At 40.0% G+C, this 72,089-nt stretch overlaps 2 protein-coding genes across 3 annotated transcripts in view; both read left to right on the top strand.

Annotated features, from left to right (window-relative positions):
• CILP (cartilage intermediate layer protein) overlaps window positions 1-4,894 on the top strand; it is a 15,378-nt gene extending 10,484 nt beyond the window's left edge. The window contains exon 9 of the mRNA XM_080808630.1: window positions 1,834-4,894. Coding sequence (XP_080664756.1) covers window positions 1,834-4,202 — 2,369 coding nt within the window. The 3' untranslated portion in view covers window positions 4,203-4,894. The remainder of the gene's footprint in view (window positions 1-1,833) is intronic.
• A 20,813-nt stretch (window positions 4,895-25,707) lies between these two features.
• CLPX (caseinolytic mitochondrial matrix peptidase chaperone subunit X) lies at window positions 25,708-70,078 on the top strand. Of its 2 annotated transcripts, XM_080808785.1 has the most exons (14): window positions 25,708-26,054; window positions 38,340-38,500; window positions 39,714-39,831; window positions 46,574-46,728; window positions 48,308-48,467; window positions 50,298-50,339; window positions 55,973-56,149; window positions 56,753-56,917; window positions 57,606-57,694; window positions 58,899-59,063; window positions 63,284-63,583; window positions 65,150-65,242; window positions 67,067-67,173; window positions 68,362-70,078. In XM_080808785.1, exons 1-14 carry the CDS (start codon window positions 25,976-25,978, stop codon window positions 68,450-68,452), a joined length of 1,902 nt encoding a protein of 633 aa, XP_080664911.1. In that variant the 5' UTR covers window positions 25,708-25,975; the 3' UTR covers window positions 68,453-70,078. The 2 variants fall into 2 exon arrangements, with proteins under 2 accessions (XP_080664911.1, XP_080664912.1); XM_080808786.1 differs by lacking the exon at window positions 50,298-50,339 and having other exon boundaries at window positions 25,746-26,054.
• Window positions 70,079-72,089: the final 2,011 nt, after the last annotated feature.

Genomic DNA, 72,089 nt, shown 5'->3' with positions numbered 1-72,089 from the left:
GGGTTTGGGACATGGTCTAGGCATGCACAGATTAAAATCTCCTCCTGGTGATTCTAATTTGCAGCCAATGTTGTGAACCTCTGGTCTTGAATAATGGCCAAACTGTGTGTATGGAGGTGGGGGCATTCTAGATTGAGGGCCTGCATGAGCTAAGGTTTACAGGAAAGGGGGACCTGATTAGAGCTGGCTTTGAGAAGTGATCTGGAAGGGGAGAGACTGGAGGCCAAGACCAATCAAGAACATATACTTGCAAAGTTGGGGGTGGAAGGGCAGGGAGGAGGAGATCTTAATAATTGGCCTAGGGGCACCTGGGTGGTTCAGTCGGTTGGGCATCTGCCTTCCACTCAGGTCATGATCCTGGGGTCCCGGGATGGAGCCCCCACTTCTGGCTCCCTGCTCGCTCGCTCTCTCTCTCTCAAATAAAATAATAATAATAATAATAATAATTGGTCAAAACAAAACTAAACAAAAGGCAGGAGAGAGAAAATGTATTGGAAGCATTCTGGAATATTTCACAGACTCCGAGAATGCCGAACACCAGACCTCAAGGCAGACAGGACACAAGGCACTAGGACCACTACAGGGGAGATGTTAAGCCCCCTTGACAGTGGTTCCCAATCCATAAAACCACTGCTCCCACCTGTAACAGTTATCTTTAATACCGCCTTAACATTCTGAAGTCAAACTGATAGATAATAAGTACATATAATTTCTAAATACATGTGCATGTGGCCTGAACTATAACATAAAGGAAAAAGAAAATGACTCTAATTCAAAACAGTGTATATATTCTGATGTATAAATGTTTTTTGGCATAGCAACATGAGAAGGCTAACCAAAGAGGTCAGACACTTGCACTTAAATCCAGTCTCCACGAACACGACAACTACAAATCCTGATGAATACAGGGGTATCATTTTGGTGGTTCACATTCCTTGGTTAATGTTGGGGCAGGTATGCAGTTTTCCTGAGATAAGGAACAATTCTGGGTATAGTTCCAAGCTAAACCAAGTACAATCTTAACTTGATTTATAAGGCAGTTCTGTTCTTTAAAAATTCAACGTATGGCTAAAGCCACAGAAAAAATAGTAAGCTACGATCATTTTAAACAGGTTTTCCACGTACATGAATGTCTGCTGGGATACGTGAACTTCATGCAGACAAATTCTTCATGCTGAGCAGTGCTAGGCCATTGCAAGACACAGAGCGGCAATGCCCATCCCCCACCCTGCCCACTACATGCCAGTAGCACTCTCAATTTTAGTGGTAACTCAAAACACTCTCACAAATTTTCCAGACCCCTCTATCAAGAACCATGACTCTAATGGTCTCAGTAACCAACTCTGTTTCCATATATGTATGTATGTGTGTGTATATATATATACACACACATTATTAATATATAATATATATTAATATATATACACACATTATTAATCCATATGTGGATTAATAATGGCTATTCAATTCTAGGGACACCTGGGTGGCTCAGTCAGTTAAGCATCTGCCTTCACCTCGGGTCATCATCCCAGAGTCCTGGGTTTGAGTCCCAAGTCAGGCTCTTTGCTCAGTGGGAAGCCTGCTTCTCCCTCTGCCTGCTTCTCCCCAGTTGTACTCTCTCTCTCTGACAAATAAATAAATAAAATATTTTTAAAGAAATGATAAAAAAAAAATAATGGTTATTCCATCTCCCTCAGAAGAGTTCTGTGAGAATCAGGGTCATGGAGATGCAAGTACTTTGAAAACCATGAAGCCCCACAGAGAGGTGAGGTAAGGGTACACTTTGCGTAGGACATGAACTTTCTTTTAATATGCATACCATTCCCTCCACAGCCACTGATGAGACTCCTTGCAATCCAACCCCTGAGAGCTACCTTATCCGGCTGCCCCATGACTGCTTCCAGAATGCCACCAACTCTTTTTACTATGATGTGGGCCATTGCCCTGTCAAGACCTGTGCAGGGCAGCAGGATAACGGGATCAGGTGCCGGGATGCTGTGGAGCACTGCTGTGGCATCTCCAAAACAGAGGAGAGGGAGATCCAGTGCAGTGGGTACACACTGCCCACCAAGGTGGCCATGGAGTGCAGCTGCCAGCGGTGTACAGAGACCCGGAGTATTGTGCGTGGCCGCGTCAGTGCTGCTGACAATGGGGAACCCATGCGCTTTGGCCACGTGTACCTGGGGAGCAACCGTGTGAGCATGACTGGCTACAAAGGCACTTTCACCCTCCATGTTCCCCAGGACACAGAGAGACTGGTGCTCACATTTGTGGACAGGTTGCAGAAGTTCGTCAATACCACTAAAGTGCTGCCCTTCAACAAGAAGGGGAGTGCGGTGTTCCATGAGATCAAGATGCTTCGGAAGAAAGAGCCCATCACGTTGGAGGCCATGGACACCAACATTATCCCCCTTGGGGAGGTGGCTGGAGAAGACCCTATGGCTGAGCTGGAGATCCCATCCAAGAGCTTCTACAGGCAGAATGGGGAGCCCTACACAGGAAAAGTAAAGGCCAGTGTGACCTTCCTGGATCCCCGGAATATTTCCACAGCCACAGCTGCCCAGAGTGACCTGAACTTCATCAATGATGAAGGAGACACTTTCCCCCTTCGGACATATGGCATGTTCTCCGTGGACTTCACAGACGAGGCCACCTCAGAGTCACTTAATGTTGGCAAGGTGAAGGTCCACCTTGACTCAACCCAGGTCAAGATGCCAGAGCACGTGCCCACAATGAAACTCTGGTCACTCAACCCAGACACAGGGCTGTGGGAGGAGGAAGGTGACTTCAAATTTGAAAGCCAAAGGCGGGGCAAAAGGGAAGAGAGAACCTTCCTGGTGGGCAACATGGAGATCCGTGAGAGGCGGCTCTTTAATTTGGATGTCCCAGAAAGTAGGAGGTGCTTTATCAAGGTTAGGGCCTACCGGAGTGAGAGGTTCTTGCCCAGTGAGCAGATCCAGGGGGTTGTGGTCTCTGTGATCAACCTGGAGCCCAGGACTGGCTTCTCATCCAACCCCAGGGCCTGGGGCCGCTTTGACAGTGTCATCACGGGCCCCAATGGGGCCTGTGTCCCTGCCTTCTGCGATGACGAGTCCCCCGATGCCTATTCTGCCTATGTCTTGGCAAGCCTAGCTGGGGAAGAACTGGAAGCAGTACAGTCTTTTCCTAAATTCAACCCAAATGCAATTGGTGTCCCACAGCCCTATCTCAATAAGCTCAAATACCGTCGGACAGATCATGAGGACCCACGGGTGAAGAAGACAGCTTTCCAGATTAGCATGGCCAAGCCACGGCCCAATTCAGCCGAGGAGAGCAATGGGCCCATCTATGCCTTTGAGAACCTCCGGGCATGTGAGGAGGCTCCACCCAGTGCAGCCCACTTCCGGTTCTACCAGATTGAGGGGGATCGGTATGACTACAATACTGTACTCTTCAATGAGGATGACCCTATGAGCTGGACTGAAGACTACCTGGCATGGTGGCCCAAGCCAATGGAGTTCAGGGCCTGCTACATCAAGGTGAAGATTGTGGGGCCAGTGGAGGTGAATGTACGATCCCGCAACATGGGGGGCACCCACCGGCGGACAGTGGGGAAGTTGTATGGAATCCGGGATGTGAAGAGCACACGGGACAGGGACCAGCCCAATGTCTCATCTGCCTGTTTAGAGTTCAAGTGCAGTGGGATGCTCTATGACCAGGACCGTGTGGACCGCACACTGGTGAAGGTCATCCCTCAGGGCAGCTGCCATCGAGCCAGCGTTAACTCCATGCTTCATGAGTACCTGGTCAACCACCTACCACTAGCAGTCAACAATGACAGCAGCGAGTACACCATGCTGGCACCCCTGGATCCACTGGGCCACAACTATGGCATCTATACTGTCACTGACCAGGACCCTCGCGTGGCCAAGGAGATTGCTCTTGGCCGGTGCTTCGATGGCACATCTGATGGCTCCTCCAGAGTCATGAAGAGCAACGTGGGAGTGGCCCTGACCTTTAACTGCGTAGAGAGGCAGGTGGGCCGCCAGAGTGCCTTCCAGTACCTCCAAAGCCCCTCTGCCCGGCCCCCTGCCACAAACACTGGCAGAGGAAGAGTGCCCTCGCGGAGACAGCAGCGGGCTAGTAGGCGTGGCCAGCGCAGGCGCGAAGCAGCGGCCTCTCCGATGTTTCCGGGGCTTGCTTCGAAGCCTCGGAACAACTAAGTCTCATGGTACTTTTCTTCCCCCACCTCATGCGACAGCCATTGTGAGACTGATGCACAAACTGTCACTTGGTTAATTTAAGCACACCTGTTCCGGGGAAGTTTGCTTGTTTGTTCCTTCATGCCTTTATTTACTGTCTTTATCCCATGATACTGATTGGCACCTAGCGCCCCCCACCCAATGTCAAAATAAAGTCTTTTTGTCCTGTTCTTTAAAAGAAACACAAGAAATTGGCCATTGGTAAAGTCTGTGGCCAACAACGAAAATGTACTTCCTTCTTTTTTTGCAGGGTTTCGCTCACCTCTATGATAATGATAATCTGATGATAAAGACCAAATAACCAATATAAGGCATATTTCTTGGCCTTGGTCTACAAGATGTCAGCAAGGCCTCTATCACAGTTCACACATATAAATCGTGGTGAAATAAAGGAATAAACTACAATTTTTTACTTGAAATGTAAATAACTTATTTATTTCTTTGCTGAGTTTGGAACTCTAGTATACATTCCGTGTTAAGCTGTTGAATATAGGGTAATCATAGTTCCTCTAACAAGTCTGGAAAGAACATTTCACACCTACAACTGCAATAGGTTGCTAATTATATTAGTGCATTTCCCTTTACATTTACTTTTGTTCTTTCTAGAAGCCCAGTGTATTCCAGAGCAGATGTCAATAAATGCACATTTTATACTCGTTTCTGAGGCCCCTGTCCTGTCTCTTAACCAATAAAGACAGCCAGGTGCTCAGAGGGACAGAGATTCTGGAAAGTGGTCACAAGGTGGCATGAGGCACAGTTCCACGCCACCACCCCCACCCCCAGCCAGTTACAGGGTTGAGTAACTAGGCAACACTCCAGTCAGTGATCAAGTTTGTTCTCATGGGTCATATTTTCCACTTGCAGAGAAGAGCAGAGATTCCTGGAGTTGTGAGTATGTTCTGGGCTCCTGAGCAAAGCTAAAAACATGTCCCTTTTTTTTTCTTTCTTTCTTTCCAATACTGGGGAGCTTATACAATGGCTTGGCCCAGGATCAGGTAAGCTGGCCAAGTGCTCCTTCAGCAACCCCCCACTGCCTGCTGCTTTCTCCAGCTGTGCTGGCTGACCTCACTCAGAAATGATGGGCTTTTTTTTTCTTTTAATTTTATTCCAAGCTCTTCTAAAGACACCCAGCTTTTCCAGATACCAGATCTCTGCTGTGTATAATAGCCCCTGTCCCTTGAGTAAAACAACTGGTCCAAATGGACAGGGCTTTGTTTTTGGAAAAAGTATTTGGTTTAAAATAGTAAATCAGAGGTGCCTTGGTGGTTCAGTCATTAGGCGTCTGCCTTCGGCTCAGGTCATGATGCCAGGGTCCTGGGATCAAGCCCCACATCAAGCCCCATATCAGGCTCCCTGCTCAGTGGGAAGCCTGGTTCTCCCTCTCCCACTCCTCCTGCTGGTGTTCCCTCTCTCATGTCTCTCTCTGTCAAATAAACAAAATCTTTAAAAAATAATAATAAATAATAAATAAAATAGTAAATCAGAGGCCAGTGGTTGAGGCCAGAGTAATCTTGGAGGCATTTAGAGTCAGGGTGGTAGAGTGTAATGTTAGGTGAGATGCAGACTGCCCCTCTCCCAACCCCTCCAGAATCTCTCAGAAAAGAGGTCAAGGAGACTCGGGGAGGAGAGGACATTGTTCACAATCAGGACAGAAAGCTTTCCTTGATCTCCTTGCTGGCCCAGTTGCAGCTCCTTTTGGCCACCTCTGGCCTAGACTAGATTTTATGCTCTTGGGTCAGCATCTGCCCAGCTCCCAGGGATTTGGTTCATAATCCATTAGAAATTTTCTGGCTGAGCACCCTATCCTCATGACCTCTGAGAAACTGAGTGAAGTCAGGGCTAGGGCCTAGTGGCCCTGGGATTGCTCCTTGACCCACTTCCAACAACACTTTCTGGGAAGCGGCCATTACAGACTATTTGGGGAGACTGATGCTCCTGCCGAGGGGTCAAGTGTTCAGCTCTCCACAGCATGGATGCCTCCCTGCTTCAGGAGCCAGTTTGTGGTGCTTCAACCTGACCACCCAGTTCCCTTCAAACTTGCAAAGAGAGGGTGCTGGAAAAGGGGGCTGATTGGTTCTCTCACCCTGTGCCTCTTCCCTTTCTTTTCTCCACTGGGGGACTGAATCAGTGGACTCCAGCAGGCCTCATCTGGTACCTGATGTTTTTCTTCACTCACCAAATATTTATGGAGTGCCTAATACTCTCTGCCAAGGCAAGTGTGCAAGTAGAGCGGCCTTTATGCATATATAAAATATAGTACACACAGTGGCACCAGATTTGGAAGGGATGGTGGTCAGAGGTTTCCTGGAGGAGATGACATTTAATTTGAATCACAGCTAGGAGCTGGTTTGCTGAAGGTGTGGCTATCAGGCACAAGGGCACAAGCAGAAAGAGCTTATGTAAAACCAGGGGTAGAGGCTTACAGGGGTGGAAGATACATCTCTCTCAGATGAGGAAACACTATCAAGTTGAACTCATGTTCCTTAATCTCTAAGCATCTTGCTTCCAAAGACAGAGGTGTTCCCTGCTAGCAGTGTGATTTTGGTCAAGTCCCTTTCTCCAGGACCTCATTTTCCTCATCTACAAATGAAAGAGTTGGTTGCTTAAAACTAATACGTTGTTATATACCCATTCTATCTTAAAAACAAATGAACAAATAAATATTTTTTAAAATGAAGGAGCTAGTCTCGATTAGAATCTAAATCATCTCTAACGTCTTTTCCATGATTTTTGGTGAGGCTAAGAACACAGTTCCCAGGATGCCTTTGCTTTACCAAACTGCTGATGATTCATTGGGTGTTCCCTTCCTTTGTGGAGACTCTCACACTAGGTGGACAGAACATTCATTTTAGAAAAGCCCTGGGGTTTCAGTCTCTGCCTGCTGTACACTGGCTGATCAGCCAGTTACTGAGAGTGAACTGTACAAGGATGGACACCAGATGGCATGGAGAAAGGGCACAGGCAGACAGAGGGGCCCATCCGGCCGCTTCTGTTTCCAAGCATGGATGTTTTCCAGGCAGAATGCTCTCTAGAGTTTGGAGAGCTTTACCAGCTGAGCTGATAGAGGAAAACGTCACCAAGATGTCAGGACAAGAACAGTTTTGAAAGACTGAGAGGACTTAAGCCAAGTCGGAGGCCGTACAGGGACAGGTGGAGTTTCAGGCAAAGGGACAGCTAGAGCTAAGGAGCAGAGGTGGAACTGTGCACTGAAGGCTTTTGGTTACAAGTACCAGAGGCTGCCTTGTCAGCAGACCTCTGGAAGGATGGAAACCAGAACTGCAAAGCCATCCGAATCCAGGCCATCACTCTCTCTGGCTGTGCACTCTTATTCTCTCTCAGGAATTTTTGCTTTCTCTCAATCTCTAACTCACGCCTGCTACATGCTCTTTTTCTCAAGACTGTTTGTTTCTCTCTCTACTTTCCAGGTCCCTCTCTCTGGTCAGTTTCTCAGTCTCTCTCTATCTCTGTCTCTCTCACTCTCACTGTGTGGTCTCTACTCTCTTCAGGACCCCCTAGTTTCTCTTTGCACATCCCTTTTCTGCACTCCTCCGGGGTTCGTAGGAAGGATGCTCATCTCAAGTCAAGGAAGAGTCTGCCCTAAACCCAGATTCCTTGATTAGAGCAACTGATTGGCCCAGTTTGAATCAGGACGCCACCTCTCGTCCAATCAGCTGAGGCCATAGTGAGGCGTGTGGCATAAAGGGCAGTCCTACTGGTGACCTACGGGTCATGGTTGCTGGGGAGGTGGGGGAAATTCTCAGAGAAAGAGGATCCTGACGAGCTGTGAAGAATTCAAGGGTATAGTGATGGATCACTGTGGGTTTGCTGGGAGTTGAGGGGTTTTTATTTCCAAACATCGGGGGATTTTAAATACATTAAGTAAGATCTGTGTGGTACCTGTTCTTTGAAATGTTTAGTCTTTCTTCATGACCTAGTGCTTGGTCAGTTTTTGTAGTTTCTATGTGCAGGTTGGGGGGTGGGGGGTGGGGGGTGGGGAGTGTATTCTCTAATCATTGGGTGCTTTATCTCAAACTTGTTAATTGTTCAATTGAGTAAATAAGGAGTATGTTGGAATCTTCCACTAGGTGGCGCACGCATTTTCTCCCCGTTATTCAATTTTGGCTTTATATATTTTGAAGCTATTTATTTTTTTAAGATTCTACTTATTGATTTCAGAGAGAGAGAGAGAATGTGTATGTGTGTGTTAATGAGCGGGGGTAAGAGCAGAGGGAGAAGGAGAAGCAGACTCCCCGCTACTAAGCAGGGAGCTCCAAGAGTGGCTCATCCCAGGATCCTGAGATCATGACCCCAGCAGAAGGCATCCCCTTAACCGACTGAGCAACCCAGGCACCCCTATTTTGAAGCTATTTTAATGGATGCATATTAAGTATTGAATTTTAGTGACTTCTTGCGGGCTAAATCTTTTATCAATATGTAATTATGTTTTTAGTTCCTATAATGCTTTTTTTTGTCTTAAAGCCTGTTTTGTCTAATAATATAGCTCCCAACTTTCTTTGGGTTATTTTTAGCAAAAAAGTATCTTTTTACTTTTGACATTCTGTATCCTTTTAAAGATGTGTTTCTTGTAAGCAGCATTATAGCTGGATTTTAGTTTATTTTAGTAAATCTAACAATTCATCTTTTAACTCGTGGGTTTAGTAAATACATATGGTGATTAGAGTTATGTTTGGATTGGTTTTTACCTTCTTACTTGCTAGGTTCTAAATCACTTTTCCTCTTATTGTCAGCTTTTGGATTGAGTAATATTTTTCTTATTCCACTTTTTTTCCTTATATTGATTTGGAAGTTTTATACTTTTGCTATTCTTCTAGTGTTTTCTCTTGAATTTTTATTATACATACTGATTTTAGCAAAATCAAAGTTAATTGTATCTTCACCCCTTGAACTATTTTAGTTATTTTACCCCTCAAAATAAACATTTATTATCTTATACAATGTTTGTTTAGACTTATTTACATGTTTGTCACCTCAGATCTTGCTTTTAAAGTCATTTTTCTTCTTTCTGAAGAATATCTTTTTTTTTTTTTTTTTTGGTAGGCTCCACACCCAGTGCAGAGTCCAACTCAGAGCTTGAACTCATAACCTTGAGATCAAGACCTGAGCTGAGATCCAGAGTCAGATGCTTAACCAACTGAGCCCCCCCCAGGCACCCCTGAAGAATACCTTTTAGAAATAATTTTAGTGAAGGTCTACTGCTGGTAGAATGATTAGATTTTTAAAATTGAAATATAATTCCACATACCATAAAATTCACAATTCAGTGGCTTTCGTATATTCACAAAGTTGTAAAAACCATCACTTTCTAATTCTAGAACATTTCATCCCAGAAAGAAACCCCATACACATTAGCAGTCACTCCCTATCCCTCCTCCACTAAGCACCTAGCAACCACTTTGTCTTTATGGATTAGCTTATTCTGGAAGTTTCCCATAAATGCAACCATACAGTATGTGGTCTTTTAGGTCTGGCTTCTTTCACTTAGCATATTTTCAAGGTTCATCCATGTCTTGGCATGTATTGATACTTTGTTACTTTTTATGGCTGAATAGTATTCTATTGTATGGACATACCACATTTATCTGTCAGATGATGAACATTTGAGTGTATCCACTTTTTGCCTATTTTAAATAATGCTAGTATGAACATTAACATACAAGTTTTTGTATGAAAATCTTTTTCAGTTCTCTTAGGTATATACCCAGGAGTGGAATCATTAGGTCATGTAGTAACTGTATGTTTAACTTTTGAGGAACTGTCAAATTGTTTTCCATAGCAGCTGCCTCATTTTATATTCTGACCAGCATGAGGGTTCTAATTCCTTCACATTCCTGGCAATATTTGGTGTTTTCTGCTCTTTCAAATGAAAGCCATCTAACAAGTATGAAATATCTCATTGTGGTTTTGATTTGTATTTCCCTAATGGCTAGTGATGTTGAGCATCTTTTCATATAGTTACTGGCCATTTCTATATCTTCTTTGAAGAAATGTCTGTTGAAATCCTTTGCCCATTTTCTTAATCTGCTCAGGCTGCTGTAACAAAAATACCAACAATATGGGTGGCTTATAAGTAACAGAGATGTATTTCTTATAGTTCTAGAGGCTGGGAAGTCCAAAATAAAGGTGCCAGCAGATTTGATACCTGGTGAAAGTCTGCTTCCTGGTTCATAGATGCATGGTGGAAGGGGCAAGTTTATATAAGGGCACTGATCTGATTAATGAGGCCCCCACCCTCATGACCTAATCACTTCCCAAAGACCCCCACCTCCTAGTATCATCACACTGGAGATTAGGTTTCAAGATATGAATTTTGAAGGGACACATTCTGTCTGTAGCACCCATTTTTTAAAAGTGGGTTGTCGGGGCGCCTGGGTGGCTCAGTGGATTAAAGCCTCTGCCTTCGGCTCAGGTCATGATCCCGGGGTCCTGGGATCAAGCTCCACATCGGGCTCTTTGCTCAGCAGGGAGCCTGTTTCCCTTCCTCTCTTTCTGCCTGCCTCTCTGCCTACTAGTGATCTCTGTCTGTCAAATAAATAAATAAAATCTTTTTTTTTAAAAAATTAAATAAATAAATAAAATTGGGTTGTCTTTTTATTATTGAGTACTGAATACTAGACCCTTATCAATATTTGATTTGTAAATACTTTTTCCTATTCTGAGAGTTGTCCTTTCATGGTCTTAATAAGGGTCCTTTGAAGCACAAAAGTTGTTAATTTTGATAGAGTCTTATTTACTTATTTATTTCTGGTTGTTTATACTTTCGGTTTCATATCTAAGAAACTATTGCCTAATCCAAGGTCGTGAATTTACATCTATATTTTCTTTTGGAAGTTTTATAGTTTTGGGACACCTGGGTGGCTCAGTTGATTAAGCATCTGCCTTTGGCTCAAGTCATGATCCCAGAGTCCTGGAATTAAGTCCCACATTGGCTCCTTGCTCAGCAGGGAGCCTGCTTCTCCCTTTGCCTTCTGTTCCTCACCCCTGCTTGTGCTCTCTCTTATTCTCTCTCTCACACAAATAAATAAAATCTTTAAAGAAAAAGTTTTATAGTTTTAGCACTTACATTTAGGTCTTTGATTCCTTTTGAGTATTATATATACCTCAAATCCTATATAGATTATATATACATATAAAATCTCCAACTTTGTATGTAAATATCTGGTTGACCCTGCACCATTTGGTAAAAAGATTCTTCTTTGCCATTGTATCCTTTTAAAGATGGCACTCTTGTTGAAAATCAGTTCACTGTAAATATGGCGGTTTATTTCTAGATTCTCAATTCTGTTCTATTGCTGTGTATGTCTACTCTTATGACAGTGCAAATACATCTTGATTACTGCAGCTTTGTAGTAAGTTCTGAAACCATGAAGTATGAGTTCTCCAACTTTGTTCTATCAAGTTTTCATCTGAAAATATCTTTATTTTGTCCTAATACTTGAAGATAGTTTGCCAGTATATAAATACTAATTAAATTTACCCATATGATTTTAACAATTACATTTTTCACCTCCAAATGTTTTTTGTTGTTGTTTTCAAAACTATTTGGTAGGTTCCATCGTGTAGTGGTTAGCACATCTGCCTTACAAAACTATTTGGTAACTTCTGATAGCTTCTAATTACTGGCTCATTCTTAAAAAATTACTCCTGAGGCAACCCTCTTGGGTCCCCTCTCTCCTTGGGAGCTTTGTATTATCAGTTTGCTATCACTCAATAAACCTTGCTTTGCTGCCACCACTCTGTCTGGTCTACCTCTTCATTCTTCAAAGCAGTCTGACCAAGAACCATAAGCACAGAGAAAAAAAAAAATCCTGTAGCATTTATAGGGGCTCGTCCAGGATCTCCATCATCACTAAGGACAACTAACCACGAGTAGTGAGTAGTGAGTAGTGAGCAGCAGGTCTCTCCCCCCCCCCCATTTTGTTTGTTGAAACAGTGGGCACCCATCAGACCTGTAAGAGCAATTAGTGCAACTGCCATTCTTGAGTCTTGGGTGACAGGCTCCCTGGGCTCCTTTCTGACCAACTGCCCCCCCCCCCAACAGAAGTTGGGAATGTCAGTTTGGTGAGGACTCAGAACTCCTTTAGGACAGAAGACCAGATATGAGGGACCTAGAGAAAACTGAGCAGCAACCGAGGGGTCTGACCAAGGCTACCCTTTGATGGACACCCAAAGCCTCTTGGAAGGACCTGATTCCTTACTTGCCCATCCAGGCATCCAGAGAGAAACCCCTCTACTATTCTTTTCTTGGCTGATTCCTTCCCTAGGAGAATGAGTGGGAAAGCACAGGACAGTTCCTCAGACATTCTCTTGTGAGTGGTTCAGGGAGCCTCCAAGGGATCTCACTCATAGTTCCCTGTTTTACGGTGAGGAACAATCTCCTGTTTCTGACTCCTTCTATCCTGGGCATTACTGGAACACCCCTTGGACTGGCTACACTACCTATGTGATTATGTGGCTATGCCAGACAGAACTACTCTACTAAAAGAAATCTAGTATATACACTGACTTCTAAGGGAATCCTGAGGTTGGGGAAACCAGGATCACTCTCTCGAGGTACGGCCGAGCCTGGGTAACCGCAATTACTCCCAGCACCTCACAGAGAGGACAACGGCTCTGGCTGTCAGTCACGTGAGTAGTCAGGGCCACACATCAGGGAAAAGATGAGGAGGAACTGTGATGGGGGATGCTTTTTCCTCTCTTCCCAAGTCTCCCTGATCAACGATAAGAAATTAAGGTAAGGGATGCCTTTTCCTCTTTTCTTATAAACCTGACCAAGGCCCTTACTCCTTTAGAGTCCCTTCCTGGCATTATAGGCTACAGGAAGGGTATCAGATCTATAAATTGCTCAATATCACTTGCCTGGAGGACTTCCTGTGTGTGTGTTTTCAGATTTATTTATTTATTTATTTGAGAGAGAGCATGCACACAAGAGAGAGCACAAGCAGGAAGGAATACCGGGTAGAGGGAAAGGGAGAAGTAGACTCCCTGCTGAGCAAGGAGCCTGATGAGGACTCGATCCCAGAACCGTTAGATCATGACCTGAGCTGAAGGCAGATGCTTAACGTGAGCCATCCAGGCGCCCCGGCTTCCTGGTTTTAACTGGGCGAAAGCAACTCATTTTCCTTTGTTCTCGGGCATGGCCACAATATAAGCTGGAGGGCGACACATGGACCCCTGAGGGACTTTGCCTTCCTGGTTTTAACTGGGGGAAAAGGCGACTCATTTTCTTTTGTTCTAATCTCAGTTATGCAGGATAAACCAGCCCTTCTGGTTACTCTCTTCAGACTCCCACCCCTGTGTGGGTAGGAGGAAGGAACAAAGGAACACCACATCTACATCAAAAGTAGATAGGCAAATGGAGTCCACAGGGGAATCTCCACCCCTGTCTCCATCCTTCTTTTTTTTTTTTTTTTTTTAAAGATTTTATTTATTTATTTGATAGAGATCACAAGTAGTCAGAGAGGCAGGCAGGGAGAGAGGAGGAAGCAGGCTCCCCGCTGAGCAGACAGCCCGATGCGGGGTTTGATCCCAGGACCCTGAGACCATGACCTGAGCCGAAGGCAGAGGCTTTAACCCACTGAGCCACCCAGGCGCCCCTGTCTCCATCCTTCTTAGGGTAAGATCAGGTCTCCTACCTGTCCCACCCTATCCTGGAACCCCTGCTGATGCTCAAAAGCTTTACCCCCTGCAAGAACAGTTAGTGCTCCAAGGGGGACCAAGAGGAGGTGCTGTTGTAAGACCTGAGATGAAGGGGGACCTCAGAGTTTTCCGAACTTGGACGTAATGCCTCTGTTAAATCAGACCCTCTCCAAAGCAAAAAATGTGGGGTTCTGTCCACTACTGAAACATACAGGGATCAAGGGATGGATAAGCCCACAGGTGGCTTCCAACTGGAGCCCAGGCTATACCACCTCAAGACCCCAACTGGGACCCTAATGATCCCCGTGGAAACTGCTATCACCATCACTTGCAAGACTGCATCATAGAGGGATTGAACAGTACATGGGGGCTTCTCCCTCATTCACATCCCAGGTTTAATGGCTATAATTGGAGCCAACTGTTTAGCCTACCTCTGAACAAAGACTTCAAGGAATATTCCTAAGCAGCGGCCAAAACTCCCTTTGTTTGGGGGAAATTCCCTGTCTTCTACCATCTGACATGGACTGCACATTTCCACTTTGGTGGGAAAAAAACAAAGTGTCTGCTCATCTGTCCAAGCTGATGAGGTTTAGATCCAAGAGTGATTCCATCTAGGTTTGCTGAAGGGCAAATGGCTTGTGTTAAATCGCAGTTAATCTCATCTATCTCAAAGCTTTCTTGGGTAATTGTTAAGAAAGTTTTGCGTAGTTGATAAATGGGATTACATCTAGGTCTTTTCCAAACAGGATAAAGTGCCAAGGCATTGATTACCAGACACTGGTTTGTGCTTTTTTTTTTTTTAAGATTTTATTTATTTGGCACAGAGAAAGAGATCACAAGCAGGCAGAGAGGCAGGCAGAGAGAGGGGGGGAAGCAGGCTCCCGGGAGCAGAGAGCCCGATTCGGGCTCGATCCCAGGACCCCGAGACCACAACCCAAGCCTAAGGCAGAGGCCCAACCCGCTGAACCACCTGGGCGCCCTGGGTTGTGCTTTTAAAGGATGTTTGGGTCTGTAAGTAAAAAATCGCGGTAATCTTATCTTTCTCAAAGTTTTCATGGGTAATCATTAAAGATAGCTTTCAAAGTCCCTGGTAGAGGATATTTGGGTCTGTTGGTAAACAGGATGCAAACTGTTAACCCAAACTCAGGAAGAAAACACCAACAGTTTTCTTAGGAAGATTGAGAGAGTTTCTCATTAAATATGTAGCTATCTCCCCTGGTTCTCCTGAGGCCAAGATCATTCTTAAAGACCCAATTGGCTCCAGATACTTGGAAAAAACTGTAGAAGTTGGCTGTTGGCCCCTGGGGGACCCTAGAAGAGCTCTAACAAGCTGCCAGCAGGTCATTTACAACTGGGACCAAGTGAGGAATAGAAACTAAAGAGAAGGCCTAAGGCTTTAGTTGCCGTCTTGCCTGCTGTTGCCAGCTTTGACCTTCTGAGGCTCTGGCCTCTGTAGCCACCCAGGACGCTGGACTTGAGAATGCCCCCAGCGGCAAAAAGCAAGGCCCAGTAACCCTTGTCCCGCTGGTAGAGGAGAACACCGGAAATCTGAATACCCTCTGGGGAATTCAATCTGCAAGGGATCAGGTGGCCAGTGCCCCTGATCAGTACTGATGGGGCCCGGGGTTCTGCGTGATGGCTCCTCTGAACCGCTCACCACAGGGAACCCAGAGCCTCAGGTGATTTTGGAAATAGAAGGAAAACCAGTCAATTTCCTTCTTGATACTAAAGCCACCTTTTCTCTTCTACTCTCCACCTTGGGCCTACTGTCCAACTGCAGTGCTGCCATTAAGGGCATCACTGGGGGGGACCCAATAGTCAAATTTTTTTCTCGCCTTCTGGGATACACCTGGGGAGATCCAATTTTCTCTTATGATTTCTTAATGCCTGAGAGCCCCACACCTCTCAATTAGAGATACCAAGTCTCATATGTCTAGTCACTGGGCAGACTAGCAATTGCCTCCCCTTAATAGAGACTAATATTAATTCCCAGGTCTGGGCAACTCAGGCTGAAGTGGGTTGGGCCTTAAGAGCAGGGCCCATTCCCATACCTCTTAAGGACCCCACAACTTTCCCTTGTTGGAAAGGTTTTTTAGGCTTCACAGGACACTGTCACTGTTGGAATGTGGATACCAGGATATGAAGAAATAGCACACCCCCTCTATCAGTTTATCAAGAACACCCAGACAGCCAGTACCTATCTAGTAATGTTGGATCCAGAGTCAGAAAAAGCTTTTAAAAATCTCAGGAGGGGGACGCTTGGGTGGCTCAGTTGGTTAAGCAGCTGCCTTCGGCTCAGGTCGTGATCCCAGCGTCCTGGGATCGAGTCCCACATCGGGCTCCTTGCTCGGCAGGGAGCCTGCTTCTCCATCTGCCTCTGCCTACCACTCTCTGCCTGTGCTCACTCGCTCTCTTTCTCTCTAATAAATAAATAAATTAAAAAAAAAATCTCAGGAGGACCTTACTCAGTGTCCCAGCTTTATAGGGAATGGCTTCGGGTGTCCTAACCCAGGTGCTGGGGGCCAGTGCAACAGCAAGTGGGGTATTTACCAAGTGCTTGTTAGAGCCTGTCTGGGAAGACCCACATACAGTGAATGCAGCCACTCCAACAGCAATCAAAGTGCCTCAATTTGAAGCCCAGGTCCACCATTCCAGAGTCAAACCCTGGTCCCCATGGGGGCCTAAAAAAACAAGGAACTGAAATCACTCTCTGAACCCAGAGAGGACCTCAAACAAGACATGGGTAAGTCTTCCTATATGTTACTTTCCCTATATCCCATCAAAATCATGATCCTTATTGCATTCCTTTTGCCCGCCCTCTAGGAGTTCACTAAAACAGCCTGTGTCTCTTGGGACACCTGGGTGGCTCAGCCGGTTAAGTGTCTGCCTTCAGCTCAGGTCATCATCTCAGGGTCCTCATCAGGCTCCTTGCTGAGCACGGAGACTGCTTCTCCTCACCCTCTGCCTGCCTCTCTCCCTGCTTGTGTTCCCTCTCTGACAAGTAAGTAAAATCTTTAAAAACAAAATAGCCTCTATCTCTCCTCGGACTCCTGACTGTACTCAGTCTTGCATTCTTGCATCGTGCTTTGAGTCTTGCCTCCTAAATCCCCTAACCTGCTTTGTATCTTCCAGAGTAAAGGTCATCAAACACCAAATTGTGGTTAGGATGAAGCCTCACATAGAGGTCAAACCTGTCATCTACAGGGGAACCCTTGATAGATCAGAATGTGAGGGCCCAATCCAATGCCCTGGCTCCTGGCTAGCAGGAAGTAGTTTGATCAGTGGTTGCCCTTCTTCCCAATAGCAGTTAGGATTACCTTTTCAGCAGGGGTGGGGGGGTGTGTGTGTTAATGATGAAGGTAGTTTGAAGGCAGGCAGGGACCAACTCCCAAGGCCCTAAGAGGAAACCACCCTTAAAAGGATTTTATACCACCTCGGAAGGAGCCCTCCACCCTATCCCTAGTGACAAAGACCTGATTGGATGACAGGCTCAAGGTGGGTTAATCAGGTTAATCAGATTAAAACAGACCACAAACAAGCCCATAAAAACCCCTAGACTTTGCTATATCACTCAGTAAACAGGACTTTGCTGCCCACCGCTCTAAGAAAATAATAATAATAGGTCCTGAGTCTATTACTGATTCTTTAATATACTCACATGATATGTGGAATTTAAGGGAAAAAAAACCCAGATGAACATATGGGAAGGGGGAAAAAAGAGAGGGAAATAAATCATAAGAGATTTTTAAGGATAGAGAATAAACTGAGGGTTGATGGAGGGAGGGGGGTGGGGGATGGGATAAATGGGAGATGGGTATTAAGGCATTCATTATGATGAGCACAGGGTATTACAAGTAAGATGAATCACTAAATTCTACTCCTGAAATCAGTTTTAAGCTATATGTTAACTAGAATTTAAATAAAACTTGTAAAATAAAAAACTCATGATAAATTTTCATTCTATGCAGTTACATAGAATTTGCATATATGTTCTTAGAGAATTTGCTTACTTTTTGTAAGCCCATCAATGCAACAAAAAGTGTGTTTCAGGGCGCCTGGGTGGTTCAGTTGGTTAAGCCTCCAACCTTAGATTTCAGCTCAGGTAATAATCTCAGGGTCATGGGATCAAGTTCCACATCCCGATTCTCTCTCTTCATCTCCCTCTGCTCCCTCTCCCCCTGCATTCGTTCCCCCCCACCCACTCTCTCTCTCTCTCTTTTTAAAAGATTTTATTTATTTATTCGACAGAGAGAGACACAGCAAGAGAAGGAATGCAAGCCCAGGGGCAGTGGGAGAGGTAGAAGCGGGCCTCCTGCTGAGCAGGGAGCCATTCAGGGTTTGATCCCAGAACCATCCCTACCTGAGCCCAAGGCAGACTTAACAATTGAGCCACCCAGGCGCCCCATTCTTTCTCTCTCTTAAAAAAAAAATGTGTTCATCCAAGAGGACCTAATAGTGAGTCCTATAGAGTATGATGCAGTGGTTAAATGCATGCCTCTAGAACCAGACTATCTGGGTTCAAATATTAGTTCTTTTACCTATTTGCAGTGCAATATTAGAAAGTTATTTAACCTTGTATGTGTCAGTTTCCTCAACTATAAACTTGAGAAAAATACCTTATGGAGCTGTTATGAGGATTATTCAAACATATACATGAACATAGTATATATTAGTTACTGGCAAATAGTAACCACTATATAAATGTTTGTTATTACCGTGTACCACACAGTGTATAAATTTTCAGGAAGTGGAAAAGACCAAAAGCTTGTAAGATTTAACAAGGTGATGCTTCATTTTTGTGGTATCAGGAAATTCGGCTGTTCTACAAAAGTAGTTTTCAGAAAATTCAATTTTGTTACCTCTACTTAAGCTCCCAAATTTAACATTTTGATCTATTTTGAGTAGAAATCTTCATAAGAAAGTATGTAGTCTATCTTTTTAAAAAACAGAAATAACACAATTCAGTTTCTTTTCTAGTAGTATCAGCAACGCAATTATGAACACCAACTATTATGGTAGTATAATAAAATGGCAACCAGGGCTAATACAATATTAAGAAATTTGAGCAATACCAAATAAATTCAGACTATATACTCTCATTGAGTTCCTGCTTCCATTTTTCTCTTTCCTCCTTTTTTGTCTTAGGATACCCTTTAGCTGTGGTTAATTTGCCTGCTTCAAGTGCCTTTCTCCTTTCCAATGTACTCCCTAGTGGGATGGGGTTACAAATGAGTAAATAGACTCTGAGTGAGATTCTGAAGGCCTAGGTAAGAACAAAGTACATGAACTTTGACGTGCCAGCTTTGCAACATCTATTTTGGTGACTCAAAAGTCTTTTCTCCTTATTTCCTCATTATTCATTAATTTACCAATTACTAATTTACTACTTTACACACAAAGTCTAGTTGGTGCTTGTGAATAAATAAATATTGCTTGAAAAGAATAAATGGTTACAATCATTCCTGAAGTAAATATCACTTTTATTATCTAATATTATGGCTAATGCAAGTTAACTGCAAACTGAAAAGGACTTATAAACCAAGGGTCCACATCCTCTCTCTTTCATCTCTTTCAGTTTTTCTTTTTTTTCTCCCAAGTTTTGTTTTGCTTTGTTTTTTAAAGATTTTATTTATTCATTTGACAGACAGAGATCACAAGTAGGTAGAGAGGCAGGCAGAGAGAGAGGAAGGGAAGCAGGTTCCCTGTTGAGCAGAGAGCCCAATACAGGGTTCCATCCCAGGGCCCTGGGATCATGACCCAAGCCGAAGGCAGAGGCTATAACCCACTGAGCCATCCCAGGTGCCCCATCTCCCAAGTTTTTATTTAAATTGTCTTTCAGGGGCGCCTGGGTGGCTCAGTGGGTTAAGCCTCTGTCTTTGGCCCCTGGGATTGAGCCCCCGCATGGAGTCCCTAACCCCCCCCCCAATCCTTATGGAGCTCTCTGCTCAGCGGGGAGCCTGCTTCCTCCTCCTCTCTCTCTCTCTCTGCCTGCCAAATAAATAAATTTTTAAAAAATCTTTTAAAAAGTTGTCTTTCAGTTTTTCATTAGAAATCAAGCAAACTCCCTACAGTACTAAGGTATGATGGAGTAGGTGAGGACATCAACAAGCTGGCTAGGAAACACAACTAAAAAATGGGTTTCTTTTACAGGCATAAAAGGAAAGCCATAAATTACAACATTGCACAGTAAAAAGGACCTTTATTATTTATTAAGTACCTTTTGTGTGCTATGGGTCAAAGAATAATTTCTTCCTTACATTTACCCTAGGAGGTCAAGAGCACTCTCAATTTTTTGTTGGAAAAACAGGCTTATAAAGTTAGTTGCCAGAAGTAAACCAGCTGGATGGAATCCACAAATGAGTCCTTGTCCCTGACATCTTTGCCCTTCAGAAAATACTGAACAACCATTTCCTAGCATGACTTCAAGATGTGGTACACCAGAAGTTCCAAATGGATTAGCTTTAAAAGCTTCCCCTCACCTGCCCCCCACTCCACATAGCTTCAAAGAGGAAACAGTGGTAAGTTAGTGCCATCTGCTGACCATCTTCCTAAACATCAGGTTGGAGGACTGTCCTCCAATCAAGGACAAAGGGAGCCTTGTGCTATCTGAGGTCACCACCAGCCCCCAAGGACAGGCCCAGGAAGATGGTGAGCACCCACCTGTAGACCCCTTGGTCTCTCTCCTATACCAAGGCTGGGCAGTGACCTCCTAAGTGAGAAAGTGGTGGCAATCGGAGGGAGTCTAACCAAGAGATTTAAGAAATAAAGGCACAGGCTTCTACCACCACAGTGAAAATGCACTTCATTCATTTCTGCAAATAAGCCTTACCACCTCCTGAGTCTAGCAATAAAAATACATTCCTGAGCCTTACTCCAAACTATTTTATCAAAATCTTTAGGGGAAGGGCCTACATAAATTTTAACAAACACCTAGGTAGGTCTTTCTTAAGAGGAGGGATGGGGGATCACTGCCTTCATGGAATGACAGCTTTTTAATCTCTGATGTGAGATATTTCTGGATAGGGCATGGAGATTCTGCAGACCCCTAAAATCTTACCAAATAAGGTAGGCAAATAATGAAAACAGTTGTGGAGATTAGGGTGTGAGTCCTGGTTCTGCTGTGACCTTGGACAAGTCACTTAAACCCTCTATATCTTAATTTTCTCAGCTGCCCAGACCGAAATGCAAATAATACCAATACTTCACTGTGTTGCTATGAGAATCAGATGAGAAAATGGATGGGAAGTCACTCTGTAAAATTCTATACAATGTTTTAGCATAATTTTGAGTCTTATACTACCTATAAACATAGGCCCCCACCTTTTTCATTTTGGTCCTTTATTTTTTTAAAATATAAATGTTGAGTTCCTGTTACGTGCCTAGAAGGATCAATGTCTGCTAATCTGAAGGACTGGTGTCCAGCCATGAAAACGTAAGGTCCTTATTTAGAAGATACATCGATTCCCGAGAATCATGGCTCTCTAAGAGGATATACCAGAATCTCTGGTGAAGAAGGTGAGACTTTGATGTTTATCAAAGGGAGCCTGAGGTTTAAAAAAGCAATGACTGAGAAACACAGATTTTAAAATTAAGAGACGGGCTCTATTTTTCTCTGTTTCAGACTCATTATGTGACCTTTGTAGAGTCCCAACTTTTTATTTTTTTATTTTTTAAGATTTTATTTATTTATTTGAGAGACAGTATGAGAGGGGGAGGGTCAGAGGGAGAAGCAGCCTCCCTGCTGAGCTGGAAGCCACACCTGGGCGGGTCCCAGGACCTGAGATCAGGACCTGAGCCAAAGGCAGACACCCAACCAACCAAGCCACCCAGGTGCCGAGATCTGACTTTTTTTTTTTTTTTTAAAGATTTTATTTATTTATTTGACAGACAGAGATCACAAGTAGGCAGAGAGAGAGAGAGGAGGAAGCAGGCTCCCTGCTGAGCAGAGATCCAGATGCAGGACTCAATCCCAGGACCCTGGGACCATGCCTGAGCCGAAAGCAGAGGCTTTAACCCACTGAGCCACCCAGGCGCCCCCGAGATCCGACTTTTTAAAGGCCTGTTTCCTCATCTGAAAAATCCACTGCTACATCAGATGACTCACTGAACTCTTTAACCTATAAAAATATTTTTCACTTAGTAACTCACAATGTTCAAAATCCTGGCAGATAAGCTTTGCGCAGTGGCAGTATCGTAGCCAATGAGGTTTATCCGAGGCGCGATTATTGCTAATTGAAAATCCTGGAAGATAGAATCAAGTATAAAAGGGGAAAAAAAAAAGTTTTACACAAAATGGAGACATAGAAAGTTATATGCTTTCAGCTATGTAAGTCATAAAAAGTAAATAACGCAGGACAAGGAGTCAGCTCCTCTAGTTAAACTATTTTAGCTGGAAAATTGCACTTGACTTTCTTTTTTAAAATGTCATTAACCTGTCAGAAGTGAGTTGAAAGTAGGTGTGATATGGAAGTTTTGTTCCAAAAAGTTGGTTTAAGTTATGACCATAGGATGATATCACCCTCCTGATAGAAGATCCATTTTATCACAGGGAAGGTCTCAAATGGCTCTTTGCTTCCAAACCCAGAACTTGAAGGAATGGTCTGAGAGCAACCTGACCAGAGGTTATCCATGCAGTGCCAAGTGAGAGAAGGTCTTGGGTACTTCCAGAGCCTCCTAGCTCTTTGGCCTGACAGCAACCTCTGCTCCATCTCTTAGCTATCTGGCCACACCTTGGAGCAAGAACAATGTCCCAACCTGTGAATTTCAGGTCAGGGAGCCTACGCTCCTAAAATGGAACATACTCCTTTGTCAAACAGTCAAGTGGTTCCTAAAGAATGATCCTTTATGGGGCGTCGCGTGGCTCAGTCACTGGGCGAGTGGCCTCAGCTCGGGTTATGATCCCCGGGTCCTGGGATCCTGGGATGGAGTCCCGAAGCATCGGGTTCCCTGCTCCGCGGGAAGCCTGTTCTCCCTCTCTCACTCCCTGTGCTTGTGTTCCTTCTCTTGGCTGTGTCTCTCTCTATCAAATAAATAAATAAAATCTTAAAAAAAGAAAAAAGGAATTATCCTTTACATTTGAACTCTTTCCCAAACAGATGTTATTGTGTTTAAACTTGACAACCCTCTGTGCTCCAATACCGAAAAGGGAGTCTCCGTATATCCCCACAGTACAAGTTCCCCAATTTGAACACAACTATAAGACTTACACTATTAAAGAGCCTAGCACCAAGTTACTGTCCCAATCCATGTTTGTTGGGTACTGAGCCTAATAATCCAGGTATATTCTGTCCCATGGAGCATAGCTTTGGGATGATGCACTGAAACTACCAAATTCATTTTGCCTGTGTGATGAAACCCATCACCAGTCTGATGCCAAAGCCACATGACCCTTGTTCACATTTTTGAGAAAAAGTCAAACTGAGTTGTGTACAGCTCTCCTTGTTTTGCACTCTCTAGGGCAAAGTCTATACTTTGCTAATCAGGCATCTCCTCAGAATTCCTTCTGGGACATTCATCAGTTGGATTAACCATTGTTTAAATTTATAGAATTTGTGTCTATTAACACCTCTTTGTGAATTATAATTTGTTCTGATTATATGTAGGAATTTCTAAAGACACCACCCCAGGTTTCTACCAAGCAAAAGCATTGTTGGAAAATGACTATTTAGTCATGTACTTACTGATTTTCTACTGTGTATTCAGCCCAAATGTATAATGAAATACTTGCCTTCAAAGAGCTCAAAGTACAGTTGGGAATACAGGCTAAACACAAAACATCAATCTGTAAATAAAATTAAATGCTTAATCATCCTGGGAATAATATAAGGATATATTACACAACAATATAAGGATACTCCTGTTGTCACACCAGTGGAATATATTTTTGTTTTATTTGTTTATTGTCTGTCTTATCTTTCCCCACTAGGACAGAAGCTCCACAAGAGAAACTTTTTTTAAGTTCAGTGCTATTTCCTCAGCACCTGGCATGTAATTGGTCCTCAGTATTTGTTGACTAAATGAATGAGAAGTCAAATTCCTAGAATAGTCAGAGAAAAGCTAGTCTTCAGGTGAACCTTAGCCGTACTTTTATTCAGCTTGCGATCTAAGGGTTTAAAGGAGAAACTTCTTTATTTCTATAATAAGAAGGAAACTGCATATAATTGAAATAGAAGGTGGGGTGGGATGAGAGGAATTTAAACAGGGTCCATGTGATCTGGTTAGCTCATTACTAAAAGAGCTTTACGCTAAAATCGATGGTTTTCGAACACTGTTTTAAAGCAGAATAATTCTATTTTCCAACAAAACCCCAATAAATAAAAAACAGATAAAAGCATAGCCGCTCTGAATTAGGAGTGCTGTGGAGGAGGAGACGGGGAGTCCACCATTTTAATCTGCTCACTCCCACCACAGAGCTATGGCTTCTGAGGGGTTCTAGGAACACGGTTTGAAAATACTGGATTGAAGGAACTTTAGAGTCTCTCCTCTCTCAAAATTCTATTAATAGAGGCAGCTAAAGAATACCTAGGCTCCCTCCTGTTCTCTGCCACTTTCAGCTGAAGAAGGAGTGGGAGTAGGGGCGCCTGTGGCTCAGTGGGTTAAAGCCTCTGCCTTCGGCTCAGGTCATGATCCCAGGGTCCTGGGATCGAGCCCCGCATCGGGCTCTCTGCTCAGCAGGGAGTCTGCTTCCTCCCTTCTCTCTCTGCCTGCCTCTCTGTCTACTTGTGAGCTCTCTGTCAAATAAATAAATAAAATCTTAAAAAAAAAAAAAAAAAAGAAGGAGTGGGAGTCAGCTCCCTCAGAGAGAAAAACACGGAACACCTGTGTCCTGGGCGAAGGCCAATGCTCCTTCTCATGGCCAGACTCAGGGAACTAGATGCCACATTTCTTTGATCCAAGACTGATGAGGGCAAAATAACTTGTGTGTCTGGGCGAGACTCTAAATTGTCCCTCCTCTCCTTGCCCCCCACCTAAGCTCAGAACTAAAGGCATCCAAGCTCACCTGGCAATTTCTTTGGGCTTTGGACTTGATCAAAATCTTGCAAAGTAAATACTGTCTGATGCCAAGATAGGAAAAGAATCTGATTCATCACCATCCTCTTCTTGTACAGCTGGTTGACCGGCTTTTAGCTGTCTGGAGAGGCATCAGCCCGGCAGACAGACCTCCAAAGGGTAAGAGAACTATTTAACAGGGTGTGGTCAGGTTAAACCCTTAAAGGAACCGACAGAGAATCATAAAGCACGCAGGGACTAGTTACAGGTGGAAGAGTTATCACCACTTGGCTTGAAAGAACAAGAGAGCTGTCACCCAACAGCTGTGCTTCGAGGGAATAGGTAAAAATACCGCTTCCATGTTACAAGTGAGGAAACTAAAGAGAAGGAGAAGATAAGGTACGTAAGATGTGGAATCCCCAGGGGAAGGAACTTATTGAATCTGAAGCATCTAGCAGCTACCAAAGGATATTGAAGAGTACTGGGGCTGACTAAGCCATCGGTCTCACTTTGACCTTCCCCGCTACCAACCGAAGAAGACGGGGACTGACTGCGACCAGTTGGGACACAACTCCCAGCATGCATCTCTGAGCGTCCTTAGCATATTTTTCGATGCTGGGATAAGTGGACTTTCTGGGAGAATTGCATATCGGGAATTGTAGTTGTCCCAGTTGGGGCTGGCCGCCGGCCGTAACGTGCTCATTGGCGCCCAGGTCACCGCCCCCTTCCCCTCGCCTCTCGCGGTGTATCACGCATGTACACGCAGCGCGTGCCCACGCCCCCTCCCTAGGCCTAGGACGCAGGCGCGCGCACGCTCCCCGGGCCCCGGTAGGCGGAGGGGGGGTGGGGGGAAGGAGGAGGGGAAGGGAGGGAGGGAGGGAGGGGGGGTTAAGTGTCTACTCTACTGAGTAGACGGCAGTCGGGTACGAAGAGCGCGAAGGCCTGGCTGCGAGACGGGTGAACTCTGCACTGAGCCTAGGGTCGGCGGGAGGGTCCGGAGCCAAGTTAGCGCGCCCTGCGTATAGGAGTCGGGCCGCTGAGACCCGGAGGGCAACAGGGGGCAAAGCCCCGGCCTAGGCCCAGCGGAGATGTCCGGCTGCGGCGCTTGTACTTGCGGCACGGCCGCCGCGCGGCTCATCAGCTCTTCGCTGGCCTCCGCGCAGAGAGGTAACGAAGTAGTCCCTCACCTGAGCCAGTAGTGGCCTGCAAGTATACCGCCCGCGGGGGGGATCCCGGGGAGGGCAAGAGGCTGGCCCCACCCTGAGGGTGTGAGGGGACGCGCGGCTTTTCGCCTGCCCCCCCCCCCCCCCCCGCCGTCCTTGTGGGATGGGGCTTTGCCAGCCTCTGGGGCAGCTGGTTCTCAGATTTGAAGTAAATCCCTTGTGCTCCCCCGCCCGCGCGCATTCGGGCCTCTTGACTTTGGGGCCGGAATGTGGCTACTTAGCAGAAACCTGGAAGAGGCACGAAACGCTCCTTTCGTTAAAAAGTGCCCCCACACCCTACTCGGAGGTCCGCCGGGTACTGCCTCCCAGCCCGGCGGCGGCTTCTGCGGAGTCGGGCCGGGTTCCCTTCCGGCCTGTCGGGTGCTCCGGGAAGGACTCGGGTGAGGGGCTGCCACTGTTGGGGGGCCTCCCGCGGGGCGCCGAGCCGGCCGTCCCGGGCGCAGGCCGCGCGAGAGCTACCGTGTCACTGTCATTGTGCGGCCGCTTACGCCGGGGCATAAGCAGGGCTCACAACCAACCCTCTCCGCGCCGGGGAACCTCGCGGCCCGCAGGGAAGCGGCCGGGGTGACTGGGAAAATTTCCGCAGAAACTGTTTTTTGAAGTACTTAAATGTCTCAGCAGTCTTTGGCCAGTTTTCCCAACTTGACGGTCCGATATAGTTTATTAAGTGTGGCGCTTGTTTACCTTTACTCTCTGTTGATCAGGAGCTGTTAAACAGTGTCATCCCAGCCAAGAGATTCCGGAAAAGAAACCATTTTCCTCTTCCCCAGATCTATGAATATCAGACTAGAGGCTAGATGTAATCACTTTTAGACAAATTCGTTTTATTTTGGCTTGTCAATTTAGGATGTTTGGGTAAATAAAAAAATCCCATTTTTCTGTATTTTAGGTTAATATAAATGCCCTTAGCATTTACTAAAGGTGTATTTTGGGACAGTTTAGTTCACAAAGCGGGATTAAATAATGTGGGTGAAGCATTTGTAATACAGAAAAGTAGTGTTTAGTTTCAAGACATTGTTAAACCTAAATAAGCAGATGTCTTTATTCCAGGAATTTGGGTTGAAACCGTTGGAACGTGACATTTAAATTCATTTATTTGACATCTTTTTTGGGGACTCACTATGTACTGGGTCCTGTTTTGGTGCTGGAGATAGAGTGGTGAACATGTCCTCATTTGCAAGTTTAAAATCTACAGAAGTAGGCAAAGAATAATATCATTTCTAAAAGTGAGTAAAGTGTGTGTGTGTTCCGTTTGGGCAGGGAAGGCTTCTTTGACAGAGTACCTTATCTGTTGCAGTGAGTTGTGCCATAAAATTGAATCATAGGGGGTGTGTGGTAATTCTTTTATTTTCAGAACAGCCACTGGTTTAAAAATTTAATGTATTATTAGGTGAAGCAACACAATTTAATGGCTTTAGATATGATCATCTATTATAAGTTTGTCAGAAGTTTTCAGAAATATTGAACCATTGTGTCTGCTGTAAATTAAGCTTAAAATATGGGACGTTACCTCATATCATTGTGGAATTTAATATTTTTATATAACAGTGAAGCAGCAAATGGTTTTCACATTGGTTAAGACTTTCTCAGGGCTTCATTAACATAAAATGTTTATTGTCCATAGTAGAAACTCTTAAAGTGTAAACTAGTCTGCAGTATAGAAATAATTTTCTTTAAGGTTAAAAAACTCCAGGAAGGTTATTTTTATTTAGGATTCTTTGAAAAGAGGAAGAGAGGCAAAAGAGAAAAAAATCAGAATTGAACTTTAGCTAGTTTGTTATTCTTAGTTAAGAATTTTAGCAATATAATATAGGTAAACAAAAAATTTAATCAAAATAGTTTTATACCATGAAATTACACAATGAAGTAAAAATAAGATTTCAGACCTCTCTTGAAGTGTAGTGCTATTTTCTATTTCCATTTGTTAGACTTAAAAAGAAAATTTTTTTAAGTTTTTTAAAAATTTATTTGAGAGAGTGAGAAAGAACATGAAAGGGGAGAGGGTCAGGCTCCCGGCGGAGGGAGGAGCAGGGAGCCCCTTGTGGGTCTTGATCCCAGGATTCTGGGATCATGACCTGAGCTGAAGGCAGTTGCTGAACCAGCTGAGCCACCCAGGCACCTTAGACTTTAAAGTTTTAAAATGGTAGTTTGAAAAATTATTTGGTAAATTGTCATGCTGGATACAGGATGTTTTCTTTTCCTGGTTGGCTATTTGTATCTTCAATTTAATGTGTTTTCCTACTGTTTTCATTGAATATGAAATCTATAGTAAAGTAGAAACTTTAAATATTTTGTCTACCCAAATTTCTGATACTTTTCAATCTGTATATATTTTTGTACATATGTATAAGTATGTATATATTTTAATGCGCTTTTCTATATATAAATTTGCATTCTAAATACGTACATTTAGGAATGCTTGATTCCATTTACAAAATTCTGAATGATAGTACTTGGTCTGAATTTGGTTCTGAGAAGTGTGGAATCACATGTAACTCCCTTGATTTTTGTCTCTATTCTGTCCATGTCCAGTGAAAGGGTGTCACCTCATGAGGATGTAAGTGAAGATGCTCAAACATGTTGACGTCCATAATTTTCATGATAGTTCTGTAATGTGCCTACCTTAACAGCTTTTAGCCAGATTTTAAGTCTCTCTCTTTTGTTAAATACAGTACAAATTAAATAAGGCAAAGTGAATAAATGATAGCACATCTTTATTTCTGCAATTGCAAACTTTTTTTTTTAAGACTTTATTTATTTATTAGAGAGGGAGAGCCAGCACAAGCAGGAGGGAAGGGCAGAGGGAAACGGAGGAGCAGACTCCCCACTGAGCACGGAGCGTGATGGAGCAGAGCTCCATCCCAGGACCCTGAGATCAAGACCAGAACTGAAGGCAGCCACTTAACTGAATGAGCCACCCATGCACCCCTGTGAACTATTTCTTAAACATTTCTCTTTTCTTGGCATATTCCTTTTCAGACCAGCAGACTAGCCTTAGTGAAAACTCATCAAACATTTTTGAACTTGAGGAAAGCTATTTATAGGAGTGATGTTATTTTTCTTCATTCAGAAGTACTCAGGGGTGCCTGGGTCACTCAGTCGATTGAGCATCTCACCCTTGGTTTTGGTTCAGGTCATGACCTCAGCATGGTGAAATCAAGGCCTGAGTTGAAATTTGCTTGAGATTCTCTCCCTCTACCCAGCCCCCACCCCCGCCCTCAGCACATGTGCATTCTCTCTTGCAGATAAATCTTTAAAAATACATATATCATTTAAAAAGTATTCAGAATTCAGGAAATAATAACTTGGTCATGAAATGAAAATTTGAGGGGCGCCTGGGTGGCTCAGTGGGTTAAAGCCTCTGCCTTCTGCTCAGGTCATGGTCTCAGGGTCCTGGGATCCAGCCCCAAGTCCAGCTCTCTGCTCAGTAGGGAGCCTGCTTCCCCCTCCCTCCCTCTGCCTGCCTCTCTGCCTTCTTGTGATCTCTGTCTGTCAAATAAATAAGTAAAATCTTTAAAAAATAAAATAAAAAAATAAAAACAGCTGCTCTAAAACTCAGAATGTTTTATTTGTATGACAAAAGTTTTGTAAATGGTTTAGCTTTTAACCATCTTCTCTTGTTGCTGCCAACTATTCTTTCGAAATATACTTTACAGAAGTACTTCCCTTTTATTATAGGGGTTTTTCTCCTGAGGTTCACAGGCCTCCAGTGTGTCCAAAGGGATAGAATTCAGAAGTTGTTAATTTTATTTTCACTAATCACTAACTGAAATGTAGCATTTCCTTCAGTTTTGAATGGAGGCAACAACCCACAGTAGTATTTGCAGTATCTGTGAATTTGTCACCAACCAAAATCACAGATATTTTCTTACCACATTACAGTCGTGCGTATCTCAAGGTACTGTTGTTTATACTTTACACTACTTTGAGATCACGGTAGTTATTTAAAAAGCTGTTAAGGGGGCACCTGGGTGGCAGAGTCTGTTATGCATGAGCCTTTGGCTCAGGTCAACCTCTTTATCCATTCATCTATTGGACACTTGGGCTGCTTTCATAGTTTGGTTATTGTAAATAGTGCTACAATAAAACTAGGGGTGCATATATCCTTTTGAATTAGTGTCCTTGCATTTTTTGGGTAAACACCCAGTAGTAGTGGGTACTGGATCATAGGGTGGTGCTATTTTAAATTTTTTGAGGAAACTGCATACTGTTTTTCACAGTGGCTGTACCGGTTTGTATTTCCACCAACAGCGTAAGAGGGTTCCTTTTTCTCCAAATCCTTGCTAACGCCTGTAATTTTCTTGTGTTTTTTATTTTAGACATTTGATAGTTGTGAAGTGATCTCACTGTAGTTTTGATTTAATTTCCCTGATGATGACTTATATGGAGCATCTTTTTGTGTTTGTATTGGCCATCTGGATGTCTTCTTTGGAGAAATGTCTGTTCATGTGTTCTGCCCATTTTTTAAATTTAATTTAATTTTTAAATTATTTATTTATTTGACAGAGATCACAAGTAGGCAGAGAGAGGGGGGGAAGCAGGCTCCCTGCTGAATCAGGCTCCCCACTGATCAGAGAGCCCAATGCGGGGCTCCATCCCAGGACCCTGGAATCATGACCTGAGCCGAAGGCAGAGGTTTTAACCCACTGAGCCACCCAGGCACCCCTGTTCTGCCCATTTTTAAATTGGATTATTTATTTTTAGAGTCTTGAGTTGTATCTGTTCTTTATATATTTTAGAGACTAACCCTTTATGAGTATGTGATTTGGGAATGAAAATCTCCCATTCAGCAGGTCGCCTTTTAGTTTTGTTGATTATTTCCTTCAGTGTGTAGAAACTTATTTTGATGTAGTCCCAATAGTTTATTTCTGCTTTTATTTCCCTTGCCTCAGGAGACATATCTAGAGAAATGTTACTATGGCTGATGTCAGAGAAATTATTGCTTGTGCTCTCTTCAGGAATTTTTATGGTTTCAGGTCTCACATTTAAGTGTTTAATCCATTTTGAATTTACTTTTGTGTATGGTGAAAGAAAGTGGCCCAGTTTCATTCTCTCAAGTGTTGCTGTCCAGTTTTCCCAATACCATTTGTTGACTGTCTTTTTCCCATTTTGTGTTCATTCCTGCTTTATTGAAGATTAATTGACCATATAATTTGGGTTTATTTCTGGGTTTTCCATATTGATCTAAGTATTTGTTTTTATGTCAGTACCATACTGTTTTAATTACTGCAACTTTGTAGTATAACTTAAAGCTTGGAATTGCGATACCTCCAGTTTTCTTTTTCTTTTTTAAGATTTCTTTGGGTATTTGGGGTCTTTTGTGGTTCCATATAAATTTTAGGATTGTTTGTTCTAGTTCTTTGAAAAAATGCTGTTGATATTTTGATAGGGATTGCATTAAATCTGTAGATTGCTTTGGGTAGTATGGACATTTTAACAGTATTCTTCCAGCCCATGAGCATGGAATGTCTTTCCATTTCTTTTCATCATCTTGAATTTCTTTGATCAGTGTTTTATAGTTTTCAGAGTATAGGTCTTTTCACCTCTTTGGTTAAATTTATTCCTAGATATTTCATTGTTTTTGGTACAATTGTAAATGGGATTTTTTTTTAAAATTAAACTTTCTGCTGCTTTTTTTTTCCCCCCAAAGATTTTATTTACTTATTTGATGGTGGCAGGGGGAGCAGGAGAGGAAGAAGCAGGCTCCTTGATAAGCAGGGAACCTGGTGAAGGGCCCCATCCCAGGACCCTGGGATCATGACTCAAACTGAAGGCAGACATTTAATCAACTGAACCACGCAGGCACCCCTGCTGCTTCATTTTTTAGCATACAGGGAGGGCTACAGCAGATTTCTGTACATTGATTTAGTATCCTGTGACTTTACTGAATTCATTTATCAGTTCTAGCTTTGTGGTGCAGTCTTCAGAGTTCTGTATATTTAGTATCATGTCATCTGCAGGTAGAGTTTTACTTTTTTACCAGTTTGGGTGCCTTTTATTTCTTTATGTTGTCAAATTGCTACAGCTAGGACTTCCAGTACAGTGTTGAATAAAAGTGGTAAGAGTGGACATCACCTTAGGGGAAAAGCTCTTAGTTTTTCACCATTGAGCATGATGTTGGCAGAAAGCATATTTTAAAAATATTTTGATAACTACTTCAAATTAGTTTCCTTTGTTATGTATTTTATTCTGTACTTTTAAAAACATTATTTTGAGAAGGGGTCCATCCATACACTTTACCAGACTCCCAAAGGAGTTCATGGCACAAAAAATGTTTCAAACTCCTACTGACTACAGTGATTTCTGTGAAGATTATATAACCTTGGTGAGTAACTAATCATTTAAACTGTTCAGTATGGTGGTTTAAAAAGTGTAGTTCCCTGGGACGCTTAGGTGGCTCAGACGGTTGGGTGTCTGCCTTTGGCTCAGGTCATGATCCTGCAGTTTGGGATCAAGCCCAGTGTCAGGCTCCTTGTTTGGCAGGGACCCTGCTTCTGTCCCTGCCTTCCGCTCCCCCTACTTGTGCGTGCTTGCTCTCCCTCTGTCAGATAGATGGATGGATGGATGGATTGATTGTGGTTCCCAAGGTTGCGTGGGTGATTCAGTTGGTTGAGTGTCCGACTCTTGTGTTTTGGCTCAGGTCGTGATCTCAGGGTTGTAGATTGAACCCCTCGTGGGGTTCCATGCTCACTGGGGAGTCTGCTTGAGATTCTTTCTCTGCCTCTCCCTCTGCCCCTCCCCCTGCTTGTGTGCACCATGCTTTCTCTTTCTAAAATAAATAAATCTTTTCTTTTTCAAAGATTTTTATTTATTTATTTGACAAAGAGAGGGAGCACAAGCGGGGGAGTGAGAAGCAGGCTCCCCGTGGAGTAGGGAGCCCAATGCGGGGCTCAATTCCAGGACTCCGGGATCACAACCCAGGCTGAAGGCAGACGCCCAATGACTGAGACACCCAGTCACCCCTAAAATAAATAAATCTTTTTAAAAAAATGTGGTGCCCAGACCATCATCATTAGTATAACCTGGCAATTTGTTAGAAATAAATTCTTTGGTCCAACTTCAGACCTTCTGAGTCAGAACCAGGGAATGTATCTTGCCGTCTGTTTTATTTTAACAAGCTCTCCAGGTAATTCTGGTGCATGCTCAAGTTTGAGAAGCACTGGTGTAGTATTATGGCATCTTCTTGGTACAGCCCATAGATTATAGAATGTTAAAACTGCATCAGGGCTAGCAAAGAAATTTTTTTTTAAAGATTTTGTCTATTTGAAAGAGAGTGAGTGAGAGAGAGAGCATGAGCAGGGAGAGGGGGAAAGAGCACTAATTTTTTTCTATTCAGAATAAGTAGACTTTAAGAGGATCATGTTCATAATTTTTATTTCTCTTAAATTCCTGAAGATAATTTCCTTTCAGCTTATTTTCTAATAACATTAGATATTGTAAATTGATAGTGTTTTGAAAGATATATTTTATTTTAAATGGGATATAATACACTGTGATACTTTAGGATTACGTTTTATTTATTTATTTTTTAAGATTTTATTTATTTGTCAGAGAGAGTGCGCGCACACAAGCAGGGGGGAGCAGCAGGCAGAGGGAGAAGCAGGCTCCCTGCTAAGCAAGGAGCCCGGTTTGTGACTCCATCCTGGGCCCCTGAGATCATGACCTAAGCCAAAGGCAGATGCTTAACGGACTGAGCCATCTAGGCATACTAGGGTTAAGTTTTATTCTAAAACACCCAAGTGCAAATAGTCTTATGTAAAGCTTGTTATAATTGTAATTTTCCTTGTGAATACATTGTAAAGGTTCAGTTAAAAAGTTACATTTGTTACATCGATTATAATAAATTATTCTATTCTACCATTCATACTGATTTATGGATTTTTTTTCCATTTTTTTAAAAATTTGAATTCCATTAATTAACATAATGTATTGGTTTCAGAGGTAGAGGTCATTGATTTAACACTCATGTAATACCCAATGCTCATTACATCATGTCCTTTTTTAAAAAATTTTATTTATTTATTTGACAGACAGAGATGACAAGTAGGCAGAGAGGAAGGCAGAGAGAGAGGAGGAAGCAGGCTCCCTGCGGAGCAGAGAGCCCGATGTGGGGCTTGATCCCAGGACCCTGGGATCATGACCTGAGCTGAAGGCAGAGGCTTTAACCCACTGAGCCACTCAGGCGCCCCTCATTACATCATGTCCTTAATGTTTATTACCCAGTTACCCCATCTTCCACCTCCCTCCCTTCCAGCAACCTTCAGTTTGTCTCCTTTTCTTAATTTTTAAAAATTTTTTATATTTTATTTATTTATTTGACAGAGAGACATCAACAGAGGGAATACAAGCAGGGGGAGTGGGAGAGGGAAAAGCAGGCTTCCCACTGAGCAGGGAGCCTGATGTGGGGCTCCTGGGAGCATGACCTTAGCCGAAGGCAGACGCTTAACGAACTGAGCCACCCAGGTGCCCCATTCAGTTTGTTTCCTATGATTAAGAATTTCTTAAGAGTTTGTCTCTCTCTCCGGTTTTGTCTTGTTTTATTTTTTCCTCCCTTCCCCTATGACCCTCTTTTTTGTTTCTTAAATTCCACATGTGAGTGAGATCATACGATAATTGTGTTTCTCTGATTGACTTATTCTGATTTGCATAATACCCTCTAGTTCTACCCATGTTGTTGCAAATGGCAGGATTTCATTTTTTTGATGGCTGAGTGGTATTCCATAATTTATGGATGTTTTCAAACACACACAAAATAGAACAAGGGACACCTAAATACCCATCACCCAGCCTTAGTGTCCATTAACTTTCTGTATTCTTGATTTCATCTATTCTTTCCCCCATTACTGTTTCTAGATTTGCGCTTTTTTTTTTAAAGATTTTTATTTATTTATTTACTTGACAGAGAGAGAGATTATAAGTAGGCAGAGAGGCAGGCAGAGAGAGAGGAGGAAGCAGGCTCCCTGCCAAGCAGAGAGCCCGACGTGGGGCTCGATCCCAGGACTCTGAGATCATGACCTGAGCCGAAGGCAGAGGCTTAACAACACTGAGCCACCCAGGCACCCCTCTAGATTTGCTTTTAAGATTGACATAGTCTTTAAACCATATTATGTCCTTTGAAAAATATTAATGTGTAGCTTAAAATTCATGAACTACCTTAAATCTCATTCTAATGAGAGTAATGGCTATCATTAACTGCAAAAAAAAAAAAAGGAAATGTTACACTTGAGAAAATTTGAAATGTTTTTTGAAAACATCACTTAGGAGAAAAACATCAAATGTAGTTTTTTTTTTTTTTTAAAGATTTTATTTATTTATTGGTTAGAGAGAGAGAGAGAGAGAGCGAGCGTGCACAGGCAGACAGAGTGGCAGGCAGAAACAGAGGGAGAAGCAGGCTCCCCACTGAGCAGGGAGCCGGATGTGGGACTCGATCCCAGGACGCTGGAATCATGACCTGAGCTGAAGGCAGCCGCTTAACCAACTGAGCCACCCAGGCGTCCCAACATCAAATGTAGTTTATTTTTTTAATATTAATTTCAAGTTTAATAGTGTTAAGCAAAATTTTCAAGCCTATGGATTAAGGACTAGTATGTCATAAACCTTAATCCTTTTTTAGTGCTGCTTGTGAATTTATATAGAGATGAGAAAATTTATATCTTTCCTGATAAGTTTGATGTTCTTACTTTTGTGTTTTTTGGGATTAGAGATGTCCTAGAGCAATAAATAGCTAAAAAAAAACTAGTTCTAGGGTGCCTGAGTGGCTCAGTGGGTTAAGCCTCTGCTGTCGGCCTAGGTCATGATCTCAGGGTCCTGGGATGGGGCCCCACATCAGGCTCTCTGCTCAGCAGGGAGCCTGCTTCCCCTTCTCTCTCTGCCTGCCTCATTGCCTACTTGTGATCTCTCTCTCTCTGTCAAATAAATAAATAAAATCTTAAAAAAAAAACAAAAAACCAAAAACCTAGTTCTAACAGTGTACACAAATGTGTTGGAAAACTGGAGTTAATAAAGTCAGTCAGTTATATAACTAAGCAGTTGCTTTTGGATTGTTTGCAGGACACTTTATTTTGTTCATTTTTTTATTTTTAAAAGAGGGAGAGGGAGTGGGGAGGGGTAGAAGGGAGAGAGACCAAATCTTAAATTACATTCCATGCCCAGCGCAGAGCCCAGTGCAGGGCTCATTCTCACAACCCTGAGATCATGACCTGAGCTGACGTAGAGAATCAGATGTTTAATTGACTAAGCCACCCAGGTGCCCCTTGGAGGACATAATTTTAAACCAGTGTTTGTGTTTGGATACAATGTGTATATCTGTGCATAATCTCCTAAAAGACCTAACAGGTATAGAAATAAAAATTTAAAGCCTGAGTTGAGAATTTTGCAGGGAGTAAAATGAGGGAGATAAAATTAGTTTTTTAAATTTATTTAACTATCAACTTTAAAACCTTACCCCCTTTTTGTTACTACCTGCTGACCGCTAACAGTGCTCTGAAACACTGCTGGGAAACTTTCTTTTGCTATTCATTAAGATTCATTAATGTATATTAGCTTTTGCAGGGTTGTGAGTAGCCCTACAGTACTCAGTACTGAAACCCGTGGAATTTTGTTTAACCTAAGACCATTTGATATTCTTGTGTGGGGAACTTGCTTTTAAAGATCAGCTTGGGAAATGCTGCCTTAGAGTATGCAGTGTGCCTCTTCTGCCACTGTCTGATTTATTTAGGAGTTTATTTTGTATTTATATGAGAAAAACCAGGGGTCAGCCAACTGATTCCATGGACCAAAACGCAACACCCATTTGTTTACATATTGTTTTCATGTTACAGAGTAGTTAGAACTGAGACTACAAGGCCCAGAAAGCTGGAAATATTTATTATCCTGGCCCTTTACATAAAAAGTTTGCCACAGAAGTCAGTGATTAACCTTTACCTTTTTAATAATTTTACTTCCAATATGGTAAAAGGTTAAAAAGTTGAAAGTACGGGCACCTGGTGGCTCAGTAGGTTAAATTAGCCTCTGCCTTCGGCTCAGGTCATGGTCCCAGGGTCCTGGGATCGAGCCCCGTATTGGGCTCTCTGCTCAGTGGGGAGCCTGCTTCCCACCTTTCTCTGCCTACTTCTGATCTCTCACTGTCAAATAAACAAAATCTTAAAAAAAAAAAAAAAGTTGAAAGTATAGTGGTTGTACAGTATTCACTGAATTGAGGTTTTTTTAATAGGATTGAAACATTTCATTAAAAACAGTTTAATGGGGCGCCTGGGTGGCTCAGTGGGTTAAGCCGCTGCCTTCGGCTCAGGTCATGATCTCAGGGTCCTGGGATCGAGTCCCGCATCGGACTCTCTGCTCAGCGGGGAGCCTGCTCCTCTCTCCCTCTCTCTGCCTGCCTCTCTGCCTACTTGTGATCTCTCTCTGTCAAGTAAATAAATAAAATCTTAAAAAAAAAACAGTTTAATCAACAGTGCATAACTTTTTAAAGAACATTTGAAGTTTCTTTTCATTGTTGCCTATATTACCCCCAGTAGTCAGAAACAGCTGAGTTTATGTCAGTTGCTTATTTTCATTGGTAGAAATACTGTAAGAAGAATAAGAATATAGGGTGTAAATGGCCTTTTTCCCCTGCAGGTGAGGCAGATGTTGAGCTGCTTATCTCACATACTTTCAAAGATCCACTCAATTGTTATAACCTAGGTCGTCTTTCCTCATTTCCAAACAACAGGCCCAGACTGAAACACCTTTATTTACCTGGAATCTGTAGACCCAGGTCTGGCCTTTTTTTTTTTTTTTTTAAGATTTTATTTATTTATTTGACAGACAGAGATCACAAGTAGGCAGAGAGAGAGAGAGAGAGAGAGAGGAGGAAGCAGGCTCCCTGCTGAGTAGAGAGCCTGATGAGAGAGAGAGAGAGAGAGAGAGAGAGAGAGAGAGGAGGAAGCAGGCTCCCTGCTGAGTAGAGAGCCTGATGTGGGGCTCGATCCCAGGACCCTGAGATCATGACCTGAGCCGAAGGCAGAGGCTTAACCCACTGAGCCACCCAGGCGCCCCAGGTCTGGCCTATTTTTAAGGGGGCTTTGCCTTTGATGGTGTTACTGTTTTCTCTACCATTTTGTTACTACTGCTGTGAAAACTAAAGCTTTTTCAATCTCCTTTATACTTAAGGAACATTTGTTTTCAGGGAATTTATTGAAGGCATGTTAATATTTGATGAGTAGACTAATAAATTTCATTGTATTTCCAGGTATCTCTTGTGGCCGCATTCATATACCCGTTTTAGGAAGGCTCGGGACCTTTGAAACTCAGATTCTACGAAGAGCTCCCTTTAGAACCTTTACAGAAACACCAGCATACTTTGCATCAAAAGATGGAATAAGTAAAGATGGCTCTGGAGATGGAAATAAGGTATTTAACTTTATTGATGTCTGTATACATATTTGAGTTCTTTCCTTCAAGCAATTAAATGTAATAATAGTATTCTCTATTCTGTCAGTTTTTATGTTTTCTGTAGGAAATATGAAACATATAAAATGATATGAAAAATTTATGTAATTATATTTTGTGTTTTAGTTTCAACCATAAAAGTTTTATAAGCATTGCACTTAGTCAGCAGTAGGTAAAATTTCTAACACTCCAAAGTAATAAAGAAGCTACATTAAATAATCTATGCAGTCAGCGCTCTGTAGGATTGAATTAGGAATAGCCATCATTTCCTGCTTTCATACAACTCTAAACAATTCATGGTAGTATAAACCCCACTTCATTCTCTACCTAAAAATTTTTGGTATCTATCTCTTAATGTTGGACTACTCTGTAGTTAGCAAGTAGATGATAGGTGATTGTATTGGGTCAGTGAATTATTACCAATTTTATTATGAGAATTTCACTAACACTCTAGTTAATGTTATATGCAAGACAAAATGCTAGGTGTTTTCATATCTACACTTAATCCTAACAGTGATTCTTTAAAGTATGTAAAATTATCCCCATTGTATTTTATTTTTTATTTTTTAAAGATTTTATTTATTTATTTGACAGACAGAGATCACAAGTAGGTAGAGAGGCAGGCAGAGAGAGAGAGAGGAGGAAGCAGGCTTCCCGCTAAGCAGAGAGCCCGATGCGTGGCTCGATCCCAAGACCCTGGGATCACAACCTGGGCCGAAGGTAGAGGCTTTAATCCACTGAGCCACCCAGGCGCCCCAATTATCCCTATTTTAGAGATGAGTAAAGTTAGATTCAAGGAAGTTAGGAGTCACTACTTATCATGATAATAACTCCTGGTTCAATTTCACTGAAATGTATTTTACCTGTAGTAACTTTTTTTCGTAGTGTTTATTGAGTCATGGAAAGAAAGCTGTTTATACATGCTGGGTCATACTATTTGAAGAAGAAGTACAGATAAATATATGTGTTTCCTAGACTGGTTTTATTGTTCTTGTAAATAGATCTTTGATACCAAAGATAGCAGAGATATAAACTGTACTAATAATTCCATTCTAGAAATTATGAAAATTATAAGATTAATTACAGCCTATCTTGCTTATATTTAAGTTACATGTAAAATGGTTGTCTGAAAGTAATATTGACATTCTCTCTCTGTCTCCCCTACTAACATTAGAAATCAGCAAGTGAGGGAAGCAGTAAAAAATCAGGCTCTGGGAATTCAGGGAAAGGTGGAAACCAGCTGAGGTGTCCTAAGTGTGGCGACTTGTGCACTCATGTAGAGACCTTTGTGTGTAAGTATTACTTCTGTTCTTTTTCTCTACCTTGTCTATAAATCATAGACTGCATAGAAATACATCAATTATAGAAGCCAGAGTAATGTTCTTTCTGAACTTACATGACTCTCTCTTATGTTCACCAGATAACTAAAAATCCCCAGGACTGGTAATACTTTGCATGGCGGTATAAGACATAATTTAAGCAAACTATTTGCTTCTTTATTTTGTGTGTGTGTGTGTGTGTGTGTTTATTTCAAATTTTGAATTTTGAATTTTATGTTAAGCTATAGGAAAACCAAGACTTATTTATTTAGTTTATTACTCTATACTTGAAATAACCTGTTGAGTATCTCATATTGTCAGGTAGGTCAGTCATTTAGACATTAAGGTATTTTCCCTCTCTGAGTAACCACAGGAGCCAAGCCCTCAATTTTAGAAAGTATATGATAATTATGAATGATTCAGACACTAAGAGAAGGAAGAAATCAACAGTCCTTCTTCTGCTGTTAGTGTCAGTGCCTCTCTCTGGATACAAAGATCTTTTGTTTCATGAATCAGATAACTCATTTCCTACATGATCAGAGTTACTGGTAAAGATTCAGGAGTAAATTACATTGTACTACCATGTCAGCCTTCCCATATAGTCGAACTGTGAAAAGGTCACTGGTGAGGTTTGGCCCAAGTTTCAACTTCTCATAATTAGCTAGAGAGAACTCTATTCTAACCCAAATATTAAGACTTCAGTTTCAGTTTCACATTTGTCATTAATATTAATTGGCCAATATATGAAAAAAAAATTCTGTTATATGCAGCATAGTTTTACAGTTTTGGAAAGACTTTTAAAGTAGTTCCATTCTTGGGGCACCTGGGTGGCTCAGTAGGTTAAGGCCTCTGCCTTCGGCTCAGGTCATGATCCCAGGGTCCTGGGATCGAGCCCCGCATCGGGCTCTCTGCTCGGCAGGGAGCCTGCTTCCCCCCCTCTCTCTGCCTGCCTCTCTGCCTACTTGTGAGCTATGTCTGTCAAATAAATAAATAAAATCTTTAAAAAAAATAAATAGGTAGTTCCATTCTAGGGGCGCCTGGGTGGATCAGTGGGTTAAAGCCTCTGTCTTCGGCTCAGGTCATGATCCCAGGGTCCTGGGATCGAACCCCGCATCTGGCTCTCTGCTCAGCAGGGAGCCTGCTTCTCCCCCTCCCCTCTTTCTGCCTGCCTGTTTGCCTGCTTGTGACCTCTGTCTGTCAAATAAACAAATAAAATATTAAAAAAAAATAAAGTAGTTCCATTCTATAGGTGGAATGTTTGAGATTCTCTTCATGGTGTTGCCTTGCAAGAGAGCAAAGAGAAGAATCAGTTTGAATGAAAACTAATTTGGTTGCAAAATAAAATGAAAGAACAGGATGTTATGATTTCTAAATAACGTTTGCTATTAACAAATTTGGTGTGAAATAGTAGAACTCTAAGAGGTCTGAGAATTGTTCAGTTCATAGTGGCAGTGTCATATTAACAGATTTTAATCAAGAGTTTTATCTTTTTTGGGGCGCCTGGGTGGCTCAGTTAGTTAAGCATTTGCCTTCAGCTCAGGTCGTCTCAAGGTCCTGGGATCGAGCCTCATGTCCAGCTACGTGCTTAGCAGGTATCCTCCCTCACCTTCTCCCTCTGCCACTCCTCCTGCTTGTGCTCTCTCTCTCAAATAAATAAATAAAATCTTTAAAAAAAAAAGTTCTTTCTTTTTTTTTCCTTCCAGAGAAAGATTTCAGTCTTTGTAGATTGAAATCTTTCCTTAGAGTAAGCTTACCTTAAAGTAAACCTTAGAGCAAACTTTACTTAGAGTAAAAAAGGAGAAACTAATATTTAATAAATGCCAGTATATACAATTTTATTCTCAGTCTTATTTCTCTCAGGACAAATGAGAGTATCCTCATTTTTTTAAGTGAAGAAGCTAAGATTTAGCAAGTTTAACTCATCCACGGTCACAGAGCAGTGATTTGCTCTTCAGAAGTTCCTATCCCATACTTTTTTCCCCCAACATTTATGCATTTATTTGAGTGAGAGAGAGAGAGAGCACACAAGCAGGAGGGGCAGAGGGAGAAAGAGAGAATCTCAAGCAGATTCTGTGCTGAACACAGAGCCTGATGTGGGGCTCAGTCTCACGACTGTGAGATCACATCCTGAGCCAGAACAGTGTCTGGACACTTAACCAATTGCACCATCCAAGAGCCCCTCTCTCATACATTTTTAGCAACTGGAATTGTCTAGGGTTAAACTGGCTCCTATTGAGATTAAATTTATTTTCCTTTTACACAGTATTTTCAAAACTTGGCAGGTTGTATTAATCACTGAGAATGGTTGTTAAACATGCAGGTTCTCTCCTTCCCTAGAGATGAGATTCTCTAGATGTTGAGTGGTATCCTAGAATATGTATGTTTAACAATGAGACCAAGTGTGGAAAAAACTCTAATGTTATTTAATCAGCTCAAGGCTGAGGTGGTTTCCTTTGGAAATTCTAATTGGGGAGGTGGAATGTGGGAGTAGAGAATGGGGAAGAAAAGAATTAAAGGAGAGTAGAGATACTTAGAGATAGTTTAGTAAGCCAACATCTGTTGGGACAGCCACTACTAGGGTCCTGAAAATAAACACAGATGAACATGACACTGTCCTGTCCTCTGGAACTTTACTGCACTGGAGTGATAGGCCCCCAACAGTGAGATACGGCCCTCCTGTCTTGATTTTTCTGACCCATAATATAGGTCTCTTGAAAGCTGAGGATCTTCTTTGTCTACTCACTGAAAATTGAAGAGTTTTGTTGAAGCGCAGGTTATTCCTTTTGTTTGAATCCACATTTATTTGGTTATTAGCTCATAAACATCATTTTATGTACTTTTTGATCTTTTATCTTTTTTTGTTGTTGAGTTAGAAGAAAGAATTCTTATTCTTAGTACTAGACCTTTATCCAGAGATTTGATTTAAATATTTTTTCTCATTCTGTGGGTAGTTCTTTCCTTTTAAATACTGTATAGCAGGAGTCAGCAAACTTTCACTATGAAAGACCAAATAGTAAATATTTTAGGCTTTCTGGGCCCTGTAGTCTGTGTTGCAAGTATTGTCCTGTGCTGTTAAAGTGGGAAGCAATCAGGGACAATGTAAATCAATGAGGTTCACTGTGTTCCTTTAAAACTTTGCATATAGACACTGAAATTTGAATTTCGTTTCTTATCCTGAAGTGTAAAAACTATTAGCTCATGGACCTTTCTGTATATATTCCACCTCACAAGTATATTTGTAGTGATTTTTATGTTCTTTTACTGCGGTATTACTCTTGCTTGACTTTGTTGAAATAAAATACCATTTTTATAGGTAGCATTATGATGTATAGAAAATCATCAGAAATTGAAATAAGAATAATATCTAAGATTTTTTTCTTTTTAGAGAGAGAGCAGAGAGAGCACAAGGGGGTAGAGGGAGAGAGTGAGACTTTTAAGCAGGCTCCACCCTCAGCATGGAGCCTGACCCAGGGCTCCATCTCACGACCCTGAGATCATGACCTGAGCTGAAATTAAGAGTCAGACGCTTAACCAACCGAGCTACCCAGGCATACCCATATCTAAGAAATTTTTTATTATAAGTACTCATATACACTGTTCTTTAGTTTTCTTTTGCCTTTTAAGTAACTTGTCAAACATGAAATAGTTTCCCCACTTTTATTTAAGGTAGAACCTTTAGTTGTTTTTTATGTACATAGTACTTTTTGAAGGCTTACTGTACTTACATGTCTTATACAATGGGAATTAAACTTTTCTGTTTGGTTTAGAGATTTTGTGTTGGACCCTGAAACTTGTTAAAAAGTCATGAACTTTGATTTAAACAAATCTGAGAAAGTTTTTACTGAGGTTGTCTTTTTGTCATACTGTACAAGCGTGTCTACTGGGATTAGTATTCTGCATATGAAGGAATATAGTAGTATGCTTGTAGTAATCATTTAAAGGAAAGTGGCTTATTTATCCCCTGATAATTTTTTCTTTTTTAAAGATTTTACTTATATTTATTAGAGAGAGAGAGAGAGAGCACAGGCAGAGGCAGAGGGTGAAGCAGCCTCCCTGCCAAGTAAGGAGCCTGATGTGGGACTCGATCCCAGGTCAATTAGATTTTGCCACCTGTCTTCAGGAGTAAAAAATAAACATTGCAGTGCTTACTATTTTTTTTTCCAAAATAGCATTTTGATAAATAAAATTGAATGTGGGTATATGTTGAATATGTTTCATTGTAAAATTGATATTGTGATATTCTAGTACTTACTTACTTACTTACTTACCCTTCTAAGTAAGCAAAGAGGGATGCAGTCTGTTTTGTCTCTTTCCCTTTGACCTAATTTCTTGAGAGAAATATTTTGTTCTTGTGTTTGCAAGCCAGATATTCCTGTCATTCAGCCTGAACTAGATCAGAGGCTTCTCTGCCCTTTAATCCTTGCCTTGTTTACCATTAGTAACAGCTGTAAAGTGATGCTTCCTTTTAAAGTAAAGGCATTGACTATCTTTCCCATTGGTGGAGAATGATGATAATGTATTGGGGTTTGTGTGAATCCAAGGTACTTGGAATAGCTTGGTCTTTTTCTTTAGTATTTGTAGGTGATCAGTACATAGAAAACATGGATGATCTCTCTTCTAGTTTAAAATTTGCTGCTAGGGGCACCTGGGTGTATCAGTCGGTTAAGTGGCTGCCTTCAGCTCAGTTCAGGATCCCAGGCAGGGTCCTGGAATGGAGCCACACATCGGGCTCTCTGCTTAGTGGGGAGTCTACTTCTCCCTCTCCCTCTGTGCTCTTGTTCTCTTTCTCAAATAAGTAAACAAAAAATAAAATAAAATTTCCTGCTAGAATTTATCCAGAATGTAATTTTGATTAACCTTGTGTTTAAGAATATATACATAAATATTAAATTGATTGACTTAATAGATTTATTTTTGAAATACAGAATTATCTTTTTTTTTTTTAAGTTAGATTATTTTGTGAAGATATAGATGTGCTTACCAGTATAGTTTTTCTGGTAATCTCTGGGTAGGTAGTTACAATATTTCCAAAGGAGAGATTATCATAGTTTTATTTTTTTAATTCTTTAATTTAAATTCCATTTAATTAACATATACTGTATTATTAGTTTCAGAGGGTGAAATCAGTAATTCATCAGTTGCATATGACACCCAGTGCTCATTCCATCAAGTGCCCTCCTTAATGTCCATCACCCAGTTACCCCATACCCCCTACATACCTCTCCTCCAGCAACTCTCAGGTTGTTCATAGTTAAGATCTCTTATGGTTTTCCTCCCTCTCTGTTTTCCTCTTATTTTTCCTTCCGTTTCCCTATGTTCATCTGTTTTGTTTCTTAAATTCTACATATGAGTAAAATCATATGTACGATATTTGTCTTTCTCTGACTGACTTATTTCGCTTAGCATAATACCCTCTAGTTCTGTCCCACATCATTGCAAATGGCAAGATTTCATTCTTTTTGTTGGTTGAATAATATTCTGTGTGTGTGTGTGTGTACACATACCACATCTTTATCCATTCATCTGTCAATGGACATCTGGGCTCTTCCCATATTTTGGCTATTGTGGACATTGCTGCTGTAAACATTGGGGTACACATACCCCTTCAGAGATTCTCATGGTTTTAAAAAATTATTTTTCTTTGCAGTTTTAGCAATCTAGTTAGATTATGAAAGGTAACACAAAAATGTATTACCCAGACCTACCAACATATAACTAGTTCCTGTGTATCATTTGCTCTGTATCTGTTAGTAATCTGTGTGAGAGTCTCTTCTGTGCTTTCCAAGGTCCCTGGTTACATTGGTAGAGTTAAGCTTGGAGAAGATATAAGAGTATATGTCCATATACCTATATCCCATAGGTGTGGTGTGTTTTAGAAGGAGAGAGAAAAAGGGAAATGACCTTTGGCTTAACACAGGATATTCTATAGCTGATGCATTGATACTGAGGTAACCCTTTCACCCTCACTTTTATTTTTTAATTTTTCAAAATTTTTTGACCTCACTTTTCATTGTTCCTACGTTGTTTTCAAAAGCTGTATGATTATCTTTAAGTCAGTATGAGTGAGAATGTTATCTTGTTAGTTTCTTAGTGGTTTTTAGGTCAAAGAAATAGGAACTAGTGGAGTTCTTAAAAAATGTAAATAGGAAAGGCATGAAACAGTTTTATATATTTACCAAGTCAAGTTTTTAAAATTGCTGATAGGTTTGAAAAGAACCTAAAGAACATACGTATGTGTATATATATTTTTTTCTCACATTTTTAGGGATTGAAATTGATTTCTCTCTTCCAACTTCTGTGTATATTTGAAATTTTTCTTAAGAAAATCTTAGAAAAATAGAATAATTTATTTGTAATACTTTTCACATTTTTTTCATTCAAGTATTTCAGTAAAATAAATGATTAATATTTTTCTAGTGGTTATTTTCTAAATTAAATTTAATGAATGGAAGTTGAAAGAACATCAGCCAATCTTTTCTCTTAATAAAGTATATCACAAAATGAAAGAACCTAGTGGAAAATCAACAAAATGATTTACTGAACTCGTCTGTTTGTATCATCTATCTTAGGTATAAACTAAGTTGTTTGTTGTGGCTAGTGGAGTGAATTACAGCCTACTTTTTGTCAAGTACATAGTTTTCATTTACCGTGAGTCTGTAAGGTTAAACACTATTTAAATTATTTTTTCTTTGCTGACCTTTCTTTCCTTTTACAGCATCCACCCGTTTTGTGAAGTGTGAAAAATGTCACCATTTTTTTGTTGTACTATCTGAAGCAGACTCAAAGAAAAGCATAATTAAAGAACCTGAATCAGCAGCAGAAGCTGTAAAATTGGCATTCCAACAGAAACCACCTCCTCCCCCCAAGAAGGTATAAGTCTTAGCTTAGTCCTTTAAGCACTTTATCTTGAAAACATTTCATTGCTCTCCTCTACTAGTTTATATTGGATCTTAATACTAGTACCTAAACAAGTCTTAAATTCTTAATATGGACCATATCTGGCTCAATTCTTTTTGATTCTTGAATTTTGATGCTTTGAATTTAGGTATGCAGTCCATTGTTATTGTCCCATGTCATGATTATGGCATTCAGTAACAATGAAATATAGTTGGATGATTATTAAAATTGTGTTAATACTAAATTAATCTAAAATGATATCCATAAAATGGAGCAGCTGTGGATTTATTTTTCTTAGTTTGGGCCCTAAATAATATCAGCCTGCAATTCCTCCCCATAAATTAGTCTACTTTATGATAAAGCAGCCTCAGTCTAACAGTGGAAGCAAGTAATTTTTTCACAACTTGTGTGCCAGGGATGTCCTGTATAGTGCTATAGCTTTTGTGGTGGGGGCTCCTTCCAAGAGTCTCAGATTGTGATCTGGCCATATGAAACATGGCAGAGTGTATCACCCGCTCCATTGGCTACTTGCTTGCTTAGATTATTTCTTACCCTCTGCCTCAGTGTAGCTTTTTTCGGCGGTATTAAGACACCAGTGCATTTATCTCCACCTCCCCACAAATGCTGTGGCAGATTTAATAATTCATCGATATAATCTGTGAGGAATCAAGATTTTAAAAAACTATAATAAAATGTATATGGTCAGCAACTAAAGAATCTGTCATGTAAAAATAAATAATGTAATGAAAAATACAGCTATTAACCTTTATATCCTCCACTGATTTGTGTAGACTTTGGACATCAGAGTTCAAAAAGAGGTAATTTAACTATTTTTGCCTATTTTTGGAAGTTAATATTAACAGTTAATTCCTATTTAGTAAACCCCAGGTTCCAGGCTGTTAGCAATATCCAAGTATGAGACAGAGCTTTAGTTTCCAACAGTAAAGTTTTTTAGATTGCCATTTAGATAAATGAGTAGCTTTAAAGTTAATGCCTGAGAAAAAACTGTTTGTGAATATTCAAACATACAGATGCTGGTAATGGCTTTAGTTATATAATGCTTTTTTGAAAATGGTAGTTTTATAATATGTTATTTTTGTGAAGAATACTATTTCTATGATTGAGAGAGGTATAGAAAGGATTTATTTTAATGATTTTACACTAATGGTGATATCATTAGACCCATGGTGGCTGGCATATGTAGGTATTCTAAGTGACTTTAATAATTAACTTTTTAAAAATTAGGATTAGGATTAATGGCATTGTGTACAGAATAGAAATTGACAGAACATTAGGAGAGTACAGTGATACTTTGTTAAGCTAAAGAACAAATGAATTGTGTTTTGTCCGCTTAGGTTTGGGGACTCTGAATCATTGTTACATAGATACCATGCACTATGGCCATAACCTATGGCCATACTGTGGCATTAATGTTTTTGATGAGTCTTTTTGTAGAAATTTAAAACTGTAAACAAATGTGCTCAGTGCATAACTTCTTAATGTGTGTGTGTTTGTGATAGCTCATAGTAATTAATTAATAACCATTTTTCAGATTTATAACTACCTCGACAAGTATGTTGTTGGCCAGTCATTTGCTAAGAAGGTGCTTTCAGTCGCTGTGTACAATCATTATAAGAGAATATATAACAATATCCCAGCTAATCTGAGACAGCAAGCAGAGGTTGAGAAGCAGACGTCATTAACACCTAGAGGTTAGTGTTTTGATAACTGACCAAAATGGCGATTATTGTGCTTAGAGGAAATACTTATTTGCAACTCCTTGCTTTTGTCCTAAAATGCTTTTAGTATAGTACAACATTTTTCAAAGTGCAGGCCTCTTCCCATTAGTGGGTCATGAAATCCTTCTGGTAGATTGCCAACAGCATTTTTTTTTTTTTTAAGTTAATAGGTGTAAATAGAAAATAACAGAGTACATTAACTTGTAGTTACATATTCTTTCATAAAACTTTTATTTTCAGTCATATGTGCATGGGTTTTGAGTCACAGAGTAAAATGTATTTCTCAGTGAAAAATGTTTGAAAGTCACAGGAGTAGAGATTGAGACACTATCTTTGAATTGTAGACTTCACCATAACTAATTCCTCATGACTGAATCATCATGTGTCTTGGTCAGAGATATATGAAGATAGATGATAGATATATGAAGATAGATGATAGATGATACAGATATGTGAAGATAGAGATATATAGAAGATAGACAATAAGATAGATCATAGAACATATCTGGCATTCTTTGCTTTTTAGGGCCCAGCAGCAGAGTATAAGGCAGATTTGCATAATTCTTATTAATAATAGATTCTAATATACCAATACATTTTATAATCTCAATTCACTGTAGATAATAATGTGTTATATTAATAGAATGATAATTTTAAAAACTATGAATAGAGTAAAATGCAAATTTTTTGAGGTGTGTTTATTTTTAATTAGTGAGGAGCCCTCATTTCTTACTTAGGCCTATGATCTATCATTTTATTTTATTTATTTACTTTTAAATATTTTTTTTAAATTTATTTGAGAGAGAGAGTACAAGCAGGGGGAGGGTGGGGCAGAGGGAGAAGCACAACACTCCCCACTAAGCAGGGAGTTAGATGTGGGGCTTGATCCCAGGAACCTGAGATTATGACCCAAGCTGAAGGCAGATGCTTAAACAACTGAGCCACCCAGGCGCCCCTGTAATCTATCATTTTACATTCTTTAAGTCATCATTTTATAATTTGAGGGAATTCTGAATAGTTACATATTATAAAAATATATCTTTTGATTATTTTTGGTGACTTACTGGGTCACAGTTCACTTGTTGAACTTAACTGTAAGATAGTTGTATGGTAGTATCAGTTTTTTATTTTTAGAAAGTGTAAGCCATAATAACGGAAGACATGGAATCTTCACTTTTATGGAATCCAAATAGCACTGTCTAGTCATGAAGCAAAATGAATTTTTTTCTGGTCCCTTCAGTCAGCAAATCAGTGGTTAAACCATTCTAGGTTGGGAAGGCAAATGATGTGTTTATGGTATAAGGGATTTAAACTTTTGTTGAAGACTTAAATAATTACTACCCTTTTTAAAATACCACCTTAGTATTTGACAAATGTGATTGTTAGCAGTTGGATATCCATTGTTAATACATTTGGATTTTTTTATTTTTTTTTTTTTTTATTTTTTTAAAGATTTTATTTATTTATTTGTCAGAGAGAGAGAGAGCACAGGCAGACAGAGTGGCAGAGTGAGAAGCAGGCTCCCTGCGGAGCAAGGAGCCCGATGTGGGACTCGATCCCAGGACGCTGGGATCATGACCTGAGCCGAAGGCAGCCGCTTAACCAACTGAGCCACCCAGGCGTCCCCATTTGGATTTTTTTAATATAGAAAGGATGTAATGTACAGGTTCTTTCATACCGTGAAAAGCTACAGAAACAATGAACACATTCTTATGTATATTTGAAAGAGGGCAAGAAGTGAGATATTCCTTGTTTGTTCCTCTAAACTAAACAAATACATATTTTCATGTTGTCGTTTCTTAGAGTTAGAAATAAGAAGACGGGAGGATGAGTACAGATTTACAAGTAAGTGACCTCTCCTCAGGTTCTCCTCTGTAATAATTCTTCCTTTTGAGATTTAACTCAAGTATGTCAGCAGTAACAATGGTAGACCTATATTTGCTCATGTATTACCAGGAAAGATACTGTATGTTATATGAACGTGTTTATAATACATGGTATATATAATTTTGTAACAGTTTTTCATAGCTAATTTGTGTAGTTTGTGTATGTTGGGTTACTTCAGATATTTGAGTTTATCTTTTCTGTTGTGATACTTCTTAAAGCGTAATGCAGAGAAATAAAATACATATAGTTTTTCTCTATAAATATAGACCTGCATGAATATTAACAGGAATAGTATTTTTTTTAATCTGTAACTTGCTATTTTATCTTTCTTCCCCCATACAGTTAGAGTTGGCCTGCTTATATGTGCCAGAAATTTTAGGGGAGGCAGGTTATCTTTTAGCTTTCCTTTACCAGAAACAGTTTTTATTTGTGTGTGTGTTTTTGAAACCTGGATAGCTTTGCAAATTATGAATAAGCCTTAACTCACTGTTTCCAACCCTGGATTGCCCCTCTAAGCATCAGATGGTCTGATGGAGGGTGTAGAAGGACCTGATACCTTAAGGATTATGGCCGTTCTGATGTCTTGCACCCATTCTTTTAGAGGTGGCTATGTAGTTGCTGCACAGATGGTAAAGGTTTATAGAAAGATTCACACAGCCTTTGTTTCAGTAATGAAAATAATGAACAAGTAATAGATAAACCCCTGTGAACACTTTTCACTTATACGTTTGGTACTTTTGCCTTTGAACCAAGATATATTATTTTTAAAATTAATTAATTAATTTAGAGAGCACAAATGACCTGGGGAGGGGGCAGAGAGAGAGGGAGAGAGAATCTCAAATAGACTCCACAGCTAGCACAGAGCCTGATGAGGGGATCAGTCTCTTGACCCTGAGATCATGACCTAGCCAAAATCAAGTCAGACACTTAGTGGACTGAGCTACCTACCCTCCTGTGAACCAAGATATTTTATATATCTATTATTTAAAGTATACTGTGTATATATATGAGAACATAACTAGTTAACCAACTCTGGCATGAGAGCTATTACATGTAATAAAATTGCATTGTCTCTAGTAACACTTGAATTGTGTGGAAATAATGATTATATCATACATGGTAGAGGAGCACCTGGGTGGCTCAGTGGGTTAAGTGTCTGCCTTCAGCTCGGGTCATGATCTTGGAGTTCTGGGATCGAACGCCACATCATCATGCTCCCTGCTCAGTGGGGAGTCTGTTTCTCCCTCTGCCCTTCACCCTGCTCTCGTGCTGTCTTTCTCAGATAAATCTTTAAATACAATGCAGTAAAATTAGATTATATATAAGATTATAAGATCTAAAAAACTTTAAGGCCATGTATTTATATTTTCTAATTCAAAAATATAGTCAGTTATTTTGTCAGTACTATATTCAAGGGGTCCTGGATAGCTCAGTCGGTGAAGCATCTGCCTTAGGCTTACATCATGATCCTGGGATTGAGCCCCACATTGGGCTCCCCCTCCCTCTTCAGCTCCCCCGGTTGTGCTCTTTCTCAGTCTCTCAAATAAGTAAATAAAAAAATATATGTATACTACATTCGTGAATTTAGACAGACAGCTAGTGAAACTAGTATGAATTCGTAAAGAAAAATCTTTAGTGAATAGTTTGAAAGAAATATATGTAGTGATTTAATGTAACTTAAATGGTAACAAGTACCAAAAGAACTTAGGTAAAAGCATTTTGTGATTATATACATTGAATGACTTGGGAAGGTAATATTTTGAAAGCTTAAATAGAATTTATTTTCATGTATAGTTTCATCTTGCCGGGGGTGGAGGGGTTAGGTTCTAAAGTTAGGGCATTAGGGCAAAATGATACATAGTCAAAATATTCTTTCAAGTTTCTTTTAGAAATCACATGTCAGAGATCAATATATTACTGTCAGTGAGACTGATGGATTCTCCCATCATTGGAACATGTTTTTCTTCATTTGGGCACCAGATGAAACTGTTGGCTTGCATTTGGGCTATGTTATACAAATACTTAAATATTAGGAAAATAGCAATACTGATAGCAAATTCTTCTATAACATTTATAAAACTCTGCCAGGCACAGTTCTAAGTGTTTTACATATTTTAACTGATTTAATCTTCCTAAAACCTGTGAGACAGAAACTGTTATTTTCACACCTTTATAGGTGGGAAAACTAAAATGCAGAAATTTTAAGTAATTTGTCCAGGGCCACATCGCCAGTGAGCTTTATGCAACTAACCATACACTGCTTACTCATTATAGAGAACTGCTCCTGCATTGAGAGAAAAACAGACTAACTGAAAGGACAGGAAAATTAGCTCAAGTTTACTCTGGAGTATATTTTCATGAAATGGAATGATGGATGCCTGGGTGGCTCAGTAGGTTAAGTGGCTGCCTTCCGTTCAGGTCATGATCCCAGGAGGGCCCTGCATTGGACTCCCTGCTCAGCACAGAGCCTGCTTCTCCCTCTGCCCTCCCCCTGGCTCATGCTTTCTCTCTCTCCCTCTCTCTGACAAATAAATAAATAAAATCCTAAAAAAAAAGGAAAGAAAAGAAATGGAATGGCAAACATGTGCTATTTAAATTATTCCTCTTTGTTTTCTTTTTTCAAAGTTTTTTTTTTTTTTAAAGATTTTATTTATTTGACAGAGATCACAAGTAGGCAGAGAGGCAGGCAGAGAGAGAGGAAGGGAAGCAGGCTCCCCGCCGAGCAGAGAGCCCGATGTGGGGCTCGATCCCAGGACCCTGGAACCATGACCTGAGCTGAAGGCAGAGGCTCCAACCCACTGAGCCACCCAGGCGCCCCTCAAAGATTTTTATTTATTTGACAGAGTACAGGCAGGGGTAATGGCAGAGGGAGATGGAGAAGCAGGTCCCCTTCTGGGCGGGGAGCCTGACTGGGGGCTTGATCCTAGGACGCCAGGATCATGACCCATGTGGAAGGCAGGCACTTAACCTACTGAGCCACCTAGGCGCTCCTAAATTATTCCTCTTTTTAAAATTTAAATTAGGGGTGCCTGGGTGGCTCAGTGGGTTAAAGCCTCTGCCTTTGGCTCAGGTCATGATCCCAGGGTCCTGGGATCAAGCCCCGCATCCGGCTCTCTGCTCAGCAGGAGCCTACTTCCTCCTTTCTGTCTCTGCCTACTTGTGATCTCTGTCTGTCAAATAAATAAATAAAATCTTTAAAAATAAAAATAAATAAATAAATAAAATTTAAATTAAATTGGGGTCCCTGGGGGGCTTAGTCAGTTAAACATCAGCCTCCTGGGGTCAAGCTGCACATCAGGCTACCTGCTCAGCGGAAGGGGGATGAGGGTCATCGGTTTCCCTCTTGCCCTCTGCCCTTCACCCCACTTGTGCAAGCATGTGCTCTCTCTCAAATAAATAAAATCTTTACCAATTTTTGACTTAAATCATTGCTTAAGTTAAATACATTTATTCTGTGACTTCACTCTAGTTAATATGCTTTTTGCAGTTTCGTTCCAATTATTCACCTAAATAATTTTTCCCCATTAGGCCAACCTACACTCAGGCCAAAGCCCTATCCTATATTTTCACAATTTCTAACTAGATTTTGCTGAAATAAAAAGAAGAAATTTTTGTTTACCTAGGGACAACTAACTAAATTCATGTGAGAGATAGCATTTTTTTTCCTGATGTGGATCAGGATGAGGCACAGCATTGTGAATTATTCACTAATAATTAACTCTCAAATGTAGCACAATTTAAATTAAAAGGTTAATTGAATTTCTGTCTTTAAAAAAAAAGGTTTATTTATTTGAGAGAGAATGGGAGGGAGAGAGAGAAAATCTGAAACAGACACCCTGATGAGTGCAGAGCCCCATGTGTGGCTGGATCTCACAACTGCAAGATCATGACCTGAGCCAAAACCAAGGCACTTTACTGAATGAGCCACCCAGGTGCCCCTTCAATTCCTATTTTGCTAATTAGAATAACTGTTTACTTTCTAAGATAATTGAAAGTGCCAGCCAGATGGAATAGGACCATAATAATAGTTTTATCTGCTGAAAATCTGTCTTTTGGGTTGTTTAAATTATAATGCGTTAGGAAGTACTGATACTTTTTTTTTTTAAAGATTTATTAGAGAGAGTGTGAGCTTGTATGTGAGTGGGGAGGAGGCAGAGGGAGAGAGAATCCTCAAGCAGACTCCCTGCTGAGCACAGAACCTGAGGGGTGGGGTGGATCCCAGGATCCTGAGATGACCTGAGCCGAAATCAGGAGTTGGCCTCTCAACTAACTGAGTTACCCTGGCGCCCCGGAAGTACTGATATTCCTTTTTTTTTTTTTTTAAAGATTTTATTAATTTATTTGTCAGAGAAAGAGCATGAGCAGAGAGAGAAGCAGCCTCCCCTCTGAGCAGGGAGCACAGTGCAGACTCAATCCCAGGACCCCAGGATCAGGACCTGAGCAGAAGGCAGATGCTTAACTGGCTGAGCTGCCCAGGCATCCCGAAAGTACTAATATTCTTAACCCATTTATTAGAAACAAACTAAAAATAAATCCAGAAAACACAAATGGGATATGAACACAGGTGCCTCAGATGCTGAGAACCAGGAGTAGTATGGATTTACAAATATGGATAATTGAAAAGACTCTTGGAATTCTTTCCTTTTAGCTGAGAGAGTGATAACAAAGCTGGTTTGTTTTTAGGCACCCAGTTAATAAACTGGTAGTTCATCAGCAGTATCATTCCCATCTAGCTAAGCATTGTGTCTCTAATAAAGAGGGTGAAAAGAGCCAGTCAAGATCCTATAAAATCACAAATTCAGATAGCCAACGAGTGTTACCATATTTAGTTTCTCTGGTAGACTCACAGAAGCATTTTTAGATGTGGAAAAGACTAGAAGACTAGAAGTCACATGTCTTGATATTTTCACCTAATAGGTAAGGAAGCAGTCCCAGTAAAGTTAAGTGATTGCTGTGGTCCTACAACTACACAGTGACAGAAAAAGACTAGAACCCAGATTTCTTATATCTCCATTTTAGTCTTAGTTCTTCTACTGTGTTCAGTGTTTTTCCCTTTCCCTATAGTCCTACTTCATTTGTACTGAAAAAAATCTATATACATTTGCTTGGGTTTTAAGGTGCCTCCAGATCAATTGCATTTTATTCTACTTTCCAACCATGTGCTTGAAATTGATTGGTATTATTGACATTTTATAGGTTTGGAAACAACAAAGTTTATATGACTTGCCCAAGATCATATAGCTATTTAGACACAATGCAAAGGCCAAAGTTAAAGTTTTGTTACGCCTAGCACTATTCTTTTTCCCTTACACTGCCTTCCCATAAGTGAAAGGGCATTCCTCATACAGATTTACATAAATAAGGAGGGTGAAAAGAATCTGTTTACTTTGCTTGAGGTTCCCTGAAAAATCATTGTGTGTTGTACATTTGTTACTAGATAATTTGAGGTTTTCTTTCTTTTTAGGTGAGACAGAATGTCAAAATATTTTAAGTTTTTCTAAATATGTGATCACTCTTAGATTTAGGGCTATTGGACATTTTTTCAAGTAAAATCATATGAAGCTCTAATAATTTCTTTGGCGTTCTTTCAGAATTGCTTCAGATTGCCGGAATTAGTCCACATGGTAATGCTTTAGGAGCATCAATGCAGCAACAGGTAAATCAACAAATACCTCAGGAAAAACGAGGAGGTGAAGTGTTGGATTCTTCCCATGATGACATAAAACTTGAAAAGAGTAATATTTTGCTGCTTGGACCAACTGGGTCAGGTAAATAACTTTCTGAAAAAATTACTCGTTAAAAAAATAGAGTATAAGTGATTCTGTAACCTCTGTCTTGTGATTGGAGATTCTGGCTCTTGAGAGGAATATCTAAGGCCAATCTTAGGGATACATTATCAGTATTTCTGCATAGGCTTCAAGCTGAATTTGAGGAATTAATGCAAATCCTTAACACTTTTTTTTTTTAATAAGATTTATTTATTTTACGGAGAGTGCACGCATGTGCATATGAGCAGGGGAGGGTCAGACGGAGAGGAAGAGAGTACTCAGGAAGACTCCTTACTGAGTGCAGGACCTGACACGGTCTTGATCCAGGTCCCAGGACCCTGAGATCATGACCCCAGCCAAAATCAAGAATCAGAAGCCCAACTTGACAGAGCCACCCAGGCACCCTAATCCCTAATGTCTTAATGGAAGTTAAATAAAACAACGAGATTTACTAAAAATAACATACCATTAAATCTAAATAATAGTAAAGATGTACGAGTAATTTTTTATTATATACTAGATTTAATTTATTTAACATTTTTGTAGACAGATTGTGTAGCAACATATTTTTAGTAAACTTTTAGTTGCTGTTTCTATTTGTAGGTAAAACTCTACTGGCACAAACTTTAGCTAAATGCCTTGATGTCCCTTTTGCTATCTGTGACTGTACAACTTTGACTCAGGCTGGATATGTAGGTGAAGATATTGAATCTGTGATTGCCAAACTGCTCCAAGATGCCAATTACAATGTAGAAAAAGCACAGCAAGGTATGTTTTTCAGTATAGCCTCTCTGTCTCCAGATGTAGTCTATTGGGGAAGCAGTCTAATATTAAGAAATACCATAATTCTTGTTTTTTGAGTCAAGGAGTAAAATTCTGTAACTCTATAATGATAGCTATGTTAAACATTTTCTAGCATACTAAGGGCCACAAAATTTGCTTTATCTTATTGTTGTTAAGATGACTACTAGGGTGAAAACATGCCAGATTACTATTCCATTAGGTCCTTAATGCTATTATTGTTTTTCCTACTCTGACTCCCCTGTAGACTCCTAATCCTGGGGTGGGGTAGGAGAGGGTGCCAGGACAAGCGAAGGAGGGTGCAGGGTGAATCTAAACTTCTGCTAGTACCAGCACTGTATACATCTCATGCGTCCCCACTATACCTCTGTCACAGCTTCCTAGAATGAAGAACCTGAAAACATTAGTGGGGTGGATAACTAACATCAGAGACCTGGTTATCATACCCAAGTGATACTCTGTAATGGATTATAAAACATCTACACAAAATTATAAATGGGAGAGACAGCAGTGTATTTTTATGAAGTTAAGCTCTGTATATGTTAAGAGGGAAAGATTGAATAACCTTTCTCTGTAGCTACCTAGTCTTTTAAAACTGAGGTTATTTTGTGTGTATCTTTTTCATATTATAAATAGAATCCTCCTTAAATTATAGGAATTGTCTTTCTGGATGAAGTAGATAAGATTGGCAGTGTGCCAGGCATTCATCAGTTACGGGATGTAGGTGGAGAAGGCGTTCAGCAAGTAAGCAGTTGAATATTTTGTTCAAGCCCACTAAAAGGAAGGGAATACATCAACCTCCCAGATATTGTACGTTTGGTTTCACATTCAATTAGATTCTATTTTGTTTATTTCTCCCACCCCAAACTCCACATACCATTTTATTTTTTTATTTTTTTTTAAAAGATTTTATTTATTTATTTGACAGAGAGAGATCACAAGTAGGCAGAGAGGCAGGCAGAGAGAGAGAGAGGGAAGCAGGCTCCCTGCTGAGCAGAGAGCCTGATGTGGGACTCGATCCCAGGACCCTGAGATCATGACCTGAGCCGAAGGCAGCGGCTTAACCCACTGAGCCACCCAGGCACCCCTCCACATACCATTTTAAAGTGGTTCAGATCCTAAGAGAAAGCTGTTGGTTATTTTAAGTACCAAATTACCTTTCTTAGGAAATAAAAATATTTGAAAAGATAGAAAAAATGAAATTTGATTTTTGTTGATTTTATTCTTTAGAGGCCCAGTTAAACATTTCTAGAAGACTCTTGAGAGTTCTGGTTCTAACTAGACATAAATGAAGTATGTACATGTATCTTATTCTTTTCACTTAGATAATAGGATAAAATAGATAAAATCGTGTTTCATTCTATGTAGAATGATAATTGAAGTCTTAATGATCAAGTGGCCAAGTTGACTTTTTATTGGTAACTAATTATGATATAAAATACAGGATAAGGAAAACTGCTTTCATTTTTATTTTGACTGAGACATAGAGAGGTCACACTCATAAAATGTGCTAGGTAATTTTTTTATAAAAGCATCTCAAAATATAGGTAGTCTAAAAGTTTAACACCAGGAATAGAATAGAATTTTAATTCATATGAAAGACAGATCAACTATTTTCAAATTTAAATGTTCCCACCATGGTTGGGTACCATCTTACAGAGTCAATTCTGTCTTTAGGTCATAATTAGGTCTTTGCCATCAAAAGCAACCTTTCGCATTGACTATTTCTTGAGTGCATCAGGAGTCTGTACTATTCCAAAGAAATTTACAAATTATTAATATGATAGTGCATTAGATTTTCATGTTAGTTGTAGAAATATGGGAGTTTTCATTAATTATGCTCATTGACCATAACCACGTATTATTTTCCCCCTTTGAATCCCATTTTCTAAAGTAAAATAAATAATATACTTACACAATGATTCTAAGTCATTTGTTCTTTATTTAGGGGTTATTAAAACTACTAGAAGGCACGATAGTTAATGTTCCAGAAAAGAATTCCCGCAAGTTACGTGGAGAAACAGTACAAGTTGATACAACAAACATCCTATTTGTGGCATCTGGTGCTTTCAATGGCTTAGACAGAATCATCAGCAGGAGGAAAAATGAAAAGGTGAGTTTTTCTGAAGGGATATAGGGTAGTGCACATTTGAAGTTATAGAGGATGTATAGTCAGTTTCCAGTTGTGGATTTTTAATTTAGGTTTTCTTAGAGCATACCAGAAATATATTCCTAGGTTGGTGGTGGTGGGGTTTTTTGTTTTGTTTTTAAATTTCAGAATGGTGAATTGAAAGATTTCTAAAGATCATCTATTTAAAGTTCATTTATAAAGTGTAACTTGATTATTCGGTTTTATATTTTATCTGAGGAGTTCTTTTATAATTTGAGGTAGCTGCATCACATCAGTAAAATTTCTGTTCAGGCCTTTTGCCCAATTCACTAGAGCCTAATAAAGAGCTTCTCTCCATTTCCTCCACCCAGGAGTTTTCTCAGAGATCACCTCTGACATTCACAAAATGAGGCAGCCAGTTTGGGGGTTGGGGAAGGGTTGTGATCCCACTTAGTTTTTGTTTTTTGTTTTCTTTAAAGAGACCTTTCCTTCCCTTTCTGCTCCTCCACTCTCTTCTTCCTCTTTCTTCTCTAAATCCAGTTTTTCCATTTCCTTTCGGTTTTTCTCTTTTCTTTTCTTTTCTTTTTTTTTTTAAGATTTTATTTATTTATTTGACAGACAGAGATCACAAGCAGGCAGAGAGGCAGACAGAGAGAGAGAGGGAAGCAGGCTCCCCGCTGAGCAGAGAGCCCGATGCGGGGCTCTATCCCAGGACTCTGGGATCATGACCTGAGCCGAAGGCAGAGGCTTTAACCCACTGAGCCACCCAGGCGCCCAATCCCACTTAGTTTTATAGATGTTTTTAAACATTCTTGATTTGGGGGCACCTCAGTGTCCCTCAGGGGACCTTGGTTAAGGGTCTGCCTTTGCTTGGATCATGATCCCAGGGTCCTGGGATTGAGTCCCACGTGGGGCTCCTTGCTCAGTGGGGAGCCTGTGTCTCCCTCTCCATCTGCCCCTCCTCTTGCTTGTGCTCTCTCTGTCTCTCTCTCAAATGAGTAAATTAAAAAAACCTTAAAAAAACAAACAAAAGGGGTACCTGAGTGGCTCAGTGGGTTAAGCCTCTGCCTTCAGCTCAGGTCATGATCTCAGGGTCCTGGGATGGAGCCCCGCATTGGGCCCTCTGCTCAGTGGAGAGCCTGCCCCCCCACCCCCGCACCTGCCTCTCTGCCTACTTGTGATCTCTGTCTGTCAAATAAATAAAATCTTTTACAAAAACAAACAAAAACCACATTCTTGATTTTAACTTAAATAGCCTTGATTTTAACTGGAACTTACTCTTCATATCTGCAGGTACATGCCCAGTACCTATGTTGGTTACAATAAAGTATAATGTCAACATAGTGTCAAGAAGCCCAAACTCACCAGTATTTTCCATGTTTTGTGTTTTACATAATAGCTAGCCACAAATGATTTCTTTTATATATATTCTGTATTCTATCTAAATAAATTTATAATAGATCAACTCTGCTATATTGTTTGCTTTAAGTCTCCTTGGCTTTGCACCCACTAGTTTAAGCAGCAGTTTATTAGCAGTAAAAAAATAATACTGCTAATGGAATGGTTGCCTGTGGTAGTTCCTTTGGATACCCTAGATGAGAAAACACTCTTGTATGAATACTGACTGAGCCACATAATGCTTCTATTCCTTAGTACCAGTTCTTACTCAGCATGGATAAGGTCAGATTTTAATTTTTCATATTAGTTAATTTATGTCATTATTGCTTTTGAAATTTCACATGAATTAGCTTAACAAATTAGAAAGAAGAAATTATTTCTTTGTGTGTGAGAGAGAGAGGGAGGGAGATAACTTTATATTCAAAATTCTGGGGGCACCTGGCTGCCTCCTTGAGAGAGCATGCAACTTCCGATCTTGGGATTGAGAGTTTGAGCTCGATGTTGAGTGTAGAGTTTACTTAAAAATCTGTAACCAGAGGCAAGGATCATGTTCTGATACCTGATTAAAATTAGTGCTTCCAAAAAGAATTTGAAGCTAGGGACATGTAAAAAAAAAAAAAAAGTTAAAAGTAATGTCAAAAAAGAGATCAGAAACATGTAGAAGGCAGGTTTAGGTCATTTGAACTTCTTAATGAAAAGTAGGGAGAAATCATGGACTCTAGTTATTAGTACCTGAAAGGGGAAGCATATGAGGTTGGTCTTCAGGAGACACAGATTTAAAAGAATTTATCATATAGATCTTTATGGAAAAGACACAGAGGTAAGAGAGTCTTCAACAGTGATTTTATAGAGAATTAAATATGTGCATGTGACTGTTGTTTTTATCAGCCCTTGTTGGAAGCCAGGGGTACAATATTAAATAATGCACTTATGTTCCAACCATACCGGGCTGCTTGCACTCCTAAGTTTTATTCCTCTTGCCTTTTTTGCTCATGCCCTCCCCTATTTCAATCCAGTTAGCAAATCTATGTTCATCTTTTAAAACTTGGTGAAGCTTTCTTGATCACCTCCTACCCCACCTCCCCAGTATGTGCCTCTTTCCCTCTTGTCTACTGCTATAATTTCCTGGTTGGTTGTCCTTCATTGCACCTGTGATACTTTAATTCCTTCATGGGTTCTCATTCTAAATAAGCCCCGTTAGGGTATGGCTGTCTTTAGGTTTGTATTCCCAGTGTTTTATAATAAAGCTTTGTAAATGTTTATATTATATAAAATAAATATATTTTTAAATTATATATGCTTATACATAATAAAAGCTTACTAATGTTTAAATTATTGAATGGAAAGTAATTTTCTTTCTGATGTACTATTCATGTATACAGCTTAGAGTGTCAAAGGAATGAATTTTTGACTTAGGCAGTTTTCTCACATATCATGAGCTGCTTTTTTCAACAAAAGCTGTATGACATATTAAAATTAAACTTCCTAACAATTGCCTAGAGTATAGTTCTTTTATATGAACCAAAGTAGGATCCATACACCTTAGATACCCAGCCTTTTTTTTTTTTTTAAACAATGGGTATGTGTGTGGTTTGGGGTGTGTTTTTGTTTTGTTTTGTTTTGTTTTGTTTTTTAAAGATTTTGTTTATTTATTTATCAGAGAGAGAGAGCGCAAATGCATAGGCAGACAGAGGGGCAGAGGGGGAAGCAGGCTCCCCGCTGAGCAAGGAGCCCAATGTGGGACTTGATCCCAGGACTCTGGGATCATGACCTGAGCTGAAGGCAGTCACCCAACCAACTGAGCCACCCAGGCGTCCCTGGGGTGTGTTTTTTTGTTGTTGGTTTTTTGTGGGGGTTTTTTGTTTTTTTATTTTTTTATTTTTTTAAAGTAATCTTTACATCCAGTGTAGGGCTTGATCTCACAATCCTGAGATCAAAAGTTGCATGCTCCACCAACTGACCCAGTCAGGATCCCCAATACCCAGACTTTTGCAGCAAAGTTAGCCTTCTTGTTTAATGTCATTCTTATATGTTTTTTATAAAATCAGAATTATTCTAACATAGGTTGATGTGTGGAACCTCGAATCATGATTTTAATAGAATGCTTAGCAGTGACTTAAGACACTTAAGCATAATTTCCTTATAAGGGTGCTTGTTCCATAGGCACTAGTACTATTTACAGTGTTACAGAATTAATTTTGGTTACAAAATAATTACTGTCTCCATTTTAACAGTTCTTACACATTTTAGAAACCACACTAGTCTAGAGGTCTCAGAAAAACCCTACAGATCATCATCCAAGTTCTTTTTTTTTTTTTAAGATTTTATTTATTTATTTGACAGACAGAGATCACAAGTAGGCAGAGGCAGGCAGAGAGAGAGGAGGAAGCAGGCCTCCCGCTGAGCAGAGAGCCCGATGTGGGGCTCGATCCCAGGACCCTGGGATCATGACCTGAGCCGAAGGCAGAGGCTTTAACCACTGAGCCACCCAGGCGCCCCTCATCATCCAAGTTCTAAGGGACCTCCCTTCGTAGTTTTTACCTGTTTTTACTAGAATTCATTCTTTGAGAATTGGTTATTAAATGGTGGTTTAGTTCTCAGTTCTAAAGGCAGATAGACCTGAATTCAAATCCTAACTTTACCACTTATAGCAAGGAGAACTTGGTCAAGGTACTTAACCTTTTGAAGCTTATTTTCTTCATTTGTAAAATACGAATGATAGTAGAACTTTCATATATTGCAAAGGTCACATGAGGCATATATGCAAAGTACTTAATACAGTGCCACTTCTTTCTACTATTTTTAATTCTGTCTTTTCTTGGTAGTATCTTGGATTTGGAACACCTTCTAATCTGGGAAAAGGCAGAAGGGCTGCAGCTGCTGCAGACCTTGCCAACCGAAGTGGAGAATCAAATACTCACCAAGACATCGAAGAAAAAGATCGATTATTACGTCATGTAGAAGCCAGAGATCTCATTGAATTTGGCATGATTCCTGAGTTTGTGGGACGGTTGCCTGTGGTAGTTCCTTTGCATAGTCTCGATGAGAAAACACTTGTACAAATACTAACTGAGCCACGTAATGCTGTTATTCCTCAGTACCAGGCCTTATTCAGCATGGATAAGGTTAGATTTTTATTTTTCATACTCAATTTGTGGGGTTTTGTTATTGAAACTGCATAAATTAACTTAAAAAGCAAAACCAATCCTGCTTATCTGGAATACCAGCCTATTCCTCACTAAATATGGATCTAGAAATGAGGGAAAGCAGATTGTGTTCTATTAGACATTTAAGAGTTGGCTTTGTTTTTTTCCTAATATGCCAGCAGCCTACTCTCAGCCCCTTAAGTCAGACACATAGGATTGTCCTTTCAGCCTTAAAATGTTAAATGCTTTTGTTGCAGCATCCTGTGTATACTTTTATATACTTCTGTCTTAAGTTCCCTCACCTTCCTCATCTACTTCTCTGCAGCCAGACATCCAGTCCCACAAGCCCAGACATCCAGTCATACAGCATATGTTTTGGGTTTTATGAACTTTGTGTCTTTAAATAATTAGTTTCCTCTCTTCATTCTGCTACCACTACCTCAAGCTCTTTTATCATTCTTTACCTTGACCCATACTTTTGACTCCCAAAAAGTCTCCCTGTCTCAAGTCTGTTTCTGAGCACCACCACCAAAATAGCATTATCTTCCATTTTACTTCCAGAATGGATCATTTTTATATTGTTGAACATAATGCCCAGAAAATAGATTTTAAGTTCTTAATAAATATCTAATGAAAGAATAAACATAAAGCTAGTTATTTTACTCCTCTCCTTAAATCCTTCATTGGTCCCCTTGCTTTTTTTAATGCCCCCACATTGGTGCTCCCTTAGCACCACTATGCATACATTACTGTAAATGCTAGTTTGCTAATTTGTCACCACCCAGTAGACCTAAGTTCCTTGAGGGCAAAGATGGTAATTCCTCATTTCATCTCTAGTATACAGGTAGGGGCCCAATAAATGTTGAATAAAGTCGTGGAAAGTCCATGTTAATCTAGAAAACCTCTTCAAGGACTAATGAGAAACTTTGTGATTCGAAATACTGTTACTTCTCTTGGGCTAATTGACAGAAACGAGTGCTTGAAGGCAAGGCTATAAAGCACCATGAGAGATAATTACCTTGCTTAAATTTTACATTTTCTGGAAGTAGAAATTCATAACCATAATTTGCTTCATACCAAGGTCTTGTGAAGTGTGGTGTTCCAAAGTATGTTAATCTTTTTTTTAGTATATTTATAAAGTATCAGTAATTTGAACTCTTGTTTTGAAATTTGTGGTAATTTAGAGAGATTTGTCTAAAGCTTTGCCTTTGTTCTTTAGGATGAGAAGGTTAGTAATATTCTTTAAAATGAGTGATGAGTGTTTTCTAGGAAGTAAGTAATGGTCAAAAAATGCTTTAGTCTGAAAGGGGACAGAGTCAGTCAAGATGTAAAGATTCTGATCCTGTGGTTCTAATTATTAGTGAATCAGTATACTTAATCTGCTTGAACTTCTTTATCTGTAAAGTTAGGGCGTTAGTCCCTTTTTGTTCTACAAAGGCTAGAAATGATGATAGGTAGTAACAATTAATAGATCAAATGTTATATGGTTATATTAGGAAAACGTAAGTATTATCTAAGTTCTCATTTCTTTTTATGTATTTGTAGTGTGAACTTAATGTTACTGAGGATGCTTTGAAAGCTATAGCCAGATTAGCACTAGAACGAAAAACAGGTGCACGAGGTCTTCGGTCCATAATGGTAAGTTGGCATTACTAGATTATTTTCTTGCTCTTGGTTTTATAAATATTAAGTCTCCATGTTACTTCTTTGGAAATATATCCATGGAAGTGTCCTGGAATTGTTTCTTGTGGTCATTATTATTATTATTATTTTGTCTCCATAGATTATATTTTTCTTTATTATAAAAAAGGAACTGTAAAGTATTTCCAACAGGGGAACTTGGGTGGCTCAGTCAGTTAAGCATCTGACTCTGGATTTTGGCTTAGGTCATGATCTCAGGTTGCCTGTTTAAGATTTTCTCTTTCCCTCTCCCTCCCTGCCTCCTCTCTCTCTCCTCCAAGAAATAAATAAGCAAGCATTTGCAACAAAGGACATAATAACATTAAAGAAATAGAGAAAATCAGGATTCTGGGAAGGAGAATTTGAAAATTTTATTCGGGCCTTTTGACTAACCTCCCTAGACAACTTCCTCAGACCCATTGAAATTCTCATTCCTGTTTGTTTGAAATTAAATTGCAGATACCATGATATTTTTTTTACCCTTAAATTCTTCACAATGATATGAACTCACTATTCTTTCTTTCTCCTCTCTTCCTTTCTTTCTGTGAGCAGGGGGGAGAGGCAGAGGGAGAGAGAATCTTAAGCAGGCCCCACACCCCAGTGTGGAGCCCGATGCAGCACTCAAATCTCATGACCAAGATCATGATCTGAGCTGAAATCATGAGTTGGACACTTTAACTGAGCCACCCAGGCACCTTGTGAACTCCCATTTTTTGGTTCTGTTAAAATTCTAGAGACCCAGCCTATTTTCAGCCATTACCTACTCTATTTTCAGCCATCACCTACTCTATTTATAGTGTTCTCTCCCCCTGCTTTCCAGGTCTGGCTGTACAGTGGGTTACTATTTTCCTACGTGCTCCCAAAGCAAGCATATGTTCCTATTCTCTTTTAAGGTTTTCATTGCTAATTATTACTGCTCTCGTCATAATAGGACTTTTTGATTGGAACTACACATTTACCACAGACAGTTTGAGATTGTACTCTGTAATGAATTCCTGGACTTCAGGTGTTACTGATTAAAGACAGATTTAAAAGCATGCAAACTACAAGAATAGGTCATATAGTTAACATATTTATTTCCTTTTTATTTTTTAAGATTTATTTATTTATTTGACACAGAGACAGTGAGAGAGGGAACACAAGCAGGGGGAGTGGGAGAGGGAGAAGCAGGCTTCCCACTGAGCAGGAAGTCTGTTGCAGGGCTCAATCCCAGTACCCTGAGATCATGACCTGAGCCAAAGGCAGACGTTTAATGACTGAGCCACCCAGGCGCCCCATAGTTAACATTTTAAAAGAAATTTTTATGTACTCCAGTATTTTCCTTAAGATCTGCAGCTCTGTTGAAACAAACGCTTATTTGAAGTCATAGTTCAAAATTGAAGAGTTTGGTAGAGATTGTTTAGGATTAAATCATTTTCAAAGTAAGGATTACCATTTGACCTCTGTGGTAATAAAATATGCCAAGAATTCTGAGTAACACCGGAATCCAGAGGTGCAGTCTTATTATATGTGCATGGTGGCCTAAGTAGACAGAGCTATAGATAAATAGCTTTCCCTTACAGAATGAATTCTCTCTGAATTTAGTTAGCAGCTGCTTTAATATGAAGAGTATGAAAGCTTTTTATATTGGTTTTTTTTTTCAACATTCAGTTCCTGGTATACAGAATTAAGGACTTAGTAATATTTGTTAAGTTAATTAATTTGATTGGTGGCATATAGAGCATAAGTATTTTGTATGTAACCACACTTTTCCATATAATTCATTACTTCTTATCTCTTTAGGAAAAGCTGTTACTAGAACCAATGTTTGAAGTTCCTAATTCTGATATTGTATGTGTGGAGGTTGACAAAGAAGTAGTAGAAGGGAAAAAGGAACCAGGATATATCCGGTAAAGTGTTTTGTCAAGCTTGAACAAATCTAAAACTTAAGATCAGCTCCTTACTGCTATGGTTTATTGGTCTGTCACAAAAATTGCATGAGCATCCTTATATTCATAAAAGTGCCATAATCTCAAAAGTTTTCTGTGGAAAAGATGTCCTAATTTTGGTTTATAAAATAATAGTATTTTGTGAGTCTTTGAAAATTTCTTGAAAATTAGCCTTCCCCTAAGGAAGAAGTATCAAAAGAGATAGAAAAGTCATCCAAATGAGATTTAAATGAACTTTGCTGCTAATTCTGTCATTTATGAATAAGTGGTTTCAGATCTTTCACAAAATTTTCTCTTGGTATTATCATGTTGGTTGACAGATTGACCCATCTTTCACTGCTTCGTCTGTTTATCCCAGGGGTCAGCAGAGTTGCTTGTAAAGGGCTAGATGAATACTTGAGGGCCACACAGTCTGTATTGCAGCTGTTCACCACTGCCCTCAGAGCGCAATAGCAGCCACAGATAATTATCAGTGAATGAGCATGTTAGTGCTCTGTTAAATATTTACTTAATAAACCAAGTGATGGGCTTTATTTGGCCTGCAGGCTGTCGTTTACTGACCCCTGGTCTTTTCAATGAATATTTATTATATACCACTTGATATTAATGTTACATACCAGAAATTGAATTTGTTTTAACTAAGTCACAAGGTGTGTTATTTTGTTTGCTTATCTTTTGAGATAACTTAGGAGGTAGTTGATTCAGAGACATAATCTTTTATTGGTTGATGACAATATATGAAAAATTTTATTCTGATCATAATTTTGGCTAGATTTGCTCAGAAGCTATTGACTTCTTTACTACAGATATATGCTAAATGTCAAGGATTTGAGTTGAAATAATAGGTTCAACCTTTTTGGTGGAAAAATGGATTTTTAAAGACTTTGCAGTTGAAGCCTTGTCAATTTATTTCAGTAATAAATTTGTTAAGGAAAATAATGGGAAAATTACAACTCTTAGTTTTGCAGTTCTCAGTATTTCCTGTATTTCACTACTAAGAAATCTGAATGTTAAAAGTGCTCTTAATATTTTCCTTTTTTGTGTGTTTTTTCTAGCTAGGTGGATTAATTTATTATTTTGAGCCTAGAAAACATGTTTACCCCTAATTTTTATTTAAATAAAAAAAAACCTAATGGCTTTTTATGATAGGGCTCCAACGAAAGAATCCTCTGAAGAAGAATATGACTCTGGAGTTGAAGAAGAGGGATGGCCTCGCCAGGCAGATGCAGCAAATAGCTAAACTGTCAGACTTCTGTCTTGTATATAAAACTTTTCCTTCTTTTGTTTATGATCGTAACTGTCTCTACAGTCTGACATTAAAAGCATTGGATCTATCTTGGATATCATACATGGTCAGAAGCCTTTAGGATGTAAAAATCAGATCATGTATATTATGTAACATCACATTGATTTATACAGAGGACATTATGTGGACTTTAATGATACAGTGTTCAGAGATAAAATGTACATTATTTTGGTTCAGTTTTTAAAAAATATGCTTTAACAAAATTCTTAGGAGTTCCTTTAAGCAATGCAGGTGTTGCAATAACTGGATTTTACAATAATGTTACTCTACAAATGGGAAAATAAATTCTTTAAAATTAAAGATTGGGATACCATTTTTTAGTTTAACCTTTTTTTACCCATATCTGTTGCCTGAAAATATTGGAATTTTATTCATCTTAAAAATTGCAATAAATAGTCTCCAAGTAGTTAAAAATTTCATGGAAAAGTACTCTGAAAAACCATATTTTGCTGATTTATTTAGCTGTGTTCTTAGTCTTATCTGCTAATGCATAATACCAATTTCCCAATTGGTACTATAGAAAAGGCCATTCCCTTTCTGACTTGTCTGATTTATTTTCCATCTTTGGTCCATTTTAGTATCATGAGCTTGGCAGATGGAATTGAACTCTGCCTTAAATCTTCAGGAAAAGACCATTTAATTCTGAAAGTAGCATGCATTGTCAGTCATAGTAACAGCCATGTGCTATCCTAATACTGTGCACTTATGTAAAGTGCTCAGCTAGTTTTGTTTTGTTTTTTTGGTGTTGTATATCTAATTCCTTGGTTTCATAGAACATTAAAGAAAATCTATTCTTCTCTATCAGCAGAAATGACTGTGTTCACACTAAAATATACGTTAACCTCCATTATAGAACAAAACTAAACAGGGAAAATTTGGAGGGGCTTAATAAAGTTATTTCATTTGATTCTATAAATACCAAAATATTTGGGTACCTTTTAAGCTTAATGATGATACAAGTTTCCATAACTTAAACAGTTAAACTTCATTTGAAATTGTTTAAATCAGAGTACATTTAAATATTTGTTTTCATTATTTGGTTTATAGATTCTTGAGTTTTCCTTTTGCCCCCTTTTTCTTAGGAAAAGAACTAAGCTGTTCGCAAATTCTAAATCCTATTGATGAAGAATTGGGCTTTCTATATTGTGATAACAGATGTGAGCTATCTATGGCTGGTAGGACCAGAAATGCACTTTTGTAGAGTGTTTAAGCCTGGTTACTATAAAATGGAACAGAAACTGATATCCTTCTTAGTCTCTATTAATGGTTAAAGTTCTTCTCAGGAAGTCTTTCATATTATAACTTTATTATCTTTCTCTTTATAGCATCATTGTTTTCCTTTTTGTAGAGTGAAAATTGGAGTAGTTACTAAATATAATAAGGGTAATCCTCCAGAAATGGACTGGGAGACATTTTAGTCACAACAACTTGCATTTGGTTTTTGAAGTTGTTAACAAAGCATAATTGATGTTTTTAAATCAAACAAACTGAGTATAACTACAATTTGTATCTTGAAACTTATGTTTTGGCATTTGAATAAAACAAAAGTACTAAATGAAAGCCAGTGTGGTGGTATATCCATAGCAGTACTATTTTTAAAAGGACACAGTTATCATGAGCTGTTTTATTCTAGTGATTGTTTAATCCTTGGCACTTTCATATCTCTCTAATAAATGCTCCTATTTATATATTCCACAAAGTTCTGTTATTAAAGTTTATGTTAAACATTTATTGAAAACCTCCACTTAAATGTCCTGCGTGGGCCCCACACTAGATTAGACGGAGTTTTTCAAGAAGATTACTAATCTACTAGGGGAAGCAAACACAAACATCTGTGCATCATAATTATGGAAATGAGGTAGGTAACAGGTGTGGTGACACAAAAGGCGGTAGGCCAGATGGATCTGAAAGATCAAGGAGGAATTTGCCAGAAAGAAATAACGAAAATTAAATAAAAATCTTGACAAATGTGAAACAACTACGGAGCTTTAGGAGTTGGAAAATCCTAAGCTTATTTTTCACATGTCTTTTCGGGTATACCATAAGTCCCAGTAGGGTGAAAACTGTATTCTGAGGGCGCCTTGGTGGCTCAGACGTTAAATGTCTGCTCTCTGCTGGGGTCTTAGTCCCAGGGTTCTGGGATCAAGCCCTGCATTGGGCTCCCTGCTTGGCAGAAGCCTTCTCCCTCTCCCACTCGCCCTGCTTGTGTTCCTTCTCTCTCTGTGTCACTGTCTGTCAAGTAAATAAAAATATTAAAAAAAAATTTATTATGGGGCGCCTGGGGTGGCTCAGTGAGTTAAAGCCTCTGCCTTCGGCTCAGGTCATGATCCCAGGGTCCTCCGATCAAGCCCCATCGGGCTCTCTGCTCAGCAAGGAGCCTGCTTCCTCCTCTCTCTCTGCCTGCCTCTCTGCCTACTTGTAATCTCTGTCTGTCAAATAAATAAATAAAATCTTCTAAAAAAATTTATTAAAACAAAACCAAAAAACCCCCTGTATATTCTGTTAACTATAATCAGCACTTACCATACATACCAGACATAATGTCTCCTATATTGGGTGCTCCATACATTTTAAAGCAATAGAATATCTTATATGCCATATTAAGTTGTAATTTTAGGCAGAAAATAGTGGGGCTTTATTATTAAAAGGGTATTAACCAGGAGAGTTGCGCATCATTAGATGTATATTAAGATTGTTGGGAAGGAAAGACTGAGGAAAATGAAGGGAAACATGACTAGTGGCCTCATGGTGGACAGCCCTTCAGCACTTGTCCCTCTCTTACCTCATAATTTTCCTCCTGTTTTTCAGATAGTTCTCATCATGCAAACAAAACTCCTTTCAATTCACATCCACTCCACAGTAAACTAAAAGTTGGTTTTCCTGTTTCTAGTTCCCTTCCAGACTTTGATTCTGGGCCAGATGAGAAGCTATTGGAAGGTTTTGCACAGAGAAATGACGTAATCTGACTTAAGTTTTAAAAGACCACTCAGGTTGCACTATAAGCAAACTCTATAGAGCAAGGATTGAATCGGACACAGGCCTTTTTATTTTATTTATTTATTTATTTATTCTTTTTTTTTTTTTATTGCTTTTTGAAAGATAATGGATTGGACTAAGGTGATAGCAGTGGAAGAGTGGAAGGGTAGGGGTTTTTGATTTTTTTAAGTGGTATCCCATGTTCTTTAATGGGGAAACTCAGTATTACCAAGATGTCTATTAACCCTTTATTTATGAATATTACAGTAAAATACGAAGAAGTTTTAAATTGAAACTAGGCAAATGGATTCTAAAGTACATATGGAAAAATAAGAATGATAAGCAAAATGATGATGACACTCATACAGTGCTTACTCTGTGTCACTGTGTTCATTTAATGTAACAACTCTGTGAGGCCGGTGCTCTTATCAACCCTTCTTGTAGATAAAGAAACTGAAGCCTAGAGTGCTTAAGTAGCTTTCCCAACAGCACACAACTAGTAAACAACAGCCAGGATTTAACTTCCATCACCTTTCCACCTAATCACACTGGAAGAAGAATGAAGAGGGGTTCCTGGGTGGCTCAGTTAAGTGCC

Source organism: Martes martes, assembly GCF_963455335.1.
Source record: "Martes martes genome assembly, chromosome: 7".
In the NCBI taxonomy this organism is placed as follows: Eukaryota; Metazoa; Chordata; class Mammalia; order Carnivora; family Mustelidae; genus Martes; species Martes martes.
The sequence above is the reverse complement of the archived record's forward strand: the minus strand, read 5'-3'. Positions and strand labels throughout refer to the sequence as shown.

What these genes read in the sequence shown, in the direction of transcription:
- CLPX (XM_080808785.1), top strand. Translation starts at nt 25,976, where the DNA reads ATGTCCGGCTGCGGCGCTTGTACTTGCGGCACGGCCGCCGCGCGGCTC. An exon ending in GCTGGCCTCCGCGCAGAGAG is followed by an intron (nt 26,055 to 38,339) that starts GTAACGAAGTAG and finishes TTGTATTTCCAG; the next exon opens with GTATCTCTTGTGGCCGCATT. An exon ending in GGATGAGTACAGATTTACAA is followed by an intron (nt 50,340 to 55,972) that starts GTAAGTGACCTC and finishes GCGTTCTTTCAG; the next exon opens with AATTGCTTCAGATTGCCGGA.